This window comes from Pyxicephalus adspersus, chromosome 1 (assembly GCF_032062135.1).
Source record: "Pyxicephalus adspersus chromosome 1, UCB_Pads_2.0, whole genome shotgun sequence".
Taxonomy (NCBI): Eukaryota; Metazoa; Chordata; class Amphibia; order Anura; family Pyxicephalidae; genus Pyxicephalus; species Pyxicephalus adspersus.
In genome coordinates, this window is record NC_092858.1 from 112135326 (window position 1) to 112207414 (window position 72089).

Here is a 72089-nt window from a genome sequence, read left to right on the forward strand (position 1 = left end):
ACACCTCTCCTACTTCATTAAAGTGGAACTTAAGTCTTACTTTAAAAAATAAAATACAGGCAGGCGTGCAAGCGATCTGACCTGCCTGCCTGATTGTGCTGGTGAAAGGTGAAAAAGTTGAGCTGCACAGCTTTTGGTAGCACTCTGCGATGGAACTTGGATAAGCGAGTCGTGGGGCTTCCGTTCCACTTTAAGGAAAAAAATGCTTCAATCAAATTAGGAAGGGGCTGAGGATCCTAATTTTCCTCCCTACTTTAACAGTAAATAAAAGAAAGTACCGGTAAGTAAAAAATTTACTTTAGAGTCATTCAGCTGTTGTAAGTAAAGATAATTGTAAAAGTGTAGTTGTATGATGTTCCTGTTCGTAAACAATGCAGTGATTCCACATTTTATATCACATACAGCTTTAAGGCATCCTCTAAACCTGTTATTTAAAGGATTTGCGTATTTCTCATGACGATTTTTAAGTCGTCAACCTATTATAACCTCTATAATATGCTTCTGTGTGGCAGTCACTATCCTGATAAAGGCATTTTGCTTCCTTGTGCTAGGGTCTTATTGACTTACAATCAAGAAACAACAGGAAAAGTAGAGAAAACAAAACTTCCAAGCATAATTGCCCTGTAGATCCTCAGAGACCGCTTTCTCTCCATCAAGCCCTAAGGAAAATGGTTAGCAACACAGGAGTGACAATTATTTGACAGTATTTTACTTTAAATGTTTTGTAACTAACATTCATAGTCAATAGTGCATTAGATGATCTCACTCTGCAGTTATCAGTGTGCAGATAGCACTGCAATTTTTGGAGAAATCAACACAGAAGGTAAATTGTTCACTGCGCTGTTTACAAAACTGTATATTTTTAGTTTCTACCTTTGCTAGCTTTTTGATTCAAAAGTAGATTTTTTGTCTGTTTGTATAAAAAGGTTAGGATTCAAGATTCTTAGTGTGAAAGATCATGTACCAGCTAATGATGAGCAATTATTTGGTACAGAAACAGATCCAGGATGTTCCCTATTAGTGAGTGAAAAAAAAAAATATATATATACCGGTATATATATATATATATATTTATATATATATAATCATTCAGCGGAGAGAGGATCTTTTCATGCATCTTAGTGTGTATATCTTACATACACTGTCTGTCACGTCTCAAGGAAAAGAAGCTTAAGCTCCGGATAAGAAAGGGATTCTTTACTGTAAGGTCTGTGAAAATGTGGAATCAGCTCCCTCGGGAAGTAGTTTCAGCAACTACTATAGATTGCTTTATGAAAAAGCTGAATGCTTTTCTAGCACGGAATATAACTGGGTATTCAGGTTTTAAAGTAAAAATAACAGTGACTGTTGATCCAGGGAACATCCGATTGCCTCATGGAATCAGGAAGGAATTTTTTTTACTCTGTTGAAGCAAATTGTACCAGGGTTTTTTTTTGCCTTCCTCTGGACTATGTCTTAGAGGGTTTTATATCTGGGATTTGTTTATTTCACTAGTGGTTGAACTTGATGGACTTATTTTCTTTTTTCAAGCTAACCTACTATGAAACTGTAGTAACAAAAAGTGTGGTTCCCCTTTTTATGCAATCAGACTCTTAAATGGAGGTCACCTGCACTGAAGTAATAACAGGGAATTCTGAGTGATGTCACTGACCAAATGAGTCATTCACGGTTGCCTTTTCTGGACACCAAGGCTCCATTCCTGGATAAGGGCCTGGCTGGAATTTTGAAAAGGAACTTTTGTACTGATTTAAAAAGACAGTACACTTTGCTATTGTCATTCTGAATTACAGATTAGTCATTGCCCCTAACTTTTCTACAACAGAGTATGTTTTCCAATGAAAACCATGCCTTTGGAATGTTTACACACAGCCTCCCTGTCCAAACCACTTAGTCACAGGCACCAACGGTCTCAAAGACATGCTCCATTTTATTTTCAGCAAGTGCTTCCAAGATATCTTCAATTTCTGCCCTCGAAGTAGGATGAAAATTCTCAGCAAATACACAATGCCTTCATATAATGCAAAGAGCCAGAATAGAAATTTTGGATAGTTTAAAAGTTTTTATCTTTAATGTTAAAGTGGAACTAAACTGAAACGAAAAAAAAAGACACTTACCTTTAATCCCGCAGATCCCTCGATGGCGCTGGACCTTCCCTCCATCCAGTCCTGCGTCGTCCTGGAATTCTTTTTTGTCCTGGGAAGCGCCGGGCACTGCCATCTTTATTTTCCGCCTTCTTCTGGTCTTCTTCGTGCGTCACCCGATCTCGCACTGCGCAGGTGTGACATCGGGTGACGTATCCGCATGCCTGAGATCGGGATCTCTTTTCCTTAGTAAAAAAAATGCCCCTAATCTCGGGCATGCGCAGAAGGAGCACCCAGAGCCTCCCAGGATGCGTGACATAGGAATCCCAGGAGGCTCTGCGATGCGGTGATCAAGACTAAGAGGGGAGGTGCTGCAGCTTTTTTTTAAAAAAAGTGTTGCACTTAAAAAATTAAAAAATAACTAACATTTTTGCTTTACATATAAGGGTTGTCTACCTTTTTATGTACAGTGAAAATGTTGAGTTTAGGTAGGTTTAAGAATTAAAGAATGCATAACGTGCTTTGTAACTCTGTATTATGAATGTAGATGTGCAGGGCATGTCCAGTGTAACACATCTGCAAAAAAATGTTCTCTACTAAAAAATATTTAGGAAAAACAACTATACACTATTTTTGCTTCCTTTTAGTTTTTCCTATTGCCATCAGCAGGATGAAATCTTGAAAGTGAGTATGCATTAGTAAAATGTCAGTGTGTTTTTAGACTACATAAGCAATATAAAAAGATCCACTTCCAGAAAGGATTTCCAGTGAACACGGCTCAGGGGCAATTTAAATTACTCGCTAATTAAAGTAAGTGAAAGGCATTTTATTGAAGCCCCCAGTGTATAACTAAGCAGACACAGTGATTGTATTCTATTTTTCTTCTGTGCTTCAGGCATCATGCCTCAGAACTGTGCCTTTTAGTTTTTGAGTTGGACAGTATCCTGCAAGGATTTGTTTACCCTTAAAAGTGTTGGGGGTTGAAAGAACACATGTTCTGCTGATCACAGAAGCTGATTCTGATTTTCTCAAGTGCATTATTTTACTGAAGCAACATTCCACTTTAGCATCACCTGTATGCACTATTTTAGATCTAGTCTGTGTGTACTGTTATGTCGCCTTACCATAAAGCACCATAGCACTGCAATATGTGATGTAATGGATATATTTAAAACTAGGTACCATCTCACCATTGCGTTCATTTCGTTATTGTTCGATTTAGTGCTTCTGTTGTTTTTTTGTTTGTTTGTTTTTGTTTTCTGTATCATGTATCTTCCAACCAGTCACAGTTTTTATTGGAAACCAGCAAACTTATTGGACTGGAAAATAAGAGAAGCAGCAAAAAGAACCAACCCATATACACATGGGGAAAAACTACATACTTCAAGCAGAGAGTGGGCATGGAGTTCAAGGTTTTAGACTGCAACACAAAAATGCTTTCTGCAGTATTGTGGAGTTTACATTTAGTATAATATTTAACTATGGCTTAAAAGCATTAAAACAAATCTCAAGGCAATATTAAAAAGAAACATGCATCTCTACCTGTTGTTATATTTTTACAAATTCAGAAAGATGCCTATGGGATCACAGAAACAGCATTATTGTACACTCAGTGATACCAGAACCCACAGTTTTCTTTTGCTAAACTATTGAACACCTCTTACTTCACATGTGTATATCATAATATCAAAGCATTTTAAAGTTTAAAATAACAACTAAAAGAAATATCACAATGTATACAAAGGACTAAAGTTAATTTCTAATCAACAGACTGTTTTAACAAAATGACTGATATAACAAAATGATTCCATTGGTAATATTAACAGACCAAAGGGGGAAGTTAAAGTGGAACGAAATGTAGAAAATAAAAAAACAAACGTGAGAAGACATAATCTTTTAAAGCACCACCAAAGTTAAAAAAATAAAAAAAATAACAGGCAGGTTTCTTATTGCAGAAGGGACAGGTGATACCCCTTTTGCTAAAAATAAACTTACCTGTTTGCAATCTTTTCTTTGCACAGCTTAATATACAATCTCAGTATTTTTAGCTGCCAGAAATGAAGAAACCCATTCTGATGTGCAAGAATTATGCCAATCCAATCTGGCTAATGAAGATGGTTGACAAATCCAAGCTCAGAAGGCCTGGGCAAAAATGCCAGAGATGTGAAGTTCAAAAATTGTTAACAGACATCACCTGTGCAATAATGATCCAGCCTGCTCAAAATGTTTAGAAAAAGAGAAATTCAGTACTAGGGGTTACATACATTTTAGGCAAACATTTAAGTACATATTTTCATTTCATTAATCTACTATATTAACAAAACTCATTGCCAATGTTAAATATATATGTAGAATCATACCTCCCATCTTTTGTAGACAGGTCTTCATCACAAAGTCACACCCCAACCATTCCTGCATTGTTCGAACACAAAAATTAATTTGCAAAGTAAAACTGCGAAATGCTTTTTTTCACAAATACATTTCTTTAATATTAGCTTTTCAAAATAACACATGGAATAATTTACTGGCTGTATAAAAAAAGCTTAGAGTAAAATAACACGTTTTAACCGGTTAAGCAGAACATTTTATAGAGGTGTATAAATCCATCCAACAAGAGGACCAGCTGAAAAGGACAGAAGGAGGACTTAAATCTGAAAGAAGGACAGTCATTTCAAATCAGGGACAAATGGAAAGTATGGGGTATGTATATTAAAAATTTCACTACCACGTGTGATGGAAATTCATTATCTCAGAACATTGCTCCAACAAAAACGATAAGAGTAAAATGCATTCTAGCCCTCGGTGAAATAGCATTTGGAAAGTTGCTGTTGGTTCCATAAAAGAGCACTTGCTAGACTTCGATTTTCACCATGTGCACTTTCCCAAACCTAGTCTTTGAGGTGCTAGCTTTAAGATTTGTCACACACACACACACACACACACAAGGAATAAAACAGCAAACAAAACATGTTGAAACTTTTCGTCCCCCCCCCCTTTGCAAATGTGCAGTCAGTAGGAGGCCACAAGAAAGGAGTGGCAGAAGAAAAGCGGGCTGGAAGCGTCCTCCGAGCCGGCAGAGTGAGCTGCTTCTAGGGGGTGATTTTTTTTTTTTTTTGTGAATAAGCCCTGACTGAATCCGCGTGTGCACTGAGATGTGAAGAGGCGGCTCAGATTTCGTGCCTAAAGAGAGGAGCCAATCTTTTCTTCTTCCCTAGCCTGCCTTTGCTTTCAGTCTCAGAGCTGGTGTCTTGCAGAGAAGGAGGAGGGGGCCGAGAAAGGATTGTCTGAATTTTTTGTCTGTGTGTGTTTTGGGAGGGGAGGGGGCACTGAGCAGATAGAGGTGCTGCTCCGCTCTTGTCTTTGTAGTATCGCGGTGGGGGGGCGAGGAAGAAGTTTTTTTTTCTGCTGTTCCTGAATCCAGTCACTCTCTGCCTTGAAGAAGGGAGGACGAGCTCCCCCGTGCTCTCAAGTTTTCCGTGGTCGTGTGGAGGGGATATTCAAGTGCTTTGTGGCTGTGTTCTGGAGAGTCTTCCACCTGTTCTCCGCTCTGGGGCACAAACGCACACTTTCGCACGCACTCACACTTCGCTTCGCCTATGCGGGCTGGGACTCCCTGCATCACAAACTTCAGGTCTCTGCACAAGTTTTACTGATGTTCTTAAACGTTGCATGGATTCTGTCAGTGGCAGATCGTTCATAGGAAGATACTTGGAACGTGTCCAGAGGTAAATCCTATTGGAAACCTACTTTACTTATTTCGTTAATGTTATTTAAATCATTGTCCTTAATACCCCCCCCCCCCCCCCCCACTCATTCACTAATCAATACTAAGAGCATATGTAGAGATAAAAGATTTTGTTTGTTGTGGTTTTTGGAAATTTGGGTGTAAAAGCAGTCTTTTTATGCATCACTAGAACGCAGCAATGCATGCCTGAACTCCTCAAGAAGTTTGGTAAACAGTTTAGTAGTAGTGATGGTAAATGGGCCACATTATTTTCCCCTGGAAGCCTGCTGAATCTTTTGTTATGGTAATATACATGGCATGTATTTATTGCCCATCCTGTCAACTTGTTATACGTTGCCAACAAATGATGATAGTCTTGGTGTGGGTTTTGTTTATAGGGAAAATCAAGCATCCTCACCATGTGATGTGGTTGTGGAATATAGGCAGAGATATTTTAGTGTATTCTCCCAGCTATTTGTAAATAATAAAACACAGTGCTGAACTATTATACACAAATATTCTGTATTTTAATCAAAGACATGTTTCTTTTGTAGTAGCGGTGAAGAGTAGCGTGTAAACTAGTATTTAAACCTCCTTTGTAACTATTACAGCCAGTGATTTTGTCTGATGTGCCAGATTTCATGCAGCACTGGTGAAAACTATCTCCTGACTAGGGTTTAGGGCAAATCTTGTGAGACTTGCCTGTCACTTTCCCATGTGCTAACGAGGTGACAGTAATCAGGGAATGATTGCTCCCATTATCTGTGTGGGTGTTGTGGAGTGTGTGCTTGGTATGTAAATATATGGATATATGTTGGGAATCTAGATGCCAAAATATACACGGTTATTAGAACAAATGCCAACATCGTTTGCATTAACATATAAAGCTGCAGATCAAACTATGCACTCTTTTTTAGTGTACTCATTTATTGGTGTGGCCTCAGGGCCCCCTCTTCAAAGACCATTACTATAAGCCTGTTTGTTCCCAACTGGTAGATTTTTTTTCTGCTTGAAGCTTTTGTTACATCTTTTGTCAGACACAACCCTATTAGCACATGTTCACTTTTAGAAGATGCATCTGTTGATACATACACGTACATCTATGACTTCTGCTCAACTTTTTAAATCTAACCGCGCACCACTTTTTTAAAACTTTCAATTAAAACAATACCTAATGTGTCCACACATAGACATATTTAAAAAAAAAAAGATTTAATGAGTTTGAGACAATTTAAATGGCAGCCAAAGTTTTTCATTAAAAAAACACCCATCTGAGATTGTTAAAAATATCAGATGACTACTAGAATGATTTTCCAACAGGCTGAGAAGTAATTTTTGTAGATAGCTGCACAAGACAGACTACTGATACTCATTTTTATGTACATTATTATATTATGAATAGTCCCAATTAGAAGGTTTGTAATACCATTTACAGTGGAGATTTTGAAAAACCAATCATTGATTATATAAAAAAGTCATACATATATGTTACTGTTTGCTAACTTCTGAATATTTTATTGATGTTAAGATAATAAATCTTAAATTTTGCATACTATTGAGCCATGTATGGGCAGCCTTTTAGTTTTCTTCTGAAGTGGGACATTTTTTTTCTGGCCACCTCTGTCTGACCTTTGCTGGCTCAACCTTCATTTATGGCCATGCTACCAAAGTGCTCATTTCTTCCTAGAAAGCCTCTTGTGTGACTTTTGTTTGTATACTGTCGTCAGGATGACTAGCATGCATACCTTTGTTTGTACATAGGTTAATCATTACATGTATGAGTTAGAGAAAATCATTACAATAAAGAAACAATTTTTTTTTGCTAGATGGACACATTTCATATGATGTGTGACAATATGTATGATGTGTGACATCATACTGCATTGGGTCTCACTATCCAAAAGGAAAAATCCAAACACATTTTACTACAGATATGTTAATTTATACAAGTTGCCCTTCTTTCCCTATGTTTGTGAAACTTTCTCTACCTGGTGATTTTTTTGTTCAAAAGAAAATGTAATACTTATTAACTATTGTTGACTTTGGATATTACCCTAGTATTAGTATGTATAGAGGGGAAAATTAGCTTGCAAGATACTGAAATGTTTGAGGCAGGTTCAGGGAGAAATAGTATGCAAAAACGAAATAGGTAAAAAGTTGTAATTTATGAGCCTGGAGTTTTGGAAATTATTATTATTATTATTATTATTATCTCCTTTATGTGAAAAGAGTAGGCTCACATATTAAATCTGTGTAATTCTGAAAGTTTTAGGCCCCCGCTGCTTGCAATATTGTACCAAAAATGCAGGTGGAATCTAAAAATCCAACTATTCTGTTGGTATTTTTACAAGTATGCAAAACTTATGTTTTTGGTATGGATGTTGATGACAGACAACTGTTTTGAATATGTCATTGTTGGCATGCGTTTCAGTTTTTTTTCTAAGACTGATAAAGCAGACATTACTATTTATATCAGTAGTTTAATAACTACAGAACTGTGACAAAAAAAGATTTCAACTTCACAAAATGATTACCTAAAAGAGATACATATCATTCTTGCATAAGAAAGACCTGGATATGTTGGTACTAAAATCATTGTCTAGTAATGAGTAAAAGGGAAAGTTTGTAAACCACCCATGTCTTTCAATCTCTCTTTTTGCATTTGAAAGCATAGAAACTCATTCGGCTTTGTTTCACATGCCCTGGTTAAGACTGTGCTTGTTACCATTCTCTATTTGTACCCTGTGCTTTATAAGGCTTGACACTGAAACAAATATATGGCTGTTCCACACTGGTTCAACAATTTTCAAGGCTCCTGAGTAATACTGTCTTTCAGTATCTGGGTACCCATCTATTACCATATATTTCGGTTGTCCTGTACAGTTATGAACACTGAAGATTACATAGATTGCAAAAATATTGTAAGCAATGTGACACTGTCTAGCTTACATATTTAATTTAAGTTGCAAAAATTTAGGGTTTTCCTAATCTTTCAGTATGATCCATTAGGCAGCACAATTTTTTTATATTTTTATTATCATAGCAGTCAATATTTTAGTCAATATGTTTGTTTTTAAGACCACCTTAAAGGCAGCATGTTATTTAATTTCTAGAATTTTTCTTCAATATTTGTTGTTTGCTCTATATTCTATAAAATTACTTGTTTTTTCTGTGTAGACAAACACCTGTTGCATTGGATGCATTGGCAATGTGTCATGAAATGTAACATTACATGTTACCATTTCCTAAATGTTTCCTAAATAAGTTGTTTTTTAGGGATGTTAACTAATATGTAATAATTCACTGATAATTTAATCAAAAAATGTTAAGTTGGCTTTCTCAACAAACGAGGTCCATGAAATGACAGTGTAAATTTGCAGAAGGTAATTCTGCAGGACTTGCGTGAAACGTAGCTCAGTTATCATCAAGTCAATACATAGGCTATGATTGAACATGCTTTAAAAACTACATGCACATGTACATGTCTCCATCTGAGTTAGGGGTAAAGAGCAAAGAAGAATAAAACCAGAGGAACGGTTATGTATGTATAACTCTTTCAAGGCCAGAGAAACCAGCTGCGTGTCCCTGTCAGGACAAGGATGTCGTTTTTGGGTGAGGATGGGATATTTGCACAGCTGAGACCTGTATGTCCTAAGGGAGGGAGGCATGATGCTGCATAGTCACCCAGCAGCGGCTCCCAGACCCCATAACTTTAGTGTGTAATGAGGCAGGAAATGTGCCATTAAAATCCAAGTGTGTGCAGTGAGGCCACCACAGTTGCATATTCTGTAGCAAATGTGACATTGCGTGGGTGATCCTGTCAGCGCTACACTTATTTCCTATGAAACTATATAACATTGCATGTTTTTTACTGGTTCGTGCCACATTCTTGGACACAAGTCAGCCTATTCAGTACACGGAGGAATGTCCTGTGACCTACAGCAACCCCTGAGAAATAATAATAAAAAGTCTGTAACATCCATCAGTATGGATTTGGTTCTGATTAGTTGCTGTGGGTAACTTAACTGGTAATTATTTACTGCCTAAATCAAAATGTGTGCTTTGAAAAATGTAACTGTTTTATCTCTTGCTTTAATATGTTACCTGGTAAAACTGTGCAGAGAAAGACCTAACTGCCAGCAATTTAAAATGAGTACCAGGGAGGCATTGCTACTATACATGTTTCTCAAACCATGATACACTGTTTTTGGCCATTTTGTCTGCCATGACGTGAACCTAAAATATAAATTCTTGACATTTTAAATGCAGCTTGTTAGTGAATAGACTTAACTGGATAAAACTTTAGTAGAAAAGACAAATTTAAATTTAATAATTTATGATATTAGTGTTCAGAATAAAACCCATGGAAGTTTACATTGAGAACAGTATATAGGAATTAATCACCTGATATTTAGACTAGATAACAATTCTCTGAAAAAATACAGTAACAGGCTTTTTAGGTTTGTTATATTGGTATATATATATATTTTTTTATTTTAAGGCCACAGAGTTGTATTGTATTATTCTTTTTTTTGGATGACAATGACGTTGTGCAATATTTTTAACAGCTTCCATTAAATGGTTTTCATTGAGTGTCTAGCACAGATTTACAATAGCATTACAGACTGAATGTGTAATCATTTTTATTTGTGCTACACTACACATGGTGATATACATATTTTTCCTAGGTACTAATACAGGGTTGTGTATGTACATATCTTGTAAGCTTAACTTTTAACATTTTTCAAATGAAAAACAACCTGCTGATCTGTCTCACTCATCTTATCGTGCAACAAAGGTATCTGTTGATTAAATTGGGGCTCCTGTTAGGTACCCCATTGAAGTTTCCTAACATTAGTTAATATTTGTCATCATTGTTGTACAAGATTTTGTCATCTTAAAATTATTCCTACACTGTGCTTGCATCATAGGGAATGCAGAAATAATAAATTAAATGTTAAGTGACATATGTGAAATATTGTCTTCTTTTAAAAATCATTTAAGCATGCAAGATAATAAAATGTATTGTGAGCTAATGCTAATATCTATAACCACATATCTCTTTTTATTGTAATAAAACTCTAATGCCTGGTTATTGTACCTGTTTATTTTTACAGAAATAACTGATGTTCTGCTATTTGTAAATATTGTGACAGCAACACATGGTGGACATTATAGACTATTTGATACCTACCGTACTGCTTTTCAGAGTTTTACAAACTGAAGCTTTTTGATAGATAATGAATCCTCACAATGCTACTGCTACTCACAACAGTATCTGCAATACAGTGATGAATGCTAAAGTTTGTATGTACTGCCAATATCTGTTATTAGGTGTTTTTAATTGTAGCAGGGAACACTTCCCATCCAAATGAAAATGGGAACTGATATTTGTAAACATTTTTATTTATTGGTATTTGTATTGTTAGAATGGTCATATGTTATTTTAAATGTGGTCACCTGGATTACTTTGAAGGGTTTAGATCTATTCCCATAGACAGAACACATTATATGGATTTTTGATCCCTAATAAACAGGGCTTTATTGGTATAACATGGAATATTAATTTGGTATCAGTTTTCATCCACAATTGGGGAGTTGCAGAAATGTATATTGGTCTGTTGACATTTGTGGGTAAATTTGGGTACAATTCTATTTGCAGCATTAGATACAAATTTTCACTCCTTTTCACGTAGAGGTAGGCCGTTCATTAGGCATACATTCCAGGGTAATGCAAAAAAATGTCTGGTATAACCATGTGATTAAAAAATATTCAACATTGAAAGAAATGAGGTCACATATATATATTTGCCAGTAAAGAGCCATCCTAATTTTCACTGGAAAGAGACCAGTATGCTTAAATAACATGATCTGGTTATCCTGTGCTATGTGAATTTTTACTGATAGAACCCATGCAATAAAGGATGACATGGGATTGACAGTTTAAAATAATTTTAAAGCTGCTCTATGCAATGTCATTGCTCATTTTCTTACATTAATCCTTAAGAAACAAAAACTGAAAAGTTTACACTAACCTAAATCTAATTTTAATCCAATACTTTAATTGAAGAAAAGCTTAAAGATATGTACCCTAACTGTGTAATTTTTATATTTTATTTCTTTTCTTTTGTTTTGTTTTTTTTTTTTGTCCTTAAACTTCAAATTGTTAAATTTCTATCTTGTCCCTTTTAAAGTCATCTGGTATTGTGTTTTTGATTTTGTGCAATGAAAACCTTCAATCTAAAGTAGCCCAGTTCATTTTGCTCTAAAAGTTAAGAAATTCAATGGAAGTTAAACATATTTGTTCTGTATCTTATCTCTTCACATTGTATCTATAAATCTTTGTCTTGTCTCTGCATATTGTATTTTGTCTTTGTATATTGGCTGCACATCTGTTTTTTGTCTCTATTCCATCCTGTCCTTGTACACCATCCCTGTGTGCATTATGCTTGTGTCTATTATGTCTGCATGTTGCATCCCTGTCTTTGTCATGTCTACTTTTATAACTTGTCTTGTGTCTCAAAATACATAAAGCTGCTCCAGAGCAGATACCTGACATTCCTCTTACAATCTGTTTCACTCTACACTTCATATACTGTCTTTTTTGTGCACTAAATGAACTGCCAGACCAGAGCTGGGGATAAGGCTGTCTAATTAATGTATGTACTGTTCAACTAATGGGATCAATAGACCCTTTATAGTACAGATGATGAAATAATTTAGAAAATATGTGCTTTGTCTCATGCTAATAGAACAATATGGCAAGATGAATGCCCAAATGTTTCCAACACATTCAGCATATCTACTTATGGATGTTTTAAAGTGTAACATAAGGGCCAATTTATTCACTGGCAAAAGCAAAAAATGTTTTATGGTTAACCATAGGAGCCTCAAGTCCTCACCTTTAAAGATTCCAAAATAGCTTTACTAAATAAATCTGATTCTGTTTTAATGTAGGTATTGCTGGTTTATTTTAAAACGATATCTCTTTAAAACCCTACTTGCAAAATTATTACATAAGTAATGTGATCCCATAAGTAATGTGCATGCTTTGTTCACTTTCAATATGTGCAGTTGAAAATATTTGGTTGAATATGTAGAACAAAGGGCTTTGTAAAAAAATTGTGGTGTAAAAAGTATGTAATTATAAATTGTTTCATGTATACCTTCTTAGTTTTTTTTTATTATCTAGGTTTTATTTTATATGATACCATTTATTGGACAACCCTATTTGAAACAGCTTATGATATTTATAGAACTGTATTTTTGGTGAAAATGTATTATCTATAAGAGTTTACAATCAATTTCTTTCAAAAGTATACATTAACAGATCCTCTGACGTTAGAAGATATTCGATGCTTATCAAAAAAAAATTTACAGTGTACACACCTGTCAGGTTTTTATTGCTGGTTGTGTCCATGCTGGCAGATTTACTCTCTGTGTTTATCTTAGCAGCCATTGAAAAAATTTAAGATTTTTTAAAAAAGATAAATGATGAGGGTAAATTGAAGGTATTTTTTATACTAAGACACCTGCTCCAGTGACAACTGTTTGAAGGGGGATTCTATGTGACTGGAGTTTAGGGGAAATCTCCTCAGTTCAAACCTGACATGAGTTTGAACTTTTTACTATTCCCTACTCTACTGTACACAAAAATACACAAAAATATGGTCAGGTTGACTTAATATATATCTTAACTTACATTTGAATATGCTAAAGCCAATACAACACATAGCACGTTTAAGGAGAGCTGTTTTTTAGCAGGATCTACGTCTTTTAATTCAGTTAAAATTAGGCATATATGAAGAGTGGATAGCTGATGGTATTGCTGTAAATTGCATTTATCCCTGTGGGTACCATAAAGAAATGTTAAAAACTTAAGCACATTAAAAGTATGCTCTGAATGACATACTTACAGTCCTGAGCTTACTTTAAAGCATGCTGGGTTTTGAGAAGTGCAGATAAAGATAGGGATGAATTAAAAAATGTCTGCATATGTGCCAAGCACAAATAACTCCTGTTAGAAGAATAATTTCAGTACAACATATCTCTAAACAAATTTTCTAATTGGAAACTGTATATCTCTCTTACATTCAGAATAGAAAATAATGAAAGCCAGTCAGTTTAGGATTAGCAGGTTATTTTAGAAGCCTTACAGCTGATTTTAGTTTGCTTATCCCATAATATCCCTGCATTATGTTGGGAATCATGTCACTACATGAGAAGGCAGGACTTAACATTTACAGGAAGTAGGTGGGAAACAATTTTAAAACCTCAATCTTTTATCAGGAAACTAAAAGACATGAGAGGTCAGAGCTTTGATGAGAATAAGTGCACAGCTTTACCCAAACATAACTGCAGAATGGGGTTTTGGTATTAACACATTCAACCAATTTCCAGTGGTAATACTTATAGGTAGGGCAAACCAACATAATTGTTTAAGAATTGACCCTAGGGTTAGTCTTTATTATATATGCTATCTGACATATGGTTTATATTTTTACGCAGAGAGATTTAAACAAATGTACATGTACAAACAAATCTCTTTTTAACATTTTGTGCATCTTTGGTGTTATTTCACATTTTATTTTCCTTATTATAAAATATGTAGGATTTTCCTTTCCTGAACTGTTTCATGCTATCATATGTGTCTTTTCTCTTTACACCAAAGTTTGAAAAAATATTAATATATATATATATATATATATATATATATATATATATATATATTACAATTATTCTACTTAGAAACAAAAGTGATCCTCATTTACCAAGTTTGTAAAGGCCACAGCCAGTTCCAAATAGCTTACTGATCATTGCCATTAATGCCTATAGCAATAAAGGCATTCAAAATCATTGAAAATGTAGGGTAATGTAATTTTTATGAATTAGTAATAGCTTCACAATGCTCTGCAATATTTTAAGTGCTGTGCTCTGTAGTCCAGAAATTCTGCTATTCTATTTGTTCCTTTGTGACTAGGTCACAAAGTTTTAGTTTAGATATTTAGGTTGAAAAAAGGCATAAGTCCATCAAGTTCAACCACTAGGGAAAAAAACATGTCCCAGATAAAACCCCATAAACGTAGTTTAACCAGAGGAAGGCTTAAAAAAACTTTTAATGCCTTGTTCAAGTTTCTCCAGCAGGGGAATAAAAATTCTCCCTGATCCTGTGAGGTAAGTTGATGTTCCCTGGATCAACAGTCTTTGTTTTATTTGCCGGTGTTTAATGTGCCCACCTGAGTGTTCCTTAGAGTATATATGGGTCCATGCCAAGAACTTATTCTTGAGTGTCATTTCCTAGAGCTAATGACCTTCATATATGCATGTGAAGAGTTTAGAAGAAAGTGGGTTGATCTACTATGTGCAAGAAAAAAAATGATTGGATGATTGAAGGAAACATAACTTTATCATTAAACCAGGATAACAATGGTATACTCTTTAAGTAAATCAACCTAATTGTTCATGGAATCCCAATGTTGACGTGATGCAGTCGTCTATTTAAAATATTACTAATGGCTCATCGCAACATCCTTTTAAAATTGCAAATGCTTCTATATAACTTTTGGAGGTAGTATGTACACACAGGTGGAAGGTATAGGACAGGATGTAGACTGCGCTTTCTTCTCTGTTTACCCTGTTGGGACTCATTCCAAGAATTTCTGCATTTAGACTTATTTCTACTTTTGTTCTTCTCTGCCTTTTTACTGTGGTCTAATTTAAATTTTGCTAAACAGAAAAAAATGATTTGCTTGTAATATCTCCCAGTGTTTTTTAAGAGAATTAGTATTATGGAACACAATATACATTTTGTTATCCACCACCAAACATACTCTTTACGAACACAAATCTGTTCACAAATAAAGGATAACTTTAACTAAGAGAATCAAGAATGAATTTTCTATCAGAGTCAGAAACAAAATGTGCTTGTCTGCTTTTTTTACTGTGTGGTGCTTTATGCACTAAAATACTAAGAAATAGTTATTTCTATATACTTATGTTTTGGTTTTTTATTGATCCTTAAGCTGATTACATTGGGTAATTTCATTGCAAAATTAAAAACACTACAATCACATTTAAAGGTACAATTTCAAAATATTGATAATAGTGATAACAAAGCTGAAACTTAACTGTTATATTTTTTTGTTATTAGTTCAGCTTCAGTGTGTCAGTTTAAAAAACTATGTTCTTGTTTAATATGTGTATTATGTAACTAAATATGTGGTTGTTACCATATTTGCTCATTACATATGTAGGCTTTGCTTCTCACTTTGCAGTCTTACGCAATGGTTGTGTATATTCTCACTATGCAAGTTTATGGGCCTGATTTATTAAAGCTCTCCAATGCTGGAGATGAGATACTTTTTTTTAATCAGGGTGATGCTGGGTGATCCAGCAAACCTGGAATGAATTTCTTTAATGTCATTTGCTAGCAAATGTTTTGAATCCTGGACCAGATCCATTCCAGGTTTGCTAAATCACCCAGCTTCACTGATGAAAGTGTATCCTCTTCCGCCCTGGATAGCTTTATTTAAATCGGGCCCTATGCTTACGATTTACTCACATTTGCTTATATAGCAAAGATAATGGTCACTAAACTTTGTTCATTCTAAATACCCAATCGCGTGCAGTGGATTTTATAAAAAAAACTGTACCCCCCTTGTACATGATTAGATGCATGACGTCAACACACCTTAACTTTTGATAAGTGACTGAACCTTTAAACGGAATTTCTTTATATTTTTGTGTCACTGTGAGAGAGCATTCCCTTAACTTCCTATGACGGTTGTCATCGGAAAGCAAGACAACCTTTCCAGTTGTCCTCATTTGTGGAAAAAGACTAAGTTCCCCTATTTCACAGTACTGTTAGGGCTGGTAGACGCTATTATCCATGGTTAGATCATAACCTATTCAGAGGAAAAGCTGTAAATTTGTACAAAAAAAAATTGTTTTGCTAGTTAAAGCGAACTTAAACTCAAAATTTTTGCTTTACATTAAAGGGTAGACAACCCTTTTATATATAGTAAAAGTTGTCGCCCAGGATACCCACAGGATACCTACGTCACGCATCCCGGTAGGCTCCTGTCTGCTCCTTCTGCGCAAGTCCAGTCATGGGCATGTGCAGAAGGAGCCTTTTCTTTAATGAGAGAAAAAAAAATTCGATCTCATGCATGCGCAGTGATGTATGAAGAAAAAGGGAGAAGATTAAAGAAGATGGCAGCGCCCGGCCCTTCCTCCACTTCGGGTCAAAGGAGGATACCAGGACACCACAGGCCCTTATCGAGAAAACCTCTTGATGGATCAACGGATCTGCGGAATTAAAGGTAAGTGTGATTTATTTTTAGTTTAGTTCCGCTTTAAGATCAGCTCATCTGACAGGAAGAGTTACACTGTTCTCCTACATCATGGCAAAAGTCTCTTTACATTATAAGGAACTAAGTGTGGCAACCTTCTGGTGTGCACAGGCTGCATATTATAAAAAAAAAATTAGGTACTTATATTTAAATATGGTTCTCTTTCTAATAGTAGTAATGTTGTTGCAAATCTATTATAATAATGCAGTTAGAAGGCTCAAGTTAAGAGACTTTCACAGAGCAAAGTAAATCATGCCTACAAGGTAAGTTTTGCCTGAGGTTCCACAGCATAGTATTTAAAAAAATACAACATGCTGCTTATCTACAGAAGAGTACAATAGAGTAGTACTAATGCAATAAGAGAGTTAAAATTTACTGCTCCCACTACCCATGCTGCTTCTTTGCAGTCAGTGGTTCCTCTCACTGACCCTTTTTGCTGCTACAGATACATTAACGGTATATAGGATGGTAAAAGAAACTACTAGGAGAAGGGGCACAGGGGTCACTCCTGAAATTTTCTCAGAAGGCATTATAGGAATATTTCTCTTTAATGATGTGGCATTCAACAGTATTCTTTTACAAAAAACTTTCCAGCAATATCATTTTAATTCCGGTTAGGGGCAGTTGTTATAGGAATTGGGCAGTTTATGCAAAATGTACAAAAAGAAATAAAAGTTTAAAAAATGTGCCCCAAAATTTAGATGCTTTTTTTATTTATTTAACAAACAGAAAAACATTTGCTGCTTGTCTGGATTGCATGAGCCTGCAGTCTGGATTGCTTGTCACAATATTCCATACAACTAATTAATAATGTAAGCATACATGGTTGTTTTCTTATAAGTAAAATTTAGCCAGAACCATAAACAACATTTTTACCTGAAACCTGTCCAGACATGGCTGGATCATATGGTGTTGGCATCCCTTGGATTACAAGTTTTTATGGGTACTGTTGAGAGTGCTTGCCCTGCATAATCCCAAGCTTGCAACTAGGTGTGCCCTTAACACCAAGTTCTATTCAACAGAAGTGTGCTGTGCTTTGTTTTCCCTTAATAAATAGGTGAGTGTAATGGGAGATAGAGGATTTTTAAGACATTTTGGTGTTGGTTTACTAAAGGAGTCTGTGTTTTAACGAAGGGACAGTTCATTTAGTTCAGTGAGTGTGAGGAAAGAATACCCAATCATATGCAAGAAATTGTAAAAAAAACAAAACAAAAAAACATGATTTTTTGACTGCTTGCAAAGATGAGATGGTTGAAGCAAGCAGATCTTCAACTCACTCACTAAGCTATGCAAATGTACTTTAAGAGTGATTTTTACTTTGTTAAGTGAACAGCATATACGCCTTAGGCCAGGGGTGTCAAACACTGGCCCCAACGTCCTATTTGACCCCCAAAAGAATCCAAAATATGAACTGCAGCTGGCCCACCGCTGCATTGAAATAGTGCCGCTACTACAATTGCCAGCATCACTCGTGTCTATAGACCAGGGGACTCTCTGCCTATGCAAGGCCCCGAATTGGACTGTTTTATAGATGCAAATAATGTCGGGAATTTTAGTAGCGGCGCTATTTCAATGAAGAGGGAGTTTCAGCGGCAGGCCACTCATAAGATTTAGCTCTGCATTGCCTGCGTCTGGCATTTCCAGCACTCCCCCATAACTGTACTTTTCCTTGCTACTCCAAAGCATGGACTTGAATGGTTGGATTTTCATAGAAGAATATTGGTATTATTATTGTTAGCCTGTGCAAAAAGGTTACCATTCAAATTTAACTAAGAAGGCTAGAAATAGAGAAAGAAGCATAAGATTTTTTAAAAAAAAAATATTTATGCCTCCTTCTCTATTATAAGCTTGTTCCAGATTGAATGTAAAGCAAAACCTCCTTGTTTCCATAGGAAAAGGGTTTATATCTAATGAATCAATAAATTTCAAGGTTGGCCCGCGACTTTGTCTAAGTTTTTAATTTTGGCCCTTTGTGTATCTGAGTTTGAGACCCCTTCCTTAGGCAAATTAACCCCAATGCACCCCAGTGTTTTCCAAAAAAATGTTTATTTGTTTAGTATTGTTTGTTATATATATTCTGAGGTATATTTGCATATACATCATATGCAAATCTATTTCACTGGTTTAGATTTATATTACTATTTCTTCTGTTATAGGATAATTAAAAGGCTGAGAGGATATTTTGTTTTAATTTTTTATGCACATTTCCAGCTCTCTCCTTTCCCCTCCCAAATTAAACATTTGGTATGTACACATTAAACAAGGCTCCAGTGTCCTTCCTGCCCCTGGTGATTTAAAAAGGATATTCATTTATGCCTTTTAAACACCATGCCGATTAAAATCAGAAAGATTTTCTTCATCAAAATCTAACATCCTTGAAAAATTAATTTGATGCTTCTGTTATCAGTTAATTGAATCAGCTCAGGGATGAGGTTTGTGTGGAGGGTGATTAAAAGCGGTCTCTCTCTGGGCTTTCTTTTCCCTCTCTTCTTTCAAACACAGCAACATTAGGAAAACCCTTCTTTTATTCTCCCATTTATACATAATTTTTCAGAATACCAGACAAGTAAATGTTGATCTCCCAATCATGGGGAAAACTTCCATCCAGAGAAGGATTCCTACAGTTACCAAAATATTTACTTAAATAGGCCACTGGATTATATGGAATAATTGCAAAGGCAGACACTGTCTAGGCACACTGGGAACTACATACATTTTAGCCTAGTATTTTCAATCTTTCAAAAATATTCAAACATCACATCACCTGCTGTTGTGTGAAAATACACATAAACAACAATTAGGCACAATAAAGGAACAAACAGCATTAGAACAGATTTACAAAATATCTATATGATATTTCTGCATCCTTTTTTAGTAAAGCTGAAGATCTGCAGTATATTATTGCTATAAGGCAAAACATAAAATGTGAATAAATATCCTGTTATCTACTTACTGTTGAGCCTAGCAGGCCAATGATGCAGTGATCACATATTAAACAGAATATAGTACCACAGCAACATTTCCATTCTTCTCTCAACCATCTCTAGGCCTTTTTTTCCCCCACAAACACCAGCATGCAAAGTACTGAAGGTAATACATTGTTTTTCTATCAGTCCTCAAAATAGTTTTATTAGAATTATTAGGGAACATATACCTCCTGCTGGCTTCCAGCTAATGGAGTTACCTTTCCACATGCTGTAAAGATGCAAAGCCTGCTCTGCTCATAATAGAACCTCTGTGCCGTATTCCATGTATATGCTGACTCCACAACTTTTAAGACAATCAACCCATATGGGACATTGCCTTCTTATACAACACTAACAAAATATATGGAAACACTTTGAAACAGAGTCCTCTGACAATCATAGGACTAGTTTCTTACTCAGATTATTTAGAAAACTCCTATGCTTTTCAGTCATTTATGTTTTACATGAGTTTCAGGCTAAATCATAGATCCCCTTTAATGACAGACTAAACATGGATCTATCATTTCAGTTTGTGTGGTAAAATTTTGGTTAATACTATAACCGTATTAGATACATTCCCTACATTAGCCCCCTGAGCTTGCACTCTGCAAACAAGTGCCTCTAAACTACTTGAACCCTAGCCATGCATTCACACTTTACAATTTAATTAGGCGACCCTAATTAACAAAACTTGGCACTCACCTCTCTCCTGGCCTTGTCCTCTCTTGCTGAGAATCAATGGCTTTGATATGCTAATTAGGGAGTAATTTAATTTCAAAGGCCGCAATTAACAAGGGTGTTGTGGACATGCTGTAGTTAAGCAGTGTAATCTAATTTGCATTAGTAACAAGCAGGGACTAATTAGAAGCTTAATTAGACACTTAGCTGGCTCTCATGTTTACCTTTTTAATGAGATGGAGAAGAGAAGCTTCCTCTTCTAATACATCTTAACATTCAAAATCTGGTAGCTTGGTGCTGTGCAGGCCAACCTCTCCAGTAGGAGCAGTGTGTGGTACAGTCATAGTTGAGGACTAAGCTTTGTTAACTGTTGTTTGATTTGTTAGAAAATAAAGATTAGATTTTTGTAAGACTATAAAGAGCGTTTAAAAAGCAGTGGCGTGGCTTAACTGTGCCATGATATTCTTTTCAAATGTATTCTGCTTGCGTTTGGAAGACGTGGAGAGAAAGAAAACAGAATGACAGTTCTGTTTAAAAAAATGGGAGGAGAGCCAGGTCATGTAACTTGTCAGAGTGAAATAATGTTCTCTATTTCAACAATAAAGCTGCTTCCTTTCTACTAGTACTGACGCTCAATTTTTGTAAATGAGAATGGCAGTGATGTGTGTAGCTATATTCTCTCTCTATATAACTAAACCCCTATATTTGTAAATGTTTATTCGAAGATTTTCAGCAATATTAGCTAGGTTCACTGGTTCAGCATCACAATTTTTGAGAAATTACCTAAAATATTGGTAGCTGCATGTTTGCTTGATGTAAGCCTGATAATAATAGTAAGCAACCAGTGGTTTTAGTAAATGTGTTAAATGTATAAATTCAGATCTTTTTATATTTTCAGGTATTTATTTGTATTTGCAGGGAGAAAAAAAGACCATCGTGGGACATTGAGTGATCCAGCAAACCAGGAATGGTTTATTAAAAATATTTGCCAACTAATATCTAATGATTTTTTAAGACATGTATCCCAGGTTTGCTTGATCACCCAGATTCCCATATGATAAATTATCTTCTTTATTCTTGGAGAACCTTAATAAATCAGGTCCATTGTGTTTCTGCCCCACTTCACTATATTAGGCAAGAGCAGTTTTAATAAAGTTGAGTATTGGTTTCTAAATTATTAATCTAGCTTTTAGCATGTGCACAGACCTAATTTACGAAAATTCTAGAGGACCCATAGACAAAGCTGAACATAATTCACAAGTTATAGATATTCTGCAAACAGTTCAAAAATAATATTTTTTTTAACTTTTACCTTTTTTTAAAGTAAGACATTGTACACTTGGACTTTTTTCAGTGGTGCAAATTCACAGGTAGACAAACTTGTTAATTCTCAACAAATGGTAAGTTAGTATTACACAAATTGTACAGTACTTTGCTTTGTCACTTGTAGCAGCCTGAAAGAAAAGTGTGTCCCGGAGATATCTGCTACTGTCATGGGGTGCTATTGGAAAACATGCAGGGTGCTGGTGAAAGATCATATTCTCCTTTATTAAACTTTCCGTCATGTAGCTGTGCTTGTAAATGATTGGCTTTGACTTTGCTAAAATAACAGGTCCCAATATTGTAATAGGATTTATTCATTTAATCCTAGCCATCCCTTACTTTCAGTATATTGATCAAATATGCCTTTAAAGATTAAACTTCCAGTATTTTTAACCTGATACATATTTAGGATGCCATTTTCTGTTTATTACGCTATTTATATTTTGACCAAAAGTTGTGAAGAGTTGAAGAGGCAGAGATTACTGTATATCATCAATTTTTTGACTTGAAAATGCCATTAGAAACAGAATGGTTTATACTTTGGACAGTAAATGGCAGCATGTCGTCATAAAAACTGTGTCAAAAAGTGTCATTTGAGGCAGAGTTTGTAACACTTTACACAAGGACTCAGCACCATTCTCTCATGGCCAACAATATTGTACTAAAGATCATTTAGAACAAGTGACCCACCAACTGAAAAGTATAGAATACCTCAACCTGTAAAAAGGGGGGGAAGATAAACAGACTGACCCCACACGACTTGAGTTTTTCCCACCATAACACACATTTACTAATGTAATAATTTTATTGTTATTTCTGTTGATTATCGTTTTGAATGTTAACAGTGATGGACACATTTTATGTTCTTGGTTTATTTATTATTAAGTCTATGTAGTTTTTATTTTTATGTTTTCAGGTAAAAGTAAGTACCTTGGTTATAACATAATGTCTGTAAGTGAAACAGTAAATACAGCCTTTATGCTGGTAAGGGAATGTAATACTCTTATATCCACAAAAGGTTGTTCGGTTTTGCTTCTCTCCTTGCAGCCTCCCTGACACTGTCAGGAAGAAAACGAGCTTAGCTGCGTACACTTGTTAGATGAATGAGTGCTGTACATACAGCGGAGGGGGAGAAGGAGAGAGCGCCCCCCTGCTGTGCTCTCCTTCCTTCACTTCCATTGCAGTGGTTCGCCTTCCATCGTTTATGAATCTGCCAGGACGGATTCATGAACATCAACTGGCTGCTGTACACATGCCAGATTCTCTTTTGAGATAAGCACTGAGGCTTGTATTGAATGAAAACTATCTTAAGTGTGTACGTAGCCTAACTTTTAAACTAGTGTTTTTTTTTTAAGTACATAGGATCAGGCTTCCCAACTTTTACTTTATTGGCTGTGCTATAACATCACATTCTTTACCAGAGTCCTTCCTTTACTTATCTTTTTGCGTTATTGTGTGGTACTAAAAGTCAAGTGCATTTTTGTCTTAAAGAAGAATCTGTTAAATAAAACAATAAGTCAAGGACCTTTTGTTTTTCTATCTTTGGGTACAATGGAGAACGTTCGGAACTTATGTCAAGATGTTATTGCCATGTCCTCTTTACAGTATTTCACGTATTTTCTTGGTTTTCCTGTTTTTTTCCCAGTTATTGAAAAGAAATCTGAAATGTTACAGCTGTCACCAAAAAAGGAAGGAATATTTCCAATGGGGTTTTTCCAATAACAGTATTCAAAGATAAGGGGGAAGGGGGGATGTTGGTTAATTGCCAAGTCCTGTCATAATCAGTATACAGGTAGTCCCCGGGTTACATACAAGATAGGGACTGTATGTTTGTTCTTAAGTTGAATTTGTATGTAAGTCGGAACAGGTACATTATTTTAATAAATGCAATTAGGAGAGATGTTAATTTCAATATATTGGGTAGTGTGGTGTCAGTTACCGTAAAAAAAATCCTAACTGTAAGCTAATCACTAACAAAGCAAAAAAAAAAAACTTTATAAAGCCTAGATATTCATTAACTTTTGGAGCAAGTTGTGCTTTGATATGCAAAAAGAAACAATTGCAGAGTTTTTTGGTCATTAAAGAGTTACAAGAGCTTGCAGAAGAGCTCAGTCTCAGCTGTGTTTAGCAAAACATTTCTTCTGCAAGTCATGCAAACAGCTCCCTCCCCCTCCAAGCCTCCGTCCTGCACATGAGGGAGCAGGGAAGCCCTGTTTCGTATCTAGGAGTCATCTGTATGTTGGATGTCCTTAACGCGGGGACTACCTGTATACTAAACATATAAGAAGAGAAAGAGCTAGGGGGCTTTTAGGCAATAAAGACAACAATTTTACCAACGTTAAATATTAAAGAGTCATTCTATACAGAACTTAGCTGCAGATAAGTATAGTAGAGTAAACATAGTTGTTCAGCTTAACATAAATTGTAGGGATAGGTCATTTAGAGAGCACAACTTTTTTGTTGCGTTTCACCATATGGCTTGATTAGGGTAATATGGAGACCACGATTACCATACATAGGATAATTGAAATACCATAATCTACAATAGGCTAAACATATTTACCAGCAAGTAAATAACTTACAAATTTATGAGTAGGTAACACTCTAGCATTATTCCATAAAGTTACACATAATTAAGATAGAGTACTTCCAACAATATTTAGGATAGCTCACCATTCCTATATAGTGCTAATTAACAGATTATATTATTATACTTAGAAACACGGAAGATTTCAGAAACTATATGTGCATAGAATGTGTTTGTCTAGAATATACAGGGTGTCCCAAAAGTCACTATACAATTTTAATGAATTCCTAAAAATTGCACAAAAAAACTGAGTTTATTATATTTTTAGCATCATCAAAGGTGTCGTTGCCGTTTTACCTGCTAGGCTTGCCATCATGTTCAAACGCCTTGAAGATTAGTTGTATACCTCCACACGAGCGTCTCCATTTTCAACAACTTTTAGACGCAACCTTCGGACATAAGCCTCTGACGTTTTGCAGCATCTCTTCCTCGACATCTCTGCAGGCTGTGCGGATTCTTTCCTTAAGCTGTGACGGGATACGTGGCTTAGTTGCATGCACCTTGCTTTTGATATAGCTCCACAAAAAAAGCCATAAACTGTAAGGTCAGGGGAGCATGGAGCCCATTTGAGGGCACCCCTTACGACTGATCCATCAGTCAGAAAACTTGATGTTCAGGAAATCTCTAACTGGCAAAGTGGGGAGGGCTTTATCTTGTTGAAAAAAAAGACATTAGCAAGGTCACTTATCGTCTGAAGTTGTGGCAGTTTTCCCCTGTATTGGTGGTGTTACCGGATGCATCACAGAAGAAAAAAGTTCCAATTAGCCCAGTGCTAGACATTGCACACCAAACTACCAGCATTGAAGAGTCTCTTGTATGCTCAAGAATTCTTGCTAGGTTTGATTTTCCTCACATTCGACAGTTGTGTCGATTAACCTGACCAGAGAAATGAAAGATAGACTCATTGCTCAACCATAAGTTTTCCAAGGACTGAGGGTCGTTTTGGTAATGGTGTAGGAGTGATTCACACATTTCCACATGAGAATTATATTGTTCTACTTGAAGTTTTTGAACAAACCTTGGTATGGGTAGAGCTTTATCACTCTCCCAAGCATCCGTTGAATCAAGGTTTTTTTTTGATGCTGAGATCCAGTGCAGCCCTCCCGATGGACTTTCCTTGGCTTTGCGCAAAGGCCTGCTCCAGGAGTTCAGTGTTTTCATCGATGTTGGTACTAGCAGGCCTTCCTCTTAGTGGTTTGTCAAGAACAGATCCTGTTTCAGGAAACTTGGCATGGATAGCGTAAATTGTGTTATGTGTTGGAGCAGTGTGACAGCCATAAAACTTAAAACATAAAAACATAAAACTGGCGCTGAATTGCAGTTGGGGACTGAAAAACTTCTTGCCAAGCGTCAATTTTGCAACACTGGTTCAATGTCAATTTGCGAGCCATGGTTAAGGGAATGATACGTTTACAAAAACGGCGAAGCCTAAGTAGTCATATGCTGATGGCCTCAAGTCTCTCCGAATGATACCTGGAAAGAAATAGAAAAAAGGAAGTGTGTAGGGACTTTTGGGACACCCTGTATACACAATCATGTGCCTTAATTGTAGAATCCATAAAAAATATATACATATACACACATCTATTTCTTTTCAATCCTCTAGTGATTCTAGACCATTATATTATAAATCATTGTTTCATATTTATCCATATATTGCATTACCATTATATCAATACAGAGTACGTATCCTCCATCTTGGAATAACGTGTATGAATGATGGGGTGACCCTATTCTCAAGTCACACTACCAAATAAGCTAATTTTTAATTTTCATTTATGCCTTTCTGACTCTCCTATTTCTCTCTTCTTTACCTCGGCACATTTTAATTATAATCCACATGCAATATTTTTTGTTTGTTATTTTACCATAACAGCTGTGAATGGTGAAAGTGACTACAGTCAGATCTGAGTCATAAAGTAAAACATTTAGAACCCAGCATCTCCAGAGGCTCCATTTTAGTCATTAAACAGCAATGTTTATATGTATGGAATCCACAAAAGAATACCATATACAAGAAGTATTTGAGCTGCCATAAGTTACTTGGCTACCTTATTTTTTTATCCCCAAAGAGCTAAAGGGAATTCACCTGAATTAGTACATAAGTGTTATGAATAGAAATGTGTGTCTGACCTATATAGAATAGGAAGTGCTATTAACAATATCTTTCGCTTTGGGTTACCTAATTATGTTTACTGTTTTTTCCTGTCTTTTGTAAATCTCAAGGTAAATGGAAAATCAGTTCTGTTTTAATTTTAGCCTGTGAAAACTCTGAAGGAGCTTAGATAGCATAAGATTTAGTTTCTCTGTTTATAAACCCAAATCACTAAATGTTCGAGAAAAATATAAGGCTGTAGTATGGGAATATAAATGTCAGTATATAGATTGTTAAAAAAAATATATAAATATATATTATTTTGTCGGGTGGTAGGATAAACGGTTGTTTGCAAGAGAAATAGAATGCAGTAAGATGAAATTCTGAGCAATTACAAGTTGAACTTTGCCCCACAAATATCTACAAACATAATTAAACAGAGATATGAGCAAAGTATGTAAATACAGACACACCTCATTCATGAGCACATGCTTTCCACACATATAAAGGAATAATTCAAATATGCACACAGGCGTAAGGTGAAACCTTCAGCAGCTAGTAGTAGATTTGAAACAGAACATATTCATATATCTTTTTGTTGACTTTCCTGTGTTTTGCTATACTAGCACACATTACATTGTTTAATGTTCATTGTTTAAGGTGTACAGGTAAAATCAAAAGCTCTTCATGTGTCCCCTTATCTCTTTTGACACCGCCCTGTGTGCTGTGACCTATTGAGCAGAATGTGGATTGGCCACTTCTCAAAGTCAGCTGTAAAATAACACCCTTCCAAGTTTTCTTACTAAAGCTACGTACACACTTCCAATTATTATCGTTGGAAAACGAACGACGAACGTTCATGCACGATATATACGACCGATCGTATAGCACCGATCCTGCACATAGAGTTAACGACACGATCGTTCGTAGATATTGTACACACAATAGATACGATCGTTTGAGCGATAGAGGAACTATGTGCACGACAGGAAAGTGAACGGACGTTCGTTCATCACGCATGCTCTGAACATGGACGATCAACGAACGACCGTACACACGAACGATGTTCAACGATCGTCGCCCAATCCGATCCGTCGGTCCGGTCGTTCGTTTCCAGCGACTTTCCTCGTTCGTCGGCGTCGTTGGTTACTTTTTTACGAACGATTTTTTGCCCAATCGATCGTTCGTCGTTCGATTGGAACGATAAAAATTGGAAGTGTGTACGCACCTTAAGAGGGGTACTGATAACTAAAACAGTAGCATATGTATATGTAACATAATTTTAAATGGCTTTTAGTTTAGTCCTCTTGAAACCTCAGCACCTATTATGTAAGTAACAAACTGATGTTTGTGTGTTTACATTTATAAGTTTCTGTGTTTACTTAAACAGTTTCTGTCCAACAAATTGATTGTCTCAGCAGACTTATCAGCATTTCCTTTAAAATGAACTTTCCTTAAATCTTAAATTCTTAATCTTAAAAAAACTTAATCTTAAATTTCATTTAATTAAAACTACAGGTAGAAAATTTTTAAAGTAATGTGTCATCTTTGGATGTATTGCTTGGCTGCACATTTGGCAAATTTGCCCTTCAAAACTACAGAAGTCTTCTTGTGAAAAATATTTCCTTTTACTAACCAATATAATTGGTTATATAACCAATTTATATAATTGGTTATTATGTGAAAAAAGGGGTTTATGTATGCCTAGGACTATATTAGTTTGTCTGTTTAGAGCTCTGCAAATATATATGATCTAAACCGAAATGTAACCTATGGAAAACTAGGAAGGATAGCAAGCATTTTAATAGGGGAAATAGTTCTCTTTTAAACAGGGACATAAGGACATACATTCATTTTCCCCAATTATATTTATACCTTCTTAGCAAGTTGCCCTATTTCCTTTTTAATTATTATTTAATTTAGTTTCTAATACATATTTTTTCAATAATTAAATATTGCTGCCCTGATATTGTTAAGGCTGATGTGAATAGTTTTGCAGTTGGACCCAAACAGATGACATCACTATTCTCATTCAAATGAACAAGCGTTGGAAAAGTTTTGGAAGATGGTCATCATTCATACCCAACTGTCCCTGTTCATTCATTATAGGAAAACATGGTTAAGTTGCTACTTGAAACTTCTTTCCAGGGTAAATTAGGATTGATTATCAGTATACAGAGTCATAATTGGAGTCAAGAACAGTGTAAAGGAGAAGACAGGAGTACATAATAGGTGATATAGGCCTCACATTCATTTTTGGTCAATTGTACAGGATTCTCTCGTACTGAAATAGTTTATTTTATTTTCACTGCACTCCAGCTTTGCATATATAAGGTGAAGAAAAAAAATAAAATGAGACACATTAAAGAAAATGCTCTTGGTAAAACTGATTAGAGTATATGAGAAAAAAGTAGCAAATACCCCTGAAATAAATTTCAGTTCTTATCACTGGATAGATTCACCCACTCTCTATATTCTACTGTCACCAACATAGAAAGTAATGGGAAATCCCAAATTTTGGATGTCTTCAGAACAAAGTGTTAGGGTAAATCTTCTAAAATAGACAAATGGTTCAATTGCAGCTGTATTAGAGGGGATTTTCTCTTTATATTGTAGTCACCAGGACATGAGGTTAGCATTTCTTTGCTCTATAAAAATAAGTCATTTTGGCTATATATACACTTCAAAGTGTACAAGGTAATCTTAAAACAAAAAGAAAATGTAATAATCTGTAACTTTTAAGAATACAAAAGCAAAAAGATACAGGACTTTAACGGCAGTGGATATTGTAAAAAATTATCGTATACCTTTTATTTCCTTCATTAAAAAACAACAATTAAAATATACATGCCTCTTCCCCTATACCAAGTTTCAGGAAGAGTTTAATTGACATTTTAGCATACATGGGCTAGATACATTGTACACATTACATATGATGAAATTATCCGACGCGTTTCGCAGACTATGTCTGCTTCCTCAGGGATGTAATTGGTACAGCTAGTAGATGTATCAGCACTACAACATATACAAAAAACGCAATAAGTACATATATATAGATAATTTTGGACATTTCACCTATATATTTATTGGTTCTTTACACGGTGATAGAATCTAGTTTTTGAAGATAATTGCCTATTACCACTCCATAATGAAATAGATAAAAGGTCAAAATACTAAAGAATTCCTATTGTTGTCTTACTGACTTACTGACTTCATACAATCCCCTCCAAGTGTGTAGTTTGTGTGATTGAGAAGACACTTCAATGTCTTAATGTCAGACATTTGTTAACTTCTGCCACCTGGGTCAGTGTTTCTCAACCAGGGATTCTCTAGAGGTTGCTAAGAGTTCCTTGAGCTATGAACAATTTGGATTGCAAATTGGACCTCTCAGGTCAGGTTAACTGATACCAATAATCTTTTTGGATATCTGTAAGGGTGGCATTCTTCCCATAGGCTGGCAATGTATTCTTCCTACCGTCCACCACACTAATGTACTGTGAGCTGTGAGTTCTTTAAAGGGGTTCTCTGTGTTAAAAAAAATAAGAAACTCTGCCCTGAATAAAGCTGATTCACAAAACATAAAAAACAAAACTATTATCACATGATAACCAAGAAAGTCCACATCCATATACTGTAAAGCTAATTCATATAAGTGGTAAAATTATTAATTTTTGGCTCAGATAAAACTTCAGTTTGTTTCTGATTGCCAGCATTGGCTTGTCTTGTGTATCAGTAAATTAGACAATTAGATAATTTTGCCAATATTATGAATTAACTTTATATGAGGGGGATTTTCTGGTATGTGATTTTTCTTTTTATTTTGTTTGCGAACACACTGTTCTTATGCATCAGTGTTGTTTTTACTGTAGGAAATCATGTGTAAATATACAGAACTCTTAACACAATCCCCATACCCCACACGCAGTTAAAAGAAAACCAGGGTAGGATATTTCTGTTTCCGGTGTAAATGAATTGTTAGATCCCCTTATAACGCACAAAGCAGCTGCTTAAATTTGGCACCTCATATGCAAACATTTTGCTGCCTTATCTAGAAAAAAATGCAACATGGACATATGGATATGTTACTTCTAGTCCACCTTTGAGATATCAGAAGCCAGGGGGTATTACAGTTTTGGGTAGGCTGCTCCTTTAGCCATGCTCTTAAGGTTCAGAAATAGTGTTTATTCACAGTATATGTTCTGAAAGGCATTTTAACTATCTACATCCCATATGTCTTGCTCAGGTTTTAAAATAAAAAGTCATGATGGTGGAATCTGCATCTGAATCAATACGATCTACTCCAACCAATCAGAATGGAGTGAGCAGTCTTCCCAACCAGTCTGAAGGTGGTGGAGCAAGAGAGGCAAATGCAAGTGGAGACACTAATGGAGAATTAAGTACATCAGAGCTCTTACACTTCCAACAGCAACAGGTAAAGACCAAACTATATTCAGGCTAGTTTTTATTGTAAATATGTTAAACACATTCAGACATATAATAGTATTTAATAGCAGCTAGTCATTTTTCATTCATTTTTAGTTTAAGAATATGAAATGCCTAGTAATGTGGCTGGGTTATTAAATCAATTGCATGTTTTTGTCAAAATTTGATCTGCATTTGTTATGTTACATTTAGTAATAACTTTCATACATTTTCACAATCTGTTGTAAATTTAGCCAACCATTCACATGAACTATGTGGATCAACACAGATTTTATCTGTATTATTGTTTACAAACTAGTTGGAAGTCTTCAGCTTAGAACCATAGCAAAGTAGAAACATCTATTGTGTAGATTAGGGGTGCCCACATTGTTCTGGCTTGGGAGCTACTTTTAAAATGACCAAGTCAAATTGATCTACCGACAATAAAAAGTTGACCTTAATAACTCCTGTGTGCTGTAGAGTTTATTTTGAAAGTCAGGGCTCCGCAATCTAGTCGCGTTGCCTTCGTGATCTGCCGGTAGTTTGCGATCCACCTTTTGGGCACCCCTGGTGTAGAGCATAGAATATAAGGCATTTAGTAAATAATTTCAATCGATTACTATAGCCATTCACCAATTACTATTTTAATGCAAAGTCCATTTACTGTTTAGCCATCTCATATTGATGGAGTACAGTTTTTCACATAGATACTTAGGTTGCAAAATAAAATCTATTTTATTGGAATACACCAAGACCATCTGCGCTCTGGCGTTATGGTCAATTGTTTTTTTTTTACTATTCAACAATTAGCTAACAAAAGATTTCCTTCGCAATGGTAGATACATACCGTATTTTTCGCCGTATAAGACGCTCCGGAATATAAGACGCACCCAATTTTAAAGGAGGAAAATCTAGAAAAAAAGATTCTGAAAGATTATTTCCCTTCTGATCACTCATGTGCCATTCATACCGGTATTCCTCTTCTGATCACTCATGTGCCATTCAAATTCCCTTTCTGATCTCTCTGTACCTTTCAAATTCCCTTTCTGATCACTCTGTGTCATTCAAATTCCCCTTCTGTTCACTCTGTCATTCAAATTCCCCTTCTGATCACTCTGTGCTTTTTTTCTATTGTACGGCAGTTAGGACAGGGAACAGCAGGTGGCGCTGTGCCGGCTTCTTTCGCTTTGCTTTACAGACAGGAGAAAACACGATGCTGGCAGAGGAGAGAAGAGAGACACGCTGCAGACAGACACACGCAGGATCGGGTATCGGGTGAGTATAATATTTTAATTATTTTTTTTAACACATTTGTCGTATAGGACGCACTAACTTTTCCCCCCAAGTTTTGGGGAAGAAAAAGTGCGTCTTATACGGCAAAAAATACGGTAAACAAAACTGCAACATCCCTAATTTTACTCCAAAACTGAACATACAAGAAATGGGACTTTAAAGGCAGCAAAAATAACATTATATCATTTTCAGATATTGTTAACTTTTTGTTAAAAAAAACCATGAAAGTCAGAGTTCAGGAGAGAGTAGAGAAAAAAAGACAGGCTTTTGTAGGGCCTGTAGATCAATTAATACAATAAATTTCAACAATAATAATGTGAAATCATAGCGGAATTTCCCTTCCCGACGCGTTTCGCCCTGTGGGGCTTCGGGAGATCGTAATAGGATTGCTGAAACTTTGAACTCTGAGAGGAGGCAAAATGTGGTGCCTGTTGTTCCTCAAATATGACGGAAGAGGTAAAGTCTTGTTATGGTCTAGTACTGCCTTTATCTTTTGTTGGTTGGGTCTATGCAGCTGGCGCTTCGGGCAGCTCCATCTTCGCTTCTTCCTGGTTCTTCTTTCTACGTCACCCGACCAAGGATCGGGTGACGTAGGATGAAAAAAAATCGCCTAGGCAGTCGCGAAATTAGGGGGCGGCGCTGCACCTTTATTTTTGCACTTAAAAAAAAAACTAAATTTTCACTTAACATAAAAGGGTTGTCTACTGTTTTATATAAAGTGACATTTCTGAGTTTAGGTACACTTTAAGGCAATTGATAATTCTAGCTAATACGATTCACTCTATGCGTTTTGCGGACAACAACTATGTTTCCTCAGGAGAGTTATAATTATTATGTCACTTTTCTTTCTCTCCCATATGCCACAGGGACCGCCAAACAACACTCCAAAAACTGGCCACAAACTAACATTAGTTCAATCTAACTTCTGTTGTAGCACCTAGATGTGCTGTGACGATTATCTCAATCCCTCCGTGCTTACAAAGCTCCTTACACTTGCTGCTCACTCAGACCTCTATTTGAATGTATGTTGTAGGATGAGAGAGATGAGATCAGGTTGTAGATATTGTAGGATGAGATGTTTTTTTTTGTGCTGCCTTTAAAGTCCCATTTCTTGTCTGTTTGGTTTTGGAGTAATATTCAACAATGTTAATAGAATAATTCCCTTTATATGGTAATATAAAAAAATATAAACAACACCTTTAAATTGAAAAAAATTAAATAAATATTTGTTAAAAATATCACTGGTAGGACATTACCCGGCTAAATTATTGTGACTGTTGAAAAAAAAGAAACCTCATTGTATACTAATGTAAAAGTTCTTTACACTTGCTTTATATGTATATGGACATAACTATCTGTAAAGGGGCTTTTACTTTTTCCCTAAGAGTTTTACAATACCTGGGATCACCTTGGGAAATGAGAAGGAATATTTTGCAATAATATGTAAAGGAAATTTTAAAATGACAAAACTTGCAATAAACAGGTAGATATTCAAAAATTTTTGTGTGTGCATGTTTGTAAGAAAAAGCAATTCAGAATTCCTTTTCTTTTTCAGGCATTGCAGGTGGCAAGGCAGCTTTTGTTACAACAGGCAACTGGACTTAGTACACCAAGCAGCACAGAAAACAAGCAGCCTTCAGTTCAGGTGGGAGCCTCTGGACAGACTTATAAAAGAATAGTAGTAAATACCCATGAAGTCAAACAAGTCATATATTTTTTTTTTTCTTCCAGGTCCCAGTTTCTGTGGCTATGATGTCTCCACAGATGTTAACACAGCAACAGATGCAGCAGATTTTGTCTCCGACACAAATTCAGGCTGTTCTGCAGCAGCAGCAAGCGCTTATGCTGCAGCAGGTAAGATCCTGTGAGGTGACTAGTAATATTTAAAAAATATTTTTAAGAATTAGGCTGTTTATTTTTTCCACATTTAAGGTTTATTGAAACAATAATGCTGCAACAAACCATAAGAAAGAAAAAACAAAGAAAATAACAATTTGATGATGCTCTTTGGTCATAATATTACAGACACAATTCAAAAATGAATAGTGCAGTGTTTCTTGACATTTTTTAACATGGGGAGACAACTTGCAATAACTTTGAGGTCTTCAGGGAAGCCCTCCATAACCCTTACCATAATTACTTTATCCCATAGTACATTAGTGTTGATGTCAGTAGGAAGAATAGCCCCTACATTGCTGGCCAGTGGGAAGAATGTCACAATTACAGATAGCCGAAAAGGACACACACACACACTATTCTTAAATGTAAAATCATCTCAAACAGCAAAACAATGCTAAAATTATTTTTACAGAGCTATATTTAAAATTTCTCTACATAAAATACATTTTTATTTACTTTTTTTCTTAAACACATGGAAATCAAAGCACTGTGCACTAAATGGTATTTGAGATTTCTATCTACATGATCAACTATCTACTCAGAAATCCAGACTCCAGGTTACAACAACATTGGAGGAAATATCATTTTCCATAGTGACTGTAGGGCAATGTCTTTAAATAGACCTATTATGATGTTTTTAACATTATAAAAAAGGGTTGCTAACTAACTAGGTAGCTTTATTTTTCAAGAAGAACCCCTTCCCTTCCATTTTTACTACTGCGGCTGTAAAGACTGAATGGGAAACCTGAGCCTCCTGGGATACATACGTCACCTATCATAAAAGGCTTTGGGCTGCTCCTGAGATCTGCCAGGCGCAGAAAGACCTTACTGTAATGTAAAAAAGTGCCAATCTCACAAGGAATGCAGTGTGAGATCAGGTGACATAAGAAGAAGACTGAGGAAGATAGTGGAGCCCGCAGGTTACTCCGTGTCCGAAAGAAGAAGGAAGGTGGGACAGCGCAGGAATAGTGTTGGGGAGGGACTGAGGGCTCTTCGAAAGTAAGTTTTTTTGTTTTTGTTTTTTTAAATGAAAGTTCTGCTTTAAGAACATCAGATTTAGCTTTAAAAAAGGGAACTGAAAGCCTAATAATTTAATTTTTTAGAATTTTTTTTAAATTGAAACAGTTCATATCATGTGGAAACCTTTTGTACTACTTTTCATTTTGGCCTGAACTTACACAGAAACTATCTAAAAAAAAACACAGATTAAGAAACTTTAATATCAAGCCTAGCAAAATGTATAAATATGGCACAATTATCCCCCCAAAAAATATTGATGACCTAGTTAATATGGAAGGAGCTAAGAGACTGTTTAAATTCTGAAGGAGTAGAAGAAATCCACCGTTAATAAAAAAGCAGCCTAAGGGACAAGAATAGCCCAGAAGCTCCACAAATATGGGCTCCAGTGAAGAGTGATGAGATAAAGCTTGTGTTTTAAAAACCCATGTAGCTCTAGCACTGTAAATCTTTCAGCTTCTAACTATCTATCTTCATTTACTTAAGCTGATGGGATTTATTAGCCATTAGTTACCTTTACAATGTTTATACATTTGCCATTCTTTAAAAAGTGAGGGAAAAGTGATAAAAAATATATAAACATGGGTATAATAATAATACAATAATATTAAAGTAAATAGAGATCTACCCAAAAGAACATGTCTTCAAGTCTAGAATAGGAAGAAAATACCTATGTCCATATTTTTGAGTGGAGTAGGTAGGTTTGTAAGTTTTGTTTCATTTTAAAAAATGTTTTGCACCATTAGGTTGTCACATCTCTTTGCTCAGCTGTGTTTCACTATCATATGCAATTTATGCTGCACTTAACAAAGGCAGTTGAATAAGATGCCAATGTATCAGAGCAGTTGAAAAATGTACCTGCAATTTTTTTTCTGACACAGCACCACACGACACATCAATGCATTAGCTTTAGACAGTAAATCATTTGCATAGAATTCCTTAACATCTGCCAGGTAAAAAAAAAAATCCAAACTGCCCAATGTTTGCATATAATTATTTTTATGAGAGAGGGTAGAGGATAGAAAATATGGTTGAGGCCACCCCCTTGAATTGAATGAGAACCAGAAAGAAAGGAAAAGATAGGGGTTTTGTGTGATAACCAAAATGGTTTTATATAAAAATGTTTTTTAAGTACATAAAATTTCACAATGCTTTTGTCACAATACCTGTCGGTTCCCATGGCGCTCCCACTAAACCGTCCTGCAGTGTCCTGTGCATGTCTGCCTCATCAAGCTGCCAAGCGCAACTCTTGCTCTTTGTCTCTGCCTGAGTTAGCATGCTGCTTTTCCTGGTCTTACATGTCTGTGGGCATACCCTGTTTCCCCGATGATAAGACACTGTCTTATTTTTTTTGGAAGGCCAAAATATGCTCTAGGGCTTATTTTCAGGGGGATGCCTTATTTACCCATGAAGAAGACTACAGTACAGGGGGGGGGGCCTTATTTTACATTTTTCTCTAAAAAGGGGGGGCTGTCTTATTTGATGGCCCTGCCTTATCATCGGGGAAACACGGTACATGTCTGTGGGATAATGAGAAACCTTCCAATAATTTATTTATAGGAAACAGTATATCAAGGAAAATACATTTAGTTTTGGAGCAGTAAAAATGTTTTAAAGAGAATGCCTGTCATTGCACTTTACATAAAGTGATCTCAAAAAAACTCCTAAACCACTAAACTGCTGAGGTGTATATAAGTTATATATATTGCTGCATTTGCATAATACTATTTTATTGCCATAAAAGTTAACTTGTAGACAAACCATGGACACTCAATTTTCTGACAAATAAAAATATTACTTCCTTTCAGAAGTAAAATAAAATTACAGCAAGGGTTAACCACTTGCAAATTCCAAGAGATAGGAATGTTAAATACCTTATACCTGCCCCACATGTGGGATACTGTTGGGTCATTGACAGTAGTAGTTGACATAGAGTAGTTGCCTTGTGGGACTAGTTATACAATGGAAAGTAAGCCAACAGGAGACATGAATAAGGTTAATATTTCTTCTTACCCCTCAATCTCTACACCAAATAAACAGTTAAATAGAAAGTAAATCCAAAACTTCCCAAAACAAAAAAATCCCACTTACCTTCAATCCCACAGAGCAAAAAGGCAAATCAAGCTATGTGGGAGAATTTATCTTCAGAACATAGCCACTGAAATAAAAGCTCAGGAACTACTGTCAATCTGCCTGCCTTCTAATATAAAAAAACAACAGATACTTTTAGCAGTTCAGAAGTTAACTGCAACTCAACTTCAGAATATTTCTTTTTATCTCCTAAAATTATTTACTCCACAGTTGCTTGAAATAAAGACAGTGAGGGCTTGTTTAGGAGCTCTTGTTTCATCTTGTTAGGTCTATAAATACATAGGCCAGTGACAGCTTTAATTTAACCTAAAGGTGCAGAACTTCTTATGCAATGTATTGCATCTTCACATGCATGTATTTGCTCCAAACGATGTACAGGTTGAGAATCGAAAATCTGGCAATCGATAATCCGGTCCTTCAGTTTCCTGGCATGAATTTCTGATTGCATTTTCAATACAGGGGTTGCAGTACACTACACTAATGTTTTGATGGCGCTATTCTGCAGAAACAGCTGTTAGGTCTTGCTTGCTAAACTAAATACACGCTGAGGCCTCTGCTGCCTGCTCCCTGGAACTGAGCTAGATGTCCGTGGGTGCTGGGAGAGGAAGGCTGGTCTGTGCAGAGGTAAGTATAAAAAATAATTTAATAGGAATTTTCGCAAATCCGGTGCACCTAAAGTCCGGAGGTTGCCGTTATTTTCGATTGTCAACCTGTATTATGATTAACAGGGCCACAATATTACATAAAAAAATCAACATGCTAATTCCAACAATACAGCATTCAGTAGTTTATTGTAGAATAATATAATGTTGGAAACTGATCATTAACATTAGGGTATATGTATCTTTATTAGGTTTTATATTATTTTGGTGAAAGGTCAAAATCGTTATTAGCTTGTCTTGTTGTGGGGCTTCCTTTTACTCTCTGTCCTAGTTGTAAGCCTGGGGAAATCTCTACTATCTAAAAGGCATTCATCTCTTAGGCTGCGTACACACTCACAATTTTTGTTGGTGGAAATCTTTTATGATAATTTCAAGAGACAAAAGAGTGACAGACGAACAAATGAGTGCTGAACACACAGTACTGTTCTATCCTATTGGAGAGGGGAGGGGGAAGAATAAGTGAGCGATACTGCTGTTCTTTCCTCCCTTCACTTGTATTGCGGTATTTCATCGACAGTCACTCATTGATCTATCAAGATCCATTAACGATGTCAGACGATCTCTGGTACACATGTCACATTCTCGCCTGAGAAAAGCCTGACCCTGTTCATATTGGGTGAGAATTGTTTGACATGTGTACATAGCCTTAGACAGTTGTCACTGAAACATTTGTTCCATTGGAAGATATACCTTTTACTCTTGTTCTGTTATAAAATATTTAACAATTTGGATTTTCCTTCACTTTCTGTCTCCGTGAAAATAGTCACATTTAGTTGGGTCATTTCTAGAACTTTAAATGTTTTCATGCCCAGAACTTTTACACGGACTGGTCTGTAATCTTGTAGAAGTTTGAATTATTAAATTATTACTTTACAGGTTTTTAACAAAAAAGAAGTAGTGATAAAGTATGAAAAATATTATTTCCAACGCAGCATTTATAGAAAAAGTAACTACAGATATTTACCCTGTAATAAAATGCCTAAATATGAAGATACTACATACGCAGGAGAAGTGGAAAATATGGCGCAAAGTAAAATTTTATTGTATCACCAAGAAATAGGCATAAGCAATGATGCTGTTTGTATATGTTTGCATTAGCTTAGATATTTGGCAGGTCATTTGATTTTCGGGGTCTTGATCTGGTCATGTATAAAGACATCTGTTGCTTACCAATATGAACAAGTAATAGGCCATTATTACAGTGTTCCAAAGCTATGGAACAGAGCTGATTTGGGTCCGGTTTTTCTTAATTTTTAACTAGTAGACCGAGTCATTGTAGTCTCTGTAGTAAACAGTCTATCATCTTTTTTTATTTTTTATTTTTTTTTAAAGCTTCAGGAATATTACAAGAAGCAACAAGAACAGTTACATCTTCAGTTGCTTACACAATCAGGAAAACATCAGGCCAAAGAGGTAAGTGAATTTTAAGACAATTACTTCTCTAAAAATGTATCGACCCCTATATTAATTATCATAGGGCTCAATTGAAGTCACTAAAAACGGGGCATGCAATCAATAGCTTTGGTACTCCTAATCTCCAATTTGACAGTTTTACCATTACTTTCCTATTACAATAGTTTTGTAGGGAGTCTATATATAACTGTGCATTCCAAAAGTCACAAGTGTTTGACCCACTTTTCTCAGTAAGCATCTCTTAGTTATAGATTCTGAGCCACACCTTTTTTGTTTTCTGCAAAACTGGTCTATGTAAAGATGCGTTTATGAATGTTGTGGCTATGCCAGCGGAGAGCAGTGAACGGGAGACAGAAAACAATATTTTCAAGAAAAAAAAGATTTAAGGAATTTCTAAATTCAAAAATCTGTCACAAATCACCTTGCAAGTTAGATACAAATGTGTAGGACCCTTTTATGTTTGAATTTAAGTACATGAATGTATTTCAGGATGGTTTTAAATTTTCAATTAGGTAAGCTCATCCATCAAATATTTTAGGGTTTCTTTTAGGCTTTCCCAAATGGCGCAATAAAGTGCAATATTTTATCTCGAAATCATCACTACCTTAGTGTTACCACAGGGTTGCAATTCATTTTGTTTATTCATGGAATTGTTGGTTTCTTATGCAGCCAGCACTGGGGAATAAACAGTTAGCATTCCAGCAGCAGCTTTTACAGATGCAGCAACTTCAGCAGCAGCACTTGCTAAACCTACAGAGACAGAGTCTAGTTGGGTTACAGCCAGGCCAAGGGCCGGTAACCATACCTGGCCTCCCCCAAGGTGAGTAAGTGTTTAATACTTTTTACTATTTAAATGCAAATAGTAAGGACATGTATTTATTCACACACACAAAGCTTTTTTTCCACATCCAAAAAAGCCAAAGGCCAAATCAATACTATCCAATGCTGTTATCAAGATGGTCAAGATGGTCTCCTTTGGTGATTTATTACTTTTTAATGTAGAATCATTCTATACATTCATTATCATGATTATTTGCAGTAGATACATTTCAGTGCAAGATCAACTTTTTTTTTATCTTTTAGGTTTATCTTTGAGTCAACGTTTTTTTTCCTGTTGTTTCAGTTTGTTTAAAAGCAGGTACCTTGGTTTATAATCAGATCAGAGTATATACATATAAAGTATACACTAGGAAATATGGTAGGGAATCTATATCTTGCATGGCAACAATTGCAAGACCACAGTTACCCTCTCTTGCAATGTGTATGTCCATGTAGCTAAGTGGATGGGGTAAAACTGTGTTAACAAGATATAATAAAAAGCTAGGTGAACATTGTCCTTTCAAGGTGAACATGAACAACCCAATTAAGTGATTTTTACATTTTTTCCAGCCATTTCACCGTCAGACCTTCAACAGCTTTTGAAAGAGATGAGTAATAATCAAGAGGACACCAACAAACAGGAGAACATTGAATTAAGCTCTACAATTCCTACCTCATATTCATTGACCAAGGTGTCACCTCCATCAGTTCACATGCCATTACCCAATGGACAAAGTGCTCTGCAAAACACACGACGAGACAGGTGAACATGAACACCACTTTTTATATTGTTAATGAAATGGAAACTTTTCTTTTATTACGAGCTTCTCTTTGACCTGCTAATCTCAGTTGCAAATAGGATGTCTTCTGTTTGTAAAACAGCTATTCAGAAAGTCCTGGGAATGTAAAACTACCTTAGTTTTCAGGAAAAATGCCATGACCCTATTTACATGTAAATAGAAAGCGTGAACTTTGAAATGTCATTATTGTTAAATGCAACTTCAAATTATACAAATAATCTATTTGTCAAAATTTTGAAAACCTATACATACAGATTCGATAAAATAATTGCAACTTCATTGTAAACCTAAGATACATAATCGAATGCTAACTGTCTTCCAGGGAAATAATTTTTCAATTCAGCATGTATTTACTTTTCCTATTATCTCCATGATAATGGGGATTTAGTGGTACATTGGAGGAGGAAGAGGCAGTTTAATGGCAAGATGCAGTGTATTTTACTTGAATATTTTTTTTCCTATGATTTATTTTCATTATTATTTTTGATGGTATTGATTTACATGCAATGATCCTTTGAACTTTTTTGGTTAACTTGACATCTTCAGCACAGCCCCCTTCTTCATTGCACATTTTAGTCTTACTTTTTAGGTAGTGATTAACTACTGTTTGTGTAGGCCTGACTTTACATTTACCTTCACCTACATAACACCCCAAAATAACTTGCCTAAAACATGCAAAAAGTATATTTTCTGAAAACAGAGACCATTTAGATTGAATGTTGGCAGCTTCAATTTGCACTAATTGTGTAACAATTACAACTAACAAAAAATGTTCAGCAATTGTAGCTGCAAGGTTGTTTTAAACCAATCCATGTCATGAAGATAAGATACAGTCATCATAAGGATTTCATTGTTTCAGTGGGTTGGCTGTCCATTGAGAAGCAGCAGTAAGAGACAAATGTTGCAGTGCTGAAAAGCAGGAATCATGATCTTAAAACGTTATAAGCAGACATGGCTGTCTTTTTGTATCTTTGTTTATGAATTACATACTATTCATACGAGGGGGTGCTGAGAAGTTCCTGGCTTTGCCCCCTTCCAGATGAAATAGAAAAATTAGTGTGGGGGCATATGACAGCCTAATATCTTAGTATGTAACTGTGCAAATATCAGGTCTTTGCGATTCTCAAAACTATTTTTTCTTTTAGTGAGAAGCTGTGATGGCAGTGGCACAAACAAGTTTCACGTCGTTGAAGTGACGGGCCGTCATGAAGTTTTTGTTTCTCCAGGGAAAGTCAGCAAAGGACATTCATAGTGAGATGTCACAAACACTGGAGGAGAGGTGTCCTTCCTACAGCACTGTCAAAACCTGCATATTTTGTTTCCAGACTGGGCATTTCACCGTTGAAGATGAGCCCCGCAGTGGGCGTCCCCCAACCTCAACGGACCTGGCACCCTGCGATTCTGTCCATGAGCTGATTATTGAGGAATATTATCCGCAAAAAAGATAGCCCAGATAATGGACATCTCACGGGAGTGTGTTGGGTTTGTTATCGCCACTATCCTAGACATGCGCAAGCTTTCAGCGAAGTGGGTGCCGAAATGTTTGAACAATGATCAGATGAAAGATCAGTTGAAGTATCCAAAGCCATTTTGGCCCATTTTGAAGCTGCACAGGACGTTTTGGCTAGGTTAGTGATTAGGGATGAAACCTGGCTCCACATCTATGATCCTGAAACCAAGGAAAAATGAAAGGAATGGCGCCACAGCGGGTCCCCGCGGCCGAAGAAGTTCCAAACCTAGTAATCAGCCCAAAAAGTCATAGCATCCCTTTTCTGGTACAAAGATGGTATTCTGTTGGTGGACTACCTACCTCAGGGCTTTGGTATCACCGGACAGTATTATGCTAACCTCCTGGACCAGCTGAAGGAGGCAATAAAGACAAAACGCCGCGGAAAGTTGACCAAAGGGTTCTTTTTTTTGCAGGACAATGTATCTGTGCATACGTCTATCATTGTGGCTGCCAAATTGAACACCCTGGGTTTCCAATTGGTCCACCATCCCCCCTACTCACCTGACCTGGCCCCCTCAGACTTATCTGTTCCCAAATTTAAAGAAACACCTGAAGGGGCAACATTTTAGGGACATTTCTGACGTCAACGATGCTCCTGAGAGATGGTTTGTGGCCCAACCAAACGACTTTTATTTGAACGGTCTAGAAGCTGCAACTATGCTGTACCAAGTGCATCTGTCTCGGGGGAATATGTTCAATAAATGTGTTATTTCATAACTCTGGCTCTCTTCTTTCTAGGCAAAGCCAGGAACTTCTCAGCACCCCCTCGTAGTATTTAAGAGCAACATTTTTAAATGTATATTTAAAAAAAATATGAAAGATTTTAGCAGATAAAAGATTATTTTAAAGTGTATCTTACCACTCCCTGCCCCCCCCAAAATCATATATATATATATATATATATATATATATATATATATATCGTTATATAAGGATGTCTTATATTTTTTTTTTACAGTTCACATTACGAGATGACTCCAAATGCACACCCACTTTATGGGCATGGTGAATGTCGATGGCCGGGCTGTGAAGCTCTATGTGAGGATATTGGACAGTTTATAAAGTTAGTACCGGCTGTGTATTCAAGTAGTGTGTTGTCCATTGTTTACAGACATACTAATGCACATTTCTTTACAGTCCTATGTACATATGGTATTGAGTTTTCATGCAATGGTAAATGCAATTCCATGAACCAGCATGACTGTTATGGTTGGATAAATTTCATCCTTAATGTTTTTTTTTATTTTGCAACTACTTTATTCAACATACTCTATTTGAGTTTTGGGCTTTAAAAGCCTCTATGAAAGTTTCCTGTAATATTTTTACAGTATTCTATCATTTTTTTTTGTCATATAGTTAAACTACTCACATACATGTTTACTTGTAAAGCTACTACCCAGACCCCACCCTCCCCATCCCATGGTGGGTTAATTATGACTGATATGCTCTTTTGGTGCAAATAATCAACGCGTTCAAAGGTAGCTGCCTTTAACTGTATATTGCTGGTGTTATAATTTTTGAGGAGATAAACGCAAGATATTGAGATTCTTTCATCCTTATACTAGTTTGCACATTTGAAGTCCTTGGATTAATACATATCTACAGCATAATACATCTAAATAATACATTTAGTAAGTTGCACCTTATCAGAACTCGTTAAAATGATCGGGGCAATTAATCTTTACATACATTCCAGCATAAGAGCCTTATATATATACAACAAATATTTTTTATGTTACTTTATCTTGGCTGGACCACCACATTCCTAAATATTTGATGGTACATTTTTTGGTATGACATCACTATTTCTGAACTAAATGTCTAATGTGCTTGGCTTACATTTTCTTCCATGTTAAAAGTTTTAATGGATTTGCCTGGGTGACACTTTACTTACCTTTTTTTTAGTATAGTCTATACAGATATGAATTTTGAAGATTTTGACTCTGATGGACTACAATAATTGATCAGTGATAGACTGACATTTAAAAAAAAATGAATCTAAAACAGACATTGATACAAATGACCTGTCAGGGACAGTGCCATTTGTTTTATCATTGTTTTACAGTAATATTGCATTTATATTTATAATACTTGTGCAGGCATCTGAATACAGAACATGCATTGGATGATCGCAGCACAGCACAATGTCGAGTACAAATGCAGGTGGTGCAGCAACTGGAAATACAGGTAAACAGATAATACCTTGTGTGCTATATCATGCATGATGTCTTATACATTAGTAGAAATAATTCATATTAAAAATTCCCTTAAACTTAGAAATGTGGTTATTACATAAAAAGACTTTCATTGTTAATGCTTGTAGTGTAAAGCTTAAGTGTCATTTACTTATGTTCTAGATGTTCTTATGTATGTTTTTTAAAGTTGTTCTTTGTTGTGATTTATGGTGTTCTGATTAAACATGTGAAAAAGATGTGAAAATGGCACTTGGAGACCCAAATAGTTTTTATTTATTGGTATTTTAACACATAATAAAATATAAGTGCATTCACTTGCGTGTGCCATCTCTGGTTGCTATCTGGACATTATCTTATGAATTTCAAAATAGAAGCACAAAAAAAAATGTCTAATAATATTATTACGTTATATGATTTTAGTTAATTTTTATGGGGCAAAAAGAGCAGTTCTTGCATATAACTTTCAACACCGTGTGCAGATATTACTATCTCTTCCAGTATTTCAAATTGCAATTTAGACCCTTTTTCATATAATGTACAACACTGCAACAACAATACGGACTTTAGAAAAAACAAGGCAACTTTTACACTTGTATTAAAACTTGTGTTAGTGTCTCATTAACATTTTAGGTTGATATTTATATATATATATATATATATATATATATATCACCCATATTGCTTCCTTTTTTTTCCTCATGATCACATTCAAAATTAAGCTAGGTTTGCTCACATTTTCCTCTTTTCTCAATATCTATTGAGGATAGGGATCACTTGCTGTCTAATTGTGTCATTATTACAAGCATTTGAGTAAAAATCAACATTTTTGGTTTAAAATAAATATGGGCATGTTGTAGCCTTTGTTTCTCTATGCTTTATTGGTTAAAGTTGTATTAACAGTATTAGACTAAACTATGGTTTGTGTGACAGCTGGCAAAAGAAAGTGAACGGTTGCAAGCTATGATGACGCATTTACATATGAGACCGCCCGAACCAAAACCCTTCAGTCAACCAGTGAGTCATTAAATATCCTGTTTTTTTTATTTTTTTACTTAACTATTTACATGGATCCCGGTATCTTGCCATTCACACTTTTTTTTTTCATTATCTTGAAGCTTAACCTGGTTTCCAGTGCATCTCACAACAAAATTTCCTCAGATACCTATCAGGACTGCTTGCCACAACCCCCAACATCTGCAACAGCACCCATCACTCCAGTGAGAGCGGGCACATCTGTGATTAGCTCTTCAAGCCTAACTAGCATTGGTCCTGTGCGAAGAAGGATAGTGGACAAATTCTGTACACCAATATCTTCAGGTAGATTTTTGATTTTTGTCTGTTTCCATCGAAGAGACTTACTCTCAGGGATATAGCAGGAAGTGAGAAAAATTTTCCAACAAAAGAGAGGAAATACTGCCTTTGACAGTTAACAGTGGAGCAGTTGCCCCTTTTGGGAGTTTTGTCCGTTAGTAGCATTATTAAACTTTGGCATATCCCCTCATTCTTTGTGCTGTTGACAAATTTTTATATGCAAACCTGGACATAAGTGAGGCTTACTGTTCTAGGTTTTTAGGCCTTCTCCACTTTAACCAAAAAACAAAAAAAAAAAGAATGCTTCAGTTCCATTTTAGTAATCAGTACATATACTGTTCTTGATTTAAGGGTGAACTCAGATAAACAGCCAAACACGTAATTGACAGCTGTATTTACTGCTAAAGGATTTACATTTATCAACATTCACACCTAAGAATTGCACAACTATGGTAGACAGCACAGTCACCCTGGAGATTTGTCTTTACTGCAATTAAATATTGCAAGTAGGTCTTGTTTTTGCCCTAAACCTGTGAATGGGCAGTGAAGGAGAAGCTGTGATGAACCTTTCTCCAAGCAGGTTCCTTGTCAGCTCCTGAGCACTGCAGTACAACTGATTTGCAACTTTTTGGCAACTTTTCACTAAGTGTAAACCACCTCTTCTCAGGTGAGAAAGGCTAAACTCACATATAAATAATGGGAGTTTTTTTTGTCCAAACAACCACAGTACAGCTATAATTTCTTTCTAGATGCGATTATAATTTGAGTTACTAAGAACAACAAATCTACTTTCCTTCCAGTTTTTATAGTGGTCTATCTTCTTAATATTATGAGCAAGTTAACCACACTTTGGATTTTTGTTAAAGCAGGCCTAAACTGATAAAACAAAAAAAACCACCAGGAGGTTTAACCAGTGCTAAATCCCTGGCTCATGGTGGCTTTTTGTTTCTGCTCTAAACTACATGGTGCATGCTCAGCTGCTGGGGATAATGTAACATCATCCAATCAATGTTATTGCTGCAGGGCGACAGCACAAAGTATGTGCTTTAGGCTTAGTCTACATGGACATTTAACCTAAGGCTTTAAAAGCCAATGTTTGAATTTCCCATACATTTCAATGGGCTAATCTACACCAGGACGTTTCCTTGAGGCACGTTTATGAGATTTATCTTAAATGTTGCCTGCAACGTTTAAAAAAATTAAAACGCAGAGAAGGCGTTTAAAAACACGAGAAATTGCGGGAAAACGCTTGAAAACGCTCCTATTGAATTCAGTAGAGGCTTTTACAAGTGTTTTAAGCTTTTTATGAAAACTTCCATTGAAAACTATGGGGTCTTTTATTAACGTTTTTAGCAGGACTTTAGAATCTGGATGCCCCTTTAACAAGGAGACTTCCAGATTCCCACCACCCCACCCTGGGGAATGAGTACAGGGGTACATGAAACCCCTTACTCATGACATGAGCACAGCCGTGGGACTCCTCCTGACAGTGAGGGATCCCCAGCCACTAGGGGTTAAATGAGGACAAAGGCTCCCCATTCACCTCTAGTGCTTTGTGATTGGCTGAGAAAAGGGAAACCCTGATGAGAGCTCAAGCGTCATCGGGGTTTCCCTTTTCTCAGCCAATCAGGGAGAGGAGCAATCAGCATAGCCCTAGCAAAACTGTAGTATGTGTTCTTGCATACAGAACACGTCACAGCTCCTCTAGGGCTGAAGGAGTAATCAGGAGAGCGGAGCTGTCAGCATACCAGACCTCCTCTGATTGCTCTGCTCCCTGGTTGGCTGAGGAAAGGAAAAACCTGATGACACTTGAGCTGCCATCACCGTTTCCCTTTTCTCAGCCGAACAAAAAGCGAACGGGGGGCCTTGTCCTCATTTAACCCTCAGTGCCCGGGGAACTGTCAGGAGGAGTCCCACGGCTGTGCGCATATCATGAATGCAGCCGTGGGAATCATCCTGTCATTGTGGGATAATCTGTAAAGAAAAAAAAAAAGTTTACTTACACAAAACACACACATTCAATACAATATTTTAAAGCCACGTCCTAATTTTTACATGTTTTTAACCCCTTCAGGGAATGAGTAAGGGGTTTTATGTATCCCTGTACTCATTCCCTGAAAGTGTTAAAAGTAAATCTTTTATAAATGCTTATGTAAACTTGCGGTAAAATGCATCATAGGCGTTTATAAAAAATGTTTTTTAGCGTTTTAAGGACAAGCTTTAAAATCCTTGTAAAAGTGCATAAAAATGGATATAAACGTGGCAGGAACTTTTACATACAATTTTAAAACTGTCCATGCAGATCCAGCCTTAATTGACAAGTATGCTGTGCAAGTGCAATTGGCAATTAAGGTCACCAGCCACAGGTTTAGTTCCACTTTAAATAGAAGATAGTTGAAGAGAAACATTGATGTTTCTTAAATACAGCAGTTTGCTGTTTTTCAGTTGTTTTTTTTTTTTTTTTTTATGAAGTAGTACATAGTTTATTAACAGGTGCACTCAAAAGTAAGTCATTAATAATAAACACAGGATTTCTTTAAGGCATCTCTTAAATTTAGTACATTGTTGAGATTATACAGCATTGTCTTTGCTTATAGTGAAGCTTACAAGTATTATATTCACCATGCAACAAACTTTTTTTTACTACAGGTACATTGTATAGCATTTAAACTTCTATGCTGTTCCACCTGAAAAATTATGTGTACAAAGCTTAGTTTTCAAGCTTTTAAAATTTGTACAATTGTGGCTTGTAAATATTTACATGTTCTTGATTTTCTGTATTTTGTCTTAGAGCTTGCACAGAATCATGAATTTTATAAAAATGCTGAAGTCCGTCCACCGTTTACATATGCCTCACTAATACGACAGGTAAAAACTCGGAAATTAAAGAAAAAATAGAAGGGCGCATAGCATATGTTGGTGTTATATTCCTATTGCCTAGCTAATCTCTTATGTTTCCTACAGGCTATTTTAGATACGCCAGACAGACAGCTGACCTTAAATGAGATCTACAATTGGTTTACGCGAATGTTTGCCTATTTCCGAAGAAACACAGCCACATGGAAGGTAAGGAAGTTAAAAATGTTATAAGCTGTATACCTAAACAGTGACTGAACAGTTGGACAGCTATGTTCGTGTTTATTTAGGACATATATTGGCAGTCAAAGAATTCAGTACTGTGTTAGCCAATAATAAGTGATACTTTTTATTTTACCCACTTGAAGCAAGCTTCAGGGATTCATTTTAATGCCGCAAAACAAATCTGAAAATGGTTCTAAAATCCACATATTTATAGTGTAAAGTTAGGGGGACTAGCACATCGCAGGACAGTGTAGATTATCAGTAGAGTTAATTTATAATGGTTCTGGCATAAATCAAATATAAAGCATAAACAAAACTGTTTAGTTCAGCATTATATCACACAGTTAAGAGATTAAACAGTCATGCAACTGAAAGTGGTTATGCCAGGAGGGCACCTGGTACTTACAGGTAGCAAAGGGTTTTAATATCGGTTTGTCATCCAAAAATAGGGAGCTGCCTCATTCTGCTAGGTCCAGGCTCACTCCTTACTCCCAGACTGAAACACACCCACTTCCTGACAGCCCCAGACATTCCTTTCAGTCCAGTCTGAAAACCTGGTCCCTACTGCAGTGGCATGGGAAGGCCCACCCAGATCCTTCCTTCCTATTCCAGAGTCCGGGTTCTGTTATAGTTTAACCAAAATTCAATCACAGGTCCCCAAACAAAACCTCCCAGCTTCTGTCCACAGAAAGTAACCTCTTTTCGGAGGGACCATGACATAAAGCAGGGTAAGTATCTGCCATCCAGGACCCACCCCTGGAATGCTGTACAATAGACAGACATGCTTTTCTTGATACACTTGAGTTGTAACATCTAAAGTATAAAATGTGGATTCCTGGACCATTTTCAGAATCGTTTTCAGCCTGAAAAGGGAATCTCAGGCATCTGGAAAACTTGCATCTTTAGTAAAATATCATCTAAACTCCAAATCCTTTGAATTTATGTTCTGTAATAATACCTCTTATTTGCAGTAAAATGAAAAGCCCCTGAATTTAGTCCTTGTGACATTAAGCAAAGGCATTCAAGACCAAATAATTTTCTGCAACTAAAGAAATGCTTCCAGTATTTTATGTACTTTTAGAGTTTACCTAGGCATCCTGTTTGGTTGGTTTTCAATGAAACCCAATCATCATAGCACAATCACTGAGCTGAAAATAGGCCCTCTGTGTGTGAAAAAATATATGTACAAATACTGATGTACTTGTGATTATTACAAAGTATACTCTGAAATAGGGTTTTTAAAGCCTAAACAGTATTTTTTAAATTATTTATGGTAAGTGTAGAGCTTTTAAATGGATGGATATCTAAAAATAGTTACCCTTATAATAAAATAATTATTGTATGTTCAATCAGTTCTCAGTTATAGATAGAAGATATTTTTATTACTAGTCTGATGTGTTTTTTCTAGTGTTGTTGTTCTTTCTAACAACCAATTTTATGTTTCCTTTCTTGGATTAATTGCTCAAGAAAAATAGGAGCTGGTTTTGAACTATTGTAGGTATTTTTCCAGTGGTCCATTTTTCTTGTAGGTAGTTCGGTCTTTAAAAATGACTTTTGAGTTTTTGTGTTATTTTTCTTATGTCTCAAACATAATATTTATTGCCTTTATTTCTCTTTCCTTTCTTCTGTTTCACACCCCCCCTCCCATTTTGCCCATCTGTCTCAGCTCTGCCTGCCTGACCCCAAACTGACCTCTCAAATTGCTGTTAATGTTTTAACCTAACGAATTAGTCTCTCATCTCCAGCCAGGGCTTCCAACTAGAGAAAGGGCCACTGCTTTGAAATTGGGGTCATATTTGTGTGTGGGAGTGTCAGAAAAGGTCTGTAATATGCACATGTTGCAATTTGTGCCCTGCTATTAACTCCTTGCTAATCAGAAATGGTATAGGCATTGGCTCATAGGAAAATATACGATGTCTAATTAGCTGCCTAATACAAGTAAAAGGGCAACAGAATATTCTATAATGGCTATCCTTTAATCATGACAAGAGGTGTTGGTCTTTGGTAAATTAACCAATGGCTGCCAATCTGCGGTAGTACAATGTATAAAAAATATTTTGGATAATGTGTGGTTCTTGTCTTTCAGTATTTTAATTGCTAATTTTATCACATTTCTGCAGAATGCTGTTCGTCACAATCTAAGCTTGCATAAATGCTTTGTGCGTGTGGAGAATGTGAAAGGAGCAGTGTGGACAGTGGATGAGCTGGAATACCAAAAGAGGAGGCCGCCAAAAATGACAGGGTGGGTTAAAAGAAATTCACACACACACATATAATATATATATATATATATATATATATAGCGAAGAAGATTAAAGAGACAACAGAAGGGTGTACCATACACCTTGTACATAACTCTTTAAGGTCTATTAAGTAGTGCCTAAGCATGAAACAAAATTTTTTATTTGCCATGTAGCTTGTAAGGTATTGCTTAATTTAAAAATGCATTTTCACAAAAATGAACTAGTGTGATGTAATGCTAAGTATGTCCAGCAGGTGGTAGCATAGATTCAATGATTTTGTTTTTCTGTACAAATTTCATTTCCAGTAGTTTTTGCCAAACTTTATAAACCCCTTTATGGACTAGATGTCATTGATGCATAGATGCATCCAAACTTAGTTGCATAACGATTGGTTAAATTGACAATTATTGTAGATGAATTACCACAAAAATAAAAAATAAAAAGGATTTTTTTACAACTATTTTAAATTTTGTTTTTTATTTTTTTTTAAATTCATGTATTTCTATTAGAATATTGTATTTTACTCACTGTGCGCCCATCCAGGATAGCACACAGCTATTAGATGATTTTTTTTATATAGTTTGTTTACTATCAAACATCATGTGATCAAAGCTGCCATGGTGATAACATGATTAGGGGAAAAGCCTACTAATTCCTAACCATTAGTGGGGGGGACTAGAGTATCAATGACAGGGTTCACAGTATGCCCTGCCAACTGTTTAAAGGGGACCATAGACAAGGCAAGATGATGGTAATCTACATTTTGAAGACATGGTTATTATTTGTATTCCTTTATATTAGTGCTTACCAAGTAGATTTTAAGTTCCACCACATATCAATTACCCGTGGACATGTAAACATTTATTATCCATGTACTTAACTGCATAATAAATGTTTTCAAAACCCTCCCTTGTGCTAATAATTAAAGTACACCCTAAAGAGTGTTTTATACATGATCTCTTTTTTTTGTGATACTCCATGCTGTTATGTTCAATTTACTTTCCAGACAGACATTCCTATAAACTGGTTGTGGACTGTGCTCTAGAAGCTCTCTTGTAGTTTTAGTTTGCTAACACGCGCTAGTTTTGCTAAAAACGTATTTGTTTTTTTTTTTTAAACCTTAAAAGAAAAATGTCAACAACTTTAACCCAATTTTTTTTATTTCCTGAAATAAAACAGAAGTCCCACACTTGTTAAAAATATGATTTCCGGCCTGGGCTATGGAGGGTTAAATGCCAGTTATCAGGTAAGCTGGAATCTCATGTCAGAAGTGTCATGCTGCCTAAACCCCTTTATTCTTTTGTCTGTAAACTGTGGAATATATTTTTTCATGTACCAATACAGTGCCTTGGGAAAACATTCTTCCCCTCAGTGTTTGTTCTATTTTGTCGCATTTCAAGCTGAAACCCAAATGGAGAGGCAGGGTTAGCCTCACTTTATTTACACAGAATGCCTACCACTGTGCAAAGGTGCCTAATATTTTTTATTGTGACAAAAACAATCATTAGGGGAAAAAAACAGAAGTCATAAGTATGAATAGACCCCGAAGACAATACTTTAGTACAGCGGTCGCCAACCTTTTTGGTCCCGCGGACCACTAAAATTACCGACTCCTGACCGCGCATGCGAGGGGAGTCGGTTGTCAATCAAAGGGGAGGAACCTCCCCATAGTGACGTCATAACCACGTTCACTCAGCCATCGCAGATCTGAGCCTGCGTTGGGAGAGTGGGAGGGTTGTGTCGTGAAACACAGCTCGTCCACTTCCCTGAGCCAGGGATTTGCACGGGGGACGTGATCCTCTCCTGACCCCACTCGGGTGAGCCAGAGCCGCGGATCAGCAGTTGGCGACCACTGCTTTAGTATGTCTCTAATAACTTACCACATGTGTAGAGTCAGTTTCATTTTGCTCCAAGCAATATTCATGCTTGGTGGTGTGGTCTAGTCAGGGGTCTTTCAGAACTGGTCTATTTACTGTATGTATTCAGGTCCAGACCACAATGAAAACACTAATCGACTTCTGAAGGTAATTAATTGAACAAGGGATTTGCATGGGGGACGTGATTCGCGGCTCTGGCCAGTGTGTCCCCCTGGCGAAGTCCTTCTCCTGACCCCACTCAGGGCTGCACCGGCTTGGCTTGGCGGTTGGTGACCGCTGCTTTAGTATGTCTCTAACAACTTACCACATACAGATCCTGGGATTTTATCCATTAAGGCATAGCTGCTACAACTACTTCTAAAATTGGATGGGTAGCTTTGGGGTATAGCAATCTTCAAGTCATTCCAAAGATTCTCAATTGAATTAAGACCTGGGTTTGCGGGGGTCATTTTAGGACTCCTAAATGTCTTCCTGAACTATATGAATACCTATGTAGCAGTATGTGTAGGGTCTGTTTCATGGTGCTCCATGCAATATTCTTGCTTGGTTGTGTGTTGTAGTCAGAACTGGTCTATTTACTGTATGTATTCAGGTCCAGACCATAATCAATTAACTAATCTACTTCTGAAGGTAATTAATTGAACCAAAAACCAAATTAAAAATGCATTCCTACTTACTCCTATTTACAATTTATTAATATTATTTTTTTCTTGCAGGCCGCACTTGCTGAAAGTAGTTTTCCTCTAATGAATAGCCCTCCAACTCTCAACAGCTCTGGGAGTGGGCTTCATGGTGGACATGACGATGTTACCAGCACCGGAGAGCCTGGAAACAGTAATGGCAGCAGCCCACATCTTTCTCCTCAATACAGGTGATGGAAGGGACAGGCTTTTTGATATATACTTATCTTTATCCTTCTCCTATAATGTATATACTTGATCAACCCCAAACTCTATACCTTTTGTGAACAGTGGCAATTATTTAAAATTTCCGCATGGACTTGTATATTTTGCGCCAACGTTGCCATTACTTATAATAACAAAGTAAAATGCCATTACCTAAACAAAGTAATCAATGTATTGTTTTTTTCCGAAATTGTCTTTCAAATAATATATTGTTTTGGAAAAATAATTTCATTTTACTGTAGTAAAAAAGTTAACATATAATTATCTTCATTTGTCCTATTTCTTTTGTACCTTTTTACAAATGATTCCAATCCCTCCACAAATCTAAAACAAAAAATATAAGGCTGAAGATACTTTAATGTTGATCATTTTCTTATTTTTTTAAAATTATAGTCAACCTGTTTATGTCAAAGAAGAGCCAGCTGAAGAGGAAGTCAGACCCGCCTCTCTCTCGGTCTCTGACCAGAACACCGTGTTACCAGACGACCATGACTTGGAACCAGAGACAGTTACGGAAGATTTGTCCTAATAGTTTCAGCACCCAGAAGTTACCTCCTCTGCCCTAAAGTCCAGCACTTCCACCAGAGGCCAACATGACCTTCTACCTGTTCAAATACTTTAAACTTGACTGCCTGCCATATCTTGGGTCTTCCTTTGTCTGGCAGAACTTCACATCAAAGACTTATGGACTGCAGAGCAAACCCCACTATCTTATTTTTCTCAACCAGATATAAAAAGGGCACTGTTACCTTTGTAATAAGATTTTTTTATGGGGGTTGGAAAATCCCTTTAATACTCTTTCTCTTTAGCGGGGCTAGAAAATCCCGCCATAACTGAAGTTAGGAGAAGCCTGGACTTCTTTTTCCATTCCTCAATCAATGCAATACTGGGTGTCCTTTATGAATTACCCTTTAATAGTTATTCATTTCTGGTTGTTTCTAAAGGTACCAAAAAAGTAGACTTTGTTATTTATTTTTTTTCTGTGTGTTTTTGGATCAGTGTTACTGCTGGCATTCCTCACACCATTGTGAGTATATGGTACGTACACTCTAAAATGGATGCATACAGCTCCAAAATAAACCACACACATACATTTCAGTACCAAGTACTAGCTTTAGACAAATGCACATGATAAAGAACACTGTAGCTTGTGCCTTGGAGGGAATATGTGCACCACATACTAGGACAAGCAATGTTTCATATGACTGGAACATTCAAAAATGTTTGCACTCATCTGTTTTTATAAATGTCACAAATATTTTTTTCTAACTACAATACATCGGTCACATTAAGGTGCAAAAGTGATTGTACCAGATTTGCCCCAAAATCAACTATTATTGAAGGAAAGTCCAACAAATATTAATTTCATTGGAATGGTTAAGACTATAATTTATTTTAAGATATCTGTTGGCTATTTGTCCTATAATGCTATCCTATATTTGCAACTTAAACTGTTAAGCAGCAAAAAAAAAGTAAAGATATATCATAGGAAGTACTCCATAACTATAATCAAAATTAGTCAGATCAGCTGATTGATTTTTTAAGTGTATGGTACATTTTAAGTACATGTTTAGTACTTTTGCTTGACAGGACAAGCATAGGACTTAATAAAGTAATAAAATTAATTTAAACTTTTAACAAAAAAAAATAAAAATTAAAAAAGTTTAATAAATTAATAAACTTCCTATATCAGTAGGCCATTTATACTTTAAATAAGCATAGTACTTATGAACAGACATTTTCAGCAAATATCATTTGACATAGATTTACATCATTGACAAAATCACTGCCACACATTAAAAAATATTTTTGCTGTCTCTAAGAACAGATATTTGTGTGGGGGACCAGGTACTCTGCAGTAATATGTAACGCAAGTTCAAAGTTTAGTATTTAAATGCTTAGACATTCTTAAACATGTTGATAACATTTTTGAGGCACACAAACTTACTTGATCTTAGAGATCATCTGTTCATACGGCTTACTAAAAATAGCTATAGGCACTGAACATCCCTCACGCAATCACTTTGTACACAGTCATTCCACTGTTATCACCATTAACACTGCCCTGGCACAAAACTTGTATACAAGTAAAGAGCTAAAAAGACCCTTCATCCTGTGTGCTGCATTTGATTACCCCTCCCTGACCAAAGATACCTATTCATGCCAAATAAACCACACCACCTCCTACTTTGGCTTTATTTTCCTTGAATACTAAAGAAAATACAGAGGTTCCCCCTAAACCAAAAGGTACTAATGTATTTATGACAGTAGCTGTTACTGTTTCTACCCACTTTGTTGAAACCTGATCTCACCTCACCTTGTATTTCTACAACGTCAGATCATACACTGTGAGATCTGGCATCAGTGAATCCGCAATTACCACAATGCACTTTGTGCAAAAGTCTCTCGACTGTGAAAATAATCAGTGTGATTTTTTTTAATATAAGTATTCATTTTGATAATGTAGAAGTCATACACCAGTGTGAATGACAAGTGTTAATGTATTACACAAGGATTGTTGTGTGTACATTTACATGTGTGAGTTTAGATTATTATGTGAGATTTTATGCTGTAGGCCAGGTGGATAATTTCACTTAAACTAGATATACTTTTTTTTAACATGTACACATGGCATTCCACATGCACAACAGTGACTAAAGGTATTTACATACAGCTTATTCTTCCTTGTGCTCTTTCCTCTAAATATGGCCTTGTCTTGTGTCGCTGTTGGGAGAAGAAAAAGACTAGAAGGGTTAGGACTTGTTACCTCAACAGAGCATCACATGTGCACCTGGTGCAGATTCCTCGTGTAAAATAGGTTTTAGGTGCATGAAACAAAATGTATGGATATTGCCATATAAAATGCAATAAATATAATTCTGTCATATGTGCTGTTACTTGTGTAACCACAGCAGAGTCTCTAATTTTAATATGGTGTCAATGACATGATGCACTATACAGTGCAGTGCAAAGTTCAAACTCCTAAAACAACTAATTAGATACTTCAATTTTTAACATTGCTAAATTGCTATAATCACTTAGTAGACACTTAAATCATACACTTACAGTCAATTTACATTTTTATTGACCAATTTTAAATATTAGAAAAGCTCTTTCTCTTGTACTTGACATGCGATCTAGGTATGTAAAAGTTCTGGAAATTTTGACCCTGAACTGAACTGAATACGACATGCTACTGGAGGCACAAAAATTGTGAATTGTAATTGATGTCAATGCCACCATGTACCGTATTTACTATAGCCCAGTACCTAAAGCTAAATTCTTTAGGACTGAAAAAAATACCCTTGCAGTTGGGGTACCACCACACTGCAAGGGTTAAATTGTTGCTTTTTTTGCCTAAGGTTCCCGTAAAAATTAATTTTGCTTAACTGATCCCTCTCTACATCTACAGCCAGCTTGTGCCTTTTTCTCCCCAGATGCTTAAGGTGGGCATACCTTCACCTCCTCAATTACTATGCAGGTTTATGGTCCTGCATTGTAGGGAATATCAGCAGGCCTGTAATCCACAGCATGAAGTTCAGTGGATAGGAGACTGCAGAGGACCAATTGTTTGAAAGGAAAAACTTTGGGATTGAGACTTAAGGCTGGTCATATTATTATTATTTTTACAGGTACACTAGAATAAATAAGCATTAAAATCTTGCAGTGTGGTAGTAGTGTAATTGAGACTTTTTTCACTTTGGCAAAAAGTCTTTTTGGTGACAACTAGGGTTCCAGTATTTTCTTAGCTGATAGCAGTGCTGAATATACTTCAGTTTACAAAAGATGTAAACTTTGTGTTTTTTACTTTTCATGGTTAAGCACTATATTGTCAGTTCTTAATCTTGCCAGTTTTTGAATCAATAGAAGGGCTTGTAGAACATGTTTGTGTTAACTTTTACTACGGTAGGTTTGAAGGTGCACCACATCTATCACTTCCTCACCTTTGAAGTATGGTGAGGGGGAATGTGTCCAACTTGCATGTGATATGGGTCTGGACTAAGCTCATGCAGGTTGGTTCTGTACATTTTCTTGGTGTCTATCCTGCAATAAACAATTAGGTTACTAGAGTAAAGATTGTAGTGGACTAAAGATTGGTAAAAATCAGTACAATCCAGCAACTATAAGGGTTCTGTATGGAAACGCAAAGCACACAATGTACAAAATGCGCTGACCAAAAATCGGTAGGATGGATTTGCAAAATAGTTCAGCCAACGGTACACCTGCCTTCCTCCTCTGAACCAACTAATTCATTAGTGGGAACAATTATGCACAACTGGCTAACTTTTTATGGTTGACGAGCATATCCGATTTCTTTTCTAGCAGATTACTGACTTGAGCACACTGAGACCACCACTGACACACAGGTTTGTACAAAGTTTTTTTATCTAGATTGTTATATACCTACATTTTATGCCATATATTCTCAACAAGTGTTCCTCCAGAGACTACAAGGGGTTCTTTGAGCTTTTGCTGAGTGTCCTTTCTGATGCAGTGCCTGCAGAGTGCTGGGCCCAATGCCTTGGCAGAGCCATATGTATGACCATGGCAATCTATATAGGCTACCTATAAAGGTAGCATACTGACCATCACCGTAGGGAGGCATTCTTCACACTGGAAGATTCCCAAAGACTCCTGATCATAATATTTTACCAGGAATTTCCTAAAACCTGAAAATTATTTTAAAGATAAAAAAGATGCTCTGCACAGCCTACCATGTGGATGATACTTGTTTTAGACCCATTAGTAGGTGTTAAATATAGACTTGACTTAACCATTCCGATAAGAAACACCTGGGGGATATTTGACATTGACACAAATGATAATTATACTCTAAAACCAAGGAATTTAAGTATTTAAACTGTACTGTACTTATTCAAGTATAAACAAAAAAGGTACTCAACACTGGAACACAATGTTTTTTTTTTTTTTTTAAAAAAGCCTGCACCAGCAGCATTGGTCAAGGAACGTAATTTTCTGCTATACAATCAAGCAGAAAGAGAACTGTGCTAAAACTTTATTTATCGAGTACTGCTGGTGTTGTTAGCTGCCAACATATGTGGTTCAGAACTCAGATTTTTACCATTCCAAGATCTGATTCAACAATACCATACCCGCACTACTTACAGGAGGAAGCCTGAATTTTCTGGTGCTCCCTTAATGTGACTTATGTTTTTTTTTTTTTTTAACTCACTGGTTTTACAAACTTTCACAATCCGCTGCACAACCCAATATCCCACAGTCTCTAACAGGGCTTCCTTAGTTCCCTGGATCCCTAAGGACCCAAGGGAAACCTGTCCTTTATGCATGGTTGTGATGCAAATTGGAGCATCCTATGTAATTAGCTGCTCACCCCACAGATTTCAGAATTGTAGAATGCTTAATGCACATGGATTACCTAAGGTTTATAGGAATGTTGTTTGCTATTTGAAAGCTTGGAAGTATCAGTGTTAAGTCCTACCTTATTGCTCTGGAACGATATGATAGAATGTTACAGTAAGATAAATTTACACCTGCAATGACAGCACCCACTACCATTAGGATACAGAGGTTTTCTCTGCTTATTATTATGTTCTGGAAAAAAATAGAGGGGTTCTAATAGTTTTTCCGAAAGATATACCTTTTTGATGTCCAGTGGAGATAGCGGACCTGATGGGGTAATACTTAATTCTCCAGGTGCAAATTTTCTATACAAAAGTGACAATAGCAAACTATTATGCACCCAATGCGCACCAGATCCATTTTTTTAAATACTTTCAGGGGTTACTAAAAATACTAAGGGTACATTGCTGATGATGGGCGACTCCCATCTGATATTAGACAATAAAATGGGTAATTCATTAGCAGAGAAATCTATTCGAACGGGAATTCCCTTTCATCCTATCCTTTTTCAGACCTTCTTATGAATTATATCCTGATTGATGTATGGAGGGAACTCTACCCCACTACAAAAGATTACATGTACTATGCTTTGCACGACTCCACTTTGTTTTGCACACATTTATCACATTTGTTCTCCAAAGTTTTCTCCCCCAGATTGTTAAAGCAAAAATTCCCTCCATCCCATGATCGGACCATTCAACTTTACTAGTGCAATGTACATTCATGGCTCCAGTCTCCATGAAGTTTCATTGATGTTTGAATAATGTTTTGCTGTTGTCCCTGGAGATGGTAGTGGTGGTGGCAATCATGCAATATTTTGAAATCAATAACAAGTCTACGATACAGGGTACTTTAATCCAAGTAGCTTCTTGCCTAGAAATCTGAGAATAATAGAATTACAGTCCACGACAGAACAGTTGGAAACACTGGGGACGCAAACAGGTACAACAAACAAGAGTCGAACTTAACCTTCTTTTAGATCACCAGGTTGAGAAATAATCATACTAACTATGGTTTGATCTCAGCAAATCCAAATACCATGTTAGAGCAATTCAAAAAAATTCTCTCCAAATGATTTGCTGTACCACAACAATTTAAACAGGTAACACCTGACAAATTGCTCAAGCACCTGTCTTTTCCACATAATTATAGGCTGATATCCCTATTTAATATAGATGTAAAACTTCTCACAAAAATCTTAGTGACCAGGCTAAACCAATTACTGAGCGCCCGAATCCACAATGACCAGGTAGAACTTGTGCCAGGCAGACAGGCACCGAACGGCACACGGAAAAATATTAATTTTATTCATTTGGTTCAACAAAAAAGGATACCGAGCATGCTACTACCACTAGACATTCACAAGGCCTTTGACTCTATATCATGGGACTACCTGCTATAAATTCTCCCTAAGTGGGGATTTCAATCAAAATTTATGACATGGTTCAGTGCCCTGTACTCCTCTCTGTCGGCAAGTGTCAGGTATTCCTCATACTTTTCAGCTGCTTTCCCAATCAATACCTGTCAATGCTGCTGCCCCTTTTCCCCCCATTGCTATTCATCCTGGCTCTAAAACCTTTGGCACAACTAATAAGGTCTAATTTCAATATTCATGGTATAGGTGTTGCCCACCATTCATAAAAATTAAGCATGTTTGCTGACGGAAACTTACCAATAATTTCCCAGCCTGTGGTCTCTGTTCCAAACCTTTTCTTAACGCTGAATGATTTTGCACAAAAATCTGGCCTAGTATTGAAATGAAGACAAATCAGTAGCTCTTAAATGAACTCTAAAAATACAATTAAATCAAATACACCTGCAGGCTAACATCACCACAGTTGCCATTAGTACCGGTAAACATAAAGTATATGTTGGCAGCGGAAAATAAAACTGTCATGCAGCACAGTGGCTCAGTGGTTAGCACTACTGCCTTTACAGGTTTGGATCTCGGCCAAGGCATTATCTGCATTGAGTTTACAGGTTCTCCCTGTGTTTGTGTGGGTTTCCTCCGGGTACTCCAGTTTTCTCCTACATCCCAAAAACATGCTGTTAGTTTAATTGGTTTCTCGCCCAAAACTGACCTTAGACTGTATTAAAGACATATGACTATGGAAGGGACATTAGATTGTGAGTCCCTTTGAGGGACAGCTAGTGACATAACTATTATTATTATTATTATTATTATTATTAATAATATTAATAATAAACAGGATTTATTTAGCGCCAACATCTTACGCAGTACTGTTCATTAAATAGGGGTTGCAAATGACAGACTAATACAGACAGTGATACAGGAGGAGAGGACCCTGCCCCGAAGAGCTTACAATCTAGTAGGTGGGGGATCTATGGACTTTATACAGCACTGCATATTATGTTGATGCTATAAAAATACTGTGTAATTAATATACAGTTATGTAAAAAAATAAAGTACACCCTCTTTTAACCCACCTAGCGGTAATCCCGAGTGTGGGAAAAAACGCAAAAAGCGGTAACCCCGAGTCACACTCGGGGTAACTTTGGGGGTCCCCCTTACCTTATCCCTGCGCTCCAGCGGCGATCTCACAATCCCACTGTGATGGTGGGGGGGCGTTTCTCTGTCGGGGGGCGTGGCTGGGCGGGAAATGTAAAAGCAGATTACCAAGTAATCTGCTTTAAAATACCGCCTGGGTCCCCACCACCCCGCTGCACGCATCGGCAGTTAGATGCGATGCACCATGCAGGATTTCTGCTTGGTGCATTGCATCTATCTGCAGATGCGATCACCAATAGTAAATCCAGGGGGTGATGCCAGCGGAGATTTCCCGCTGGCAGCACCCCCTGAATCTACTCCGGCTGCTGTCCTGCTCGCATCTCCCGAAGGCTGATCTCTGGGTGATGCGAGCAGGAGAGTGAGCGGGCGAGGACATCCCCACCGCATCACTCAAAGATCAGCCAGAGAGTAAGCAGGCAGGGACATCCCCACCGCATCACCCGGCAAGATGTGTGACATCTTCCGGGTGGAGTGATGGATTGTGGGGGCGGGAAATTTAAAAGCAGATTACTATGTAATGAGCAGGCCTGAAGCAAAAAAAAAAAATGGGGGGAAAGGCCTCATGACAGGGGGGGCATAGACAAGCAAGCATGGTTGGGGGGGGTTAAAAGTTCATGTAAGGAAGTGAAGGGAAGCATAAGGCTGGAAGGTGCCTCGTGGCAGGGGGCACGTGGAGGTTGTTGGTGAAGGGGTCAGAAGTTTAAAAAAAAAAAAAAATGTGTGGGGATATGAAAATGCGGGAAGGTTGTGAGGATTGTATTGGTGGGGTGAGAAAGGGGAGGTGAAGATAGGGGGTTTATAAGATGGCTTTTGGGATGGGGGGCAGCACTGTTAAAAATTTTTCCTGGACTGCGTTACATGGCTGGTATCGAGGCACTCATGGAGAGGATGCGGAGGGCAGCTGAGTCCCGTGGTGCTGCTTGGCTGGAGAATCAGATGGCTGCTGTGCTGCAAGGGGTCGAAGGGGGGGGAACCGTAGACCCCCCCCTTTCCAGACCCGCTCGGCGGTCTAGGCCGCCGGAGCGGTTGAGTCCTAGTACGACCCTGGGGGTCCAACGCCGCCGTAGGAGCCCCGCACGGGACCCTCCGGCTCCTCCGGTCAAGAAGCGATCCAGGGAGCCCAGGAGTGAAGCCGGGAGGAATCCTCGTCTCAGACGGGACCCCTCATCAGAACACCGGCGGGGAGAGGATCAGCGCGGCCGGTTGCTGCGGCGCAGCAATCGGGTACTGGCACCGGGCCCGGAGGCGGATCTACCTACCTCGAGAATAGATGATCGGAGGGACGACGGTGGAAGGACGAGCGTGGGGTCCGGCCACGGGATGGAGGCTGTCGGGGCCCCTGCCCGGGAAGCGGTTCGTTCGGTGGTGGCATCTGGGCGGAGGCCAAGGCGTGGATCCCTCGCGACGGACGCCGGCTTGGGTGCTGGTGGGCGGCGTCCTGGACCGGAAGTGGTTCGATCGACCCTGGGCGGAGCTTCCGGGGCAGCAGAGGCGCCTGGAAGTGACATCATAGGACGGCGCCCGGAAGAGGGCGAAGATGGCAGAAGGAGTCCAGCCGGAGGGGCTTTATCGGACGGTGAGATCCCAGACCTGGAAGAGGAGTCGGCAGTGAGGGGCTGTGGCGGTACGGCGGCTGCGGGCTGGGACACTGCCCGGCAGCCCGCTGAGTACCTGGGGGTTTGGGATACTTGGGGTGTGGGTGTGGGGGAGGGCTTGCAAGATTTAATTACTGATGTTGTGTTGGATAAGGGGGTGGATAAGAGCATGGGGGCAAAAAGGGGCATGTCTAGTCATTGTTTTGAGCAGGGTCCGGGGGTTGGATTGGGGGGGGTGATTTATTACGTGGTTTGAGAGACTTATTGTTAAAATTCAATACTGTGCCTGGTGGTGGGGCTGCTGGGGTCGTTACTGAAGATAGGGGGGATGGTCCTGGGGTCATTTCCTGCGGGGCAAGAGGTTCAGATGAAGTGGCACGGAGATGCAGTGTGGCATCTACTGAAGTGGCTGCTGTGGCAAGGGGGATTTGGATTCTGTGCCGGGGGGGGGGGACGGCTGGTATTAGTGGGAAGGATGGTAGCGGGGAGGGGGTCACTGCTGGTGTGACTGATGGTGCTAAGGGTGAAGTCTACGTTTGCTTTGAAGGCCCTCTGGGCGCGCATTTAGCGCAGGAAACAAAAGAAAGGATTTGGAAAGGGGAATATGTTGAGATATTTTCTTTGTTACCTGTTGAGCGTTTTGGTGGGCGGGACTTGAAGGCTGGTGAGGGCAAGCGGGCTTCTGATGAAAAAGGGTTATGGCGTGTGATTCCGAGGACTTTTCAGAATTGGTTGCAGGCATTTGCTATATTGGCTAGTATTGTGGGTGAGCGAGCGCCTGAGAATTGTTCTGCGCTTTTTTGCTACTTGGATGCCATCAGTGAGGCTTATAGGGTGTATGGAGGGATTGCTTGGCTTAGGTATGATGAGCAATTCCGCCAGCGGAAGTCGATGAGATCGGGCATGCGCTGGGATCATAAGGACATCAGCCTTTGGATGCGGCTTATGACGTCGGCAAGGATGTCCCACTTGCCTTTTCTTGGAGGCGCCGGGGGTTCAGGAATGGCAGGATCCCTGGCAGGTAAGAAGAAGGGTTTGTGCTGGCTGTTCAACGAGGGCACCTGTAAGTTCGGCGCCACTTGTAGATTCAAGCATGAGTGTTCCAGCTGTGGGGGGGCACACTCGGGAGCCCGGTGTTTGGCTAAGGGGCGAGGGCACCCCAATGACTTTACGGGAAAAAGGGACGAGCCCGCTGAGGGTGGAAAGCATGGCCCGTTTTCTAAGTACCCTGATCGACGGGCGGCAAGGATGCTGACGGGGGGCTTTACGGAGGGGTTCAGGATCCCTTGTACGCTGGTGAGTATACACAGTGTACGAAGGAATCTGCGTTCAGCGTTACTTAATCCGGGGATTGTTTCTGCAAAATTGCAGAAAGAAGTTGCTTTGGGTCGCATGGCGGGGCCTTTTGTGGCACCGCCATTCGACAATCTGGTTGTGTCCCCTCTGGGGGTGGTTCCTAAGTGGGAACCGAATCAATTTCGTATGATACACCATTTGTCTTACCCCAAAGGGCAATCTGTTAACGATGGCATTGCGCCTGAACGGTGCAAGGTGGTGTATACTTCATTTGATGCTGCTGTGTCACTGGTATGGAAGGCCGGACAGGGTTGTTTAATGGCAAAAGCTGACATTGAGTCGGCTTTCCGTTTGTTGCCCGTTCATCCTGACAGTTTTTGGTTGCTGGGTTGTTTTTGGGAAGGGGGTTTTTATGTGGACAAGTGTTTACCAACGGGTTGTTCTATTTCTTGCTCGCTGTTTGAGATGTTTAGCTCGTTTGTTGAATGGGTGGTGAAAGAGGTGGCAGGCGCTAAGTCCATAATTCACTACTTGGATGATTTCTTTTGTGTGGGCCCGAGAGGTTCTTTAGTCTGTGCCAATTTGTTGGGTACTTTGGAACAGGTGGCTTAGGATTTTGGTATTCCGCTGGCTGAGGACAAAACAGTGGGCCCAATCACTGAGTTGTCATTTTTGGGGATCATTTTGGATTCGGTGCGGATGGAGTGCAGGCTTCCAGCTGATAAGCTGGAGGCGTTGAAGGCGGAGGTGCAGAGGGCTTGTTGTTTAGAGAAAATCCGTCTGCGGGAGTTACAGTCTCTTTTGGGTAAGTTAAATTTTGCCTGCAGGATTATGCCCATGGGGAGGATTTTTAGCCGGAGGCTGGCAGCGGCTACTGCAGGGATTCGTAAGCCGGACCATTTTATTCGTTTGACCAGTGTGCTACGCAGGGATCTGAGAGTGTGGAGGCGTTTTTTGGAACAGTATATTGGGGGGGTTTTATGGCCGGCCGCCGCAGTGGACAATGTGTCTCTGGATCTTTGGACGAATGCGGCGGGGAGTTTCGGTTATGGGGCCTATTTTGCCGGTCATTGGAGTGCTGAACCTTGGCCGGATGAGTGGCGGCAAAAGGATTTGTGTGAGAATCTGGTTTTACTGGAGTTGTTTCCCATAGTTGTAGCTTTGACTCTATGGGGGCGTTTGTTGGAAAATCGGAAAGTGCGTTTGCATTGCGACAACATGGGGGTGGTTGAGGCGATTAACAATAACTCAGCGTCTTCCCCTCAGGTTGTGTGTCTTTTGCAACATTTGGTTTTGTTGTGTTTGCAATTGAATATTCATGTGCGGGCGGTCCATGTTCCGGGTTGTGAAAATGTAATTGCGGACTCCCTTTCTCGGTTTCAGTGGGATCGTTTTCGAGAAGCGGCTCCCGGGGCAGACGTGAGAGGGACTCCTTGTCCAGAAACGCTGTGGTCGGTGATATGGGGATCCTCTTTGAGCTGATTGAGAATTCTGTTTCTGTAGGAACTTGGAAAGCTTATGTGGGGGTTTGGGGGGAATGGTGGCGTTTTGTGGAGGGTGAACGGGGGTTTTTGGAGACAAAGGGTGGGGAAGAGATGGTTTTGCTATTTTTACTGTGGAATGTACAGTGTGGGGTGTCCTGTAATGTCATGAGCAGGAAGTTGGCGGCTTTAGCGTTTCTTTTTAAGCTGTTTAGATGGGCGGATGGTACAAAATGTTTTGTGATACGGCAGGCCATGAAGGGTTATAGGAAACGGCGGGTACGGGTGGATAAAAGGCGGCCTGTGTCCTTTCGGATGTTAGAAGACATGTGTCGGGTCCTGGGGGGGTGTGCTTTAGCAATTTTGAGGTGGTTCTGTTCAGAGCCACATTTGTTTTGACATTTTTCGCTGCTTTAAGAATTGGTGAAGTGGTGAGTCCCAGCAGGGGTAAGGAAGGAGGCCTTCGGGTGGGCGATGTACGAATAACAGATGGAGTGTTGAAAGTGTGGATACGTAGATCTAAAACAGATCAGGAGGGGAGAGGCGCTTGTGTGGTCTTGCAGGGTTTATTGGGGGCAGGGCTTTGTCCAGTCACGGTAATGGCTGAGTACCTCGCGGTTCGGCCGGACAGAGGTGGTCCACTGTTTTTGCATGAGGATGGGTCGCCTTTGACGCGTTTTCAGTTTGTGGCAGTGTTCAGAAGATGTGTTGAAGCTTTGGGCGGGAGACCTGGTGAATATGCGGCCCATTCTTTTAGGATCGGAGCAGCCACGGAAGCGGCCAGGTGGGGCTTGGGTCCGGAAGTCATTAAGAGGATTGGTCAGTGGGAATCCCATCGCTTTCGTTTGTATGTACGACCGCATTTGTTATGAGGCAAGTGTTGTCTGGGTATTGTCTTTTGATTAAGGGGTAGGGGTGTTTTTGTTTTTTTATGTTTTCCTGTGCAGTGTTGGACAGAGTGGTTAGTAGTTTGGTGGTTTTTTCTCTTTTTTTGCAGATTGCCCGGTTTGCTTAATATGGATTCTGGGCCATTCTTTCGTGTATTGGGGGGCCAGACGGGCTGATGTGCGGCAAAACGGTCGACAGCTGGGATTACGGAGGGAGGATGCCCGGGTTCGTTGGATTGGGATTCCTGGCATGCGGTGGAGTAGAGTACTCCCGGAGGTGGACAGGTTTGCTAGTTTGGATAGGGCCCCTGATGTGTTGGTTCTTCATGTTGGTGGGAATGATTTAGGGGTACGGCCTATGCGGGAGTTAATCAGAGATATCAAATTTGATTGCTTGCGGTTGAGGGAAGTGTTCCCGGGCACTGTACTGGTGTGGTCTGATATGGTGGTGAGATTGTCCTGGAGGTATGCACATTCAGCGGTGCGGGTGAATAAAGCTCGCATCAAGGTTAATAAGGAGGTGGGACGTTTTCTGGGTCGAATTGGAGGATTAGTGGCACGGCATCGAGAGTTGGAATCGGATCCTGAGCTATTTTTGCGGGGTGATGGTGTTCATCTTAATGAGGTGGGCACTGATTTATGGATGCTGAGCTTGGGTGACACTTTGCAGAGGGCAGTCCGAGTGTGGCGGTGCTCGCAAACTTAAGGAGTCAAGTTTGCGGCTGGTGGCGGTTTTTGGTGGTTGTTTGGGTTCATGAAAGTTAAAGGGGGGTAGTTGGAGTGTAAAAAGATCTGCTAACTGTCCCCGAGGTGGGGTAGGGCGCCTGGGGGCCTGGTGGTAGATCGGGTACAGTGGAAAAAGTGGGGTGGTGACTTTCATGGACCTATAGTGATTGTTAAGATAATACCATCATAATAAAGCTGTTATCTTGTGTTATTTTGTATTAATAAAAGGGGCTGCTGTGGCCAATTTATTCCAAAGTATTGTGTATGGTTTTCTTTTATTTATATAGTTTTAAGTGAAGGGGTTTTATTGGGGGAGGTTTTTTGTATCGGTGGCTGCAGTGAGGTTTCTTATGCTGTACCCTAGTCATGCTTTTAAATTTTTTTTTACAGTAAAAAACACATCAAAACATAAAAAAAAAATAAAAGTACATATTGTAGTGCACCAAGGATCATTGCCCAGTGCCCTGATTTACATTTTGCCCACTATTAGCCCTGACCTTGATCTGACCTTTTGATGGCTTTTTGATCACTTCCTGAATGTATCATTTCATCACTTTGTCTTTGACCTTGATTGTTCCTGACTTATTGCTGGAGAGCACATGGCATCCAAAAGGCATCTCGCGGTCGCAAGCGCTGTTTTGGAGGAATTCGAACTCAGTGATAGCGATTTGGAGTCCCTTGTGGAATCAAGTGATAGTGATTCACCAGGAAATTTGTCATCATACAGCGATAGTGAACTGAGCGACGATTCTGGACCTGAGGTCAGTGCTATGCGCACATGGTGTCCTATTGGCCTCGATGCGGACCAGGCAGCACCGCCAAGATTTCCATTCACCGGCGCACCTGGGATAAAAATTGAGGCTAAATGCGACGACCCCCTGGCATACCTGAAGTTGTTTTTGACCGATGAAGTTATCGAAAAAATTGTTGCGGAGACAAACAGGCAAGCCGCTCTTGTGTTTGCTAACTTTTTGAAATTTTTTTTTTTTTTGCCAACATGTATGCTGCTCTGTGCTAACTTTTTAAATTTTGTTATGCCAATGTGTATGCTGCTCTGTGTTTGCTAACTTTTTGATGAGGAAACAGCAAAGGAAGTACTACAAGAAGATTTTCAGGCATCTTGTTGAGCAGTGCCTATGGAATGCCTACGTTCTGTACAAAAAAAAAATAGTCAGAGGCCTGTGAATCATTTAGACTTCATTTTGCAAGTTTTCGAATCCATAGTCAAGAACTACCAAACATCATCAGTGGCTATGAATAGACCTGGACGTCATGCTTCCACCATTGTCAACCTAGAACGCCTGACCGGTCCTCACTTCGTTGAATACATCCCACCAACCCCGAAAAAGACAGCAACTACAAGGATGTGCATGGCTTGCTGCTCAAAGACCGATGACAGAGGAAGGAAGAAACTTAAGGAAACCAGGTTCTACTGTCCTGACTGTGATGTTGGACTTTGTGCAGCACCCTCCTTCAAAATCTACCACACCCGGCATGTCTACTAAAAAAGTAAATATTTTTTTTCTAAAATCTGCATATAATTTATATTATTATTTATCAATAATATTGCACCCTTGTTTGGAAAGTTTCAGTAAGAAATTTTTGATAAAAATTTTTTTTTTTGATAAATTACATTGTTTTGGGCTAATATTTTATTATTTTTTATAATAATGATTTAAAATTATGTATTATATTATAATTTATGATTCTAATATAATAAATAAATATAATTATCATACTGGGGAGTTAATTCTAAGAATTACAGGCCCACAATATAAACAAAAATTTCTACGCAAAAAAAATCGGATGACTTTTTGCATCAAAAAATTACAACCTCATACAACCCCTACAATCAATAAAACTGTCACACATAAGCAGAGAGGCTGCTGGTCTACAGACGCGAGTGATGCCAGGAATTGTAGTAGCGGTGCTATTTCAATGCAGCGGCTGGCCAGCTGCAATTCATATTTAGAATTCCTTTGGGGCCAAAAAAATTCCTTTTCAGGGATAGATTTGGCCCTCGGGCCAAAGTTTGACACCCTTAGTTTAGACGATCTAGACAAAAGAAAACGTTATAAGGGGAGAACAAAGAATTGATCTTTAATTCAACCAGCATTAAAAATAAAATTAAGTTTAATACAAATTCCTTACTTTGGCGCCAACTGTTGGATGGAAATAGCTTGTCTTGACTATAGGGTATTATTTTAATACTTCTTGCTGGATGTAGAGTGCCCCTTCTGGTTAAGGGGTTTCTGGTACATACTGTCTAAAAATTATTAAAGAGAAAGATATATCCCTTTTATCAATAAGATAAAATTCTAAAAAATATATATTAATTAGCGGGCTTGAATATATTAGATGATATTAAAATAATAGTACTTACTGTAACCGTTCGATTAGTGCTATTTAATACGTTCCAATTGAAAGTATGAAATTATAATTCAATCTGTAATACATGTATAATATAATGTGTTAGATACAATTACAATGTGTTTTACAGAAAAATATTAAAAGTAACCACTAGAGGGTGTACCTACAGCACTTTTAACAGACATTGTACCTGTCATTTAACCATCAATTCGTATATGCTGATCACTAGAAATAAGCGATTATATATCATTGTTGTTGCCCATTGTTATATTTGAAGTTAAAAAACAATATAATATAATGAAAAATTTTGATACCTTTAGTGATTTGAAGTATTTTACATAAGTTGTGTTGCCCTATATGTATAATAGCGCAGGGGATAATACCCTGGAAATATATACAAAGATAATTGTTAATGAAGGTTCCCAAAGTTTAAAGTTTGCCAATAACACAGGTCAACATGTCATTTTCATCAGATATAATTTTATGTTGGCTTTGTAGTATTTTTATGCGAATTTCAAATCTGTGTTCAGTTTTCTCTAGCACGTCTAGTTTTTGTGATGCAGCTAAATATATATTGTGTAAAATTCCTTATAAATAGCCTTAACATATTACAACATTTAAAAACAGTTTTCTTTTTTAAGGTTAGAAACTGCACTAACTGTGACTGATTTTAATTGTCATCATGCCTAGAAATTGACTTAATGATTCAGACAGTTTCTGTTACGTGTGTGGTTCATTCACAACGAAAGCACAATGTCATCAAACTACCACAGAACTTAAAAAGATGTACAAATTATATTTCGGCTGTCCATTTGGTGACCAGGATAAATGTTGCACTCGACATATCATCTGTACCAGTTGTTCCAATGGACTGCGTGACTGGCTATAACAGCATAAAGCAGCAATGCCATTTGCAATTCCGATGGTGTGGAGAGAACCGCGAGACCATCTAATTGACTGCTATTTTTGCCCTGTGAACAAAAGTGGATTCTCAGGTAAAACTAAGCACAAAATTGTATAACCCAGCCTCGATTCTGCAATAAGGCATGTTTCCCATAATGATTAGTTACCAGTTCCAGTACCGCCACATGATGGACTTGCTTCTGTAGAAGGTGATGAGGAAATGCTGGAGTTGCAGCCACTTACAAGCCCGAATCATCAGATCCTGACTACTTGGTCGATGAAGATTCAGAACCAGAGACCTTTATACAAGCAGAGCTGAATGATCTTGTTCGTGATGTAAATCTCCAGAAAGACGAAGCAGAACTTCTTTCTTCAAGGCTTAAACAGAAGCACTTGCTTGCAAAGGGTGTACCTGTAACTCACTACAGAATACGAAATCATAACCTGACAACGTTCTTCACTAGTGATGGCTCACTGTGCTACTGTCATGATATAAATGCAGTCTTTAACAGTTTGTCACAAGAGCATGTTCCATCTGAATGGCGTATCTTCATTGATTCCGCTAAAAGAAGCTTG

The 72089-nt window shown here is 37.7% G+C and overlaps 1 protein-coding gene across 1 annotated transcript; it reads left to right on the forward strand.

Annotated features, from left to right (window-relative positions):
- The first annotated feature begins 5108 nt into the window (after window positions 1-5108).
- FOXP4 (forkhead box P4) lies at window positions 5109-57228 on the forward strand. Its single transcript, XM_072423825.1, has 17 exons — window positions 5109-5806; window positions 31049-31237; window positions 34076-34165; window positions 34252-34374; window positions 39522-39602; window positions 40272-40422; window positions 40992-41184; window positions 43690-43794; window positions 44831-44918; window positions 45857-45940; window positions 46042-46243; window positions 49029-49105; window positions 49202-49303; window positions 51439-51560; window positions 52741-52807; window positions 54155-54309; window positions 54737-57228. Exons 2-17 carry the CDS (start codon window positions 31067-31069, stop codon window positions 54870-54872), a joined length of 1947 nt encoding a protein of 648 aa, XP_072279926.1. The 5' UTR covers window positions 5109-5806; window positions 31049-31066; the 3' UTR covers window positions 54873-57228.
- The last annotated feature ends 14861 nt before the right edge of the window (window positions 57229-72089 follow it).

Bases quoted from the DNA above. Each gene is read 5' to 3' on its own strand.
- FOXP4 (XM_072423825.1), top strand. From the start codon at position 31,067: ATGATGGTGGAATCTGCATCTGAATCAATACGATCTACTCCAACCAAT. The intron at 44,919-45,856 runs GTAAACAGATAA...TTTGTGTGACAG, and splicing joins TGCAGCAACTGGAAATACAG to CTGGCAAAAGAAAGTGAACG. The intron at 49,304-51,438 runs GTAAGGAAGTTA...ACATTTCTGCAG, and splicing joins GAAACACAGCCACATGGAAG to AATGCTGTTCGTCACAATCT.